This window comes from Petromyzon marinus, chromosome 36, assembly GCF_048934315.1.
Source record: "Petromyzon marinus isolate PM22_M1 ecotype Great Lakes invasive population chromosome 36, UKy_Petmar_22M1.pri1.0, whole genome shotgun sequence".
NCBI classification, from domain to species: Eukaryota; Metazoa; Chordata; class Hyperoartia; order Petromyzontiformes; family Petromyzontidae; genus Petromyzon; species Petromyzon marinus.
In genome coordinates, this window is record NC_133702.1 from 2,400,888 (window position 1) to 2,472,976 (window position 72,089).

The following is a 72,089-nucleotide window of genomic DNA, read 5'->3' on the forward strand; positions in this document are numbered from 1 at the left end:
GTGGGCGGTTCATTGGGCAGCTACGAGTTTGTGACGTGCACATCGGTGTCACCGTGGTGGCAGGCTGTTCAAACAAGGTGGGCCGCCCTGGTTGATACTGCAGATGCGTCTACTATAACATAGGCGACACATGCTTCACAGTGGACGTTAACGATCCCGTGACATCACTCAAAAAGAGAAGGCCGTTGTGTTGTCGGCGTCACGGTTCAAAATTTTGCCGAATTTGAAAATGACTCGATTGTGATTCCAAGCAGCAGAAGCAGCATCGCCCCCCCCCCCCCCCTGTTGGGACACGACTGCACACTTTCTACAAAACCTGCCCCCTTCACGGAAAGTAATGTCACGAATACCAAATATACTTGATCCTTATCCCGTCTCCACAACTACTGGCTACTGACTCAGTACTGAGCCGATTGCGTGTACACAGCTGGTTCCCTCAGCAGCACAATATTCTGGACAGCTGTAAGAAAAAAAGGGCTTTATAGCTCGTTCCTCCAGCATAACTAAATATTCAGATTCCGACAATCAGCATGAATGTGGCGTTGTTGAAAGAAGAAAAACGTGGACTCAGAAAATGTCACGAATTTTTTTTAGGGGTTTTCGTCCAAAAAGAATGCGTTGATGTCTCTTTGGATCCATATCCAGAAATGTTGGGGGTGTCTGGACACCACTCGACAGCCACGGTGGCTGTGTCGCTGATTGGCAGCCTTGAAGCCAGCAGCAGGTAGCTCATGTTTCATTGGCGGGGAGGGGGTGGCTACCAGCCTCTTCATTGGGACACCCATATATCAAACGTGCGTTTTGACTCTTCGTAACCTCACGATAGATTTAGACTGTGTGTGACAGGTCACCATGTCCGCAACACCCTCAACGAACACATCTTTCAAAATACCCATCACCGTCGACAACAAATTGTATTCTATGCTTCGATACGCGCTGTAGTGTGTGGCCCTGTTTAATAATAAAATGTGTGTGTGGGGGGGGGGGTTGGCTTTCGTGATCAATACAATCCGTAATAATAGAACCCAAAAAAAAACATGTATTATGGATTAAACATTTAAACTTATTATACTTACCTATTATAAATTATTGTACACTTAAGAAACATGCGTTCACAGTATTTGGCTGCTATAAATGCCCACATGATATGCCACTTCGTTGAGCTATCTTTTGTGGCCAGGTCGCTTCTGAAAAACAGCTACGCATAGCTCAGTGGGCTTTACCTATGTATATGTACAGTGAGGGAAAAAAGCATTTGATCCCCTGCTGATTTTGTACGTTTGCCCACTGACAAATAAATGATCAGTCTATAATTTAATGGTAGGTTTATTTGAACAGTGAGAGACAGAATAACAACAACAAAATCCAGAAAAACGCATGTCGAAAATGTTATAAATTGATTTGCATTTTAATGAGGGAAATAAGTATTTGCCCCTCAATCAGAAAGATTTCTGGCTCCCAGGTGTCTTTTATATAGGTAACGAGCTGAGATTAGGAGCACACTCTTAAAGGGAGTGCTCCTAATCTCAGCTTGTTACCTGTATAAAAGACACCTGTCCACAGAAGCAATCAATCAATCAGATTCCAAACTCTCCACCATGGCCAAGACCAAAGAGCTCTCCAAGGATGTCAGGGACAAGATTCTAGACCTACACAAGGCTGGAATGGGCTACAAGACCATTGCCAAGCAGCTCGGTGAGAAGGTGACAACAGTTGGTGCGATTATTCGCAAATGGAAGAAACACAAAATAACTATCAATCTCCCTCGGCCTGGGGCTCCATGCAAGATCTCACCTCGTGGAGTTGCAATGATCATGAGAACGGTGAAGAATCAGCCCAGAATTACACGGGAGGATCTTATCAATGATCTCAAGGCAGCTGGGACCATAATCACCAAGAAAATAATTGGTAACACACTACGCCGTGAAGGACTGAAATCCTGCAGCGCCCGCAAGGTCCCCCTGCTCAAGAAAGCACATATACATGCCCGTCTGAAGTTGCCAATGAACATCTGAATGATTCAGAGGAGAACTGGGTGAAAGTGTTATGGTCAGATGAGACCAAAATGGAGCTTTTATTTCGATTTAAAGCTTTCGTGACTGCAAGGATTCATCTTCTTTGGTTCTTTCGGTAAAGTCACGTAGAATGAGAATAAAGTAATAAATTAATAAAATAAAATAACATCAACTCAACTCGCCGTGTTTGGAGGAGGAGGAAGAATGCTACCTATGACCCCAAGAACACCATCCCCACCGTCAAACATGGATGTGGAAACATTATGCTTTGGGGGTGTTTTTTTCTGATAAGAGGATAGGACAACTTCACCACATAAAAGAGACGATGGACGGGGCCATGTACCGTCAAATCTTGGGTGAGAACCTCCTTCCCTCAGCCAGGGCATTGAAAATGGGTCGTGGATGGGTAATCCAGCATGACAATGACCCAAAACACACGACCAAGGCAACAAAGGAGTGGCTCAAGAAGAAGCACATTAAGGTCCTGGAGTGGCCTAGCCAGTCTCCAGACCTTAATCCCATCGAAAATCTGTGGAGGGAGCTGAAGGTTCGAGTTGCCAAACGTCAGCCTCGAAACCTTAATGACTTGGAGAAGATCTGCAAAGAGGAGTGGGACAGAATCCCTCCTGAGATGTGTGCAAACCTGGTGGCCAACTACAAGAAACGTCTTACCTCTGTGATTGCCAACAAGGGTTTTGCCACCAAGTACTAAATCATGTTTTGCAGAGGGGTCAAATACTTATTTCCCTCATTAAAATGCAAATCAATTTATAACATTTTTGACATGCGTTTTTCTGGATTTTGTTGTTATTCTGTCTCTCACTGTTCAAATAAACCTACCATTAAAATTATAGACTGATCATTTCTTTGTCGGTGGGCAAACGTACAAAATCAGCAGGGGCTCAAAAACTGTTTTCCCTCACTGTTGAACTTATTTCGCACCGAAAGTAGCCGGCCGTGCTAATCGGAAGGACTTCTAATTCAATAAATCGATTGTATTTATTAATATTACCTGGTAAAATAAAATAAAAAAAATGTATAGTTTAGTTTGATAAACAAATTTGATACGTAAACAAAATGAGCAAACTTTATGATGTGATGTGTTTTTGGCTATAGTTCATTCTGGCTCTCATCCACCGTGTATGTGAGAAACGGCGGCTGTAGCAATGTTATACATTTTTATTTGACCGTAAGAATTCCTAATCGAGGTGGGGGGCGGGGCGCTAAGATTCACCTCCCCGTCTCCCGTAAATCGTGAGAGTCAAACAAAGACGTTGAATGTTACATAATGACTCATGGGCCATTCCTCTATTTTTTTCTGTCACTCGTTTCGGTCTGTCACCCGTGATACAGCATTAATCACGTGTGAAAATGGACGGACATTCAAGTAACATTATTTATACTCTTTGGTTTTTTTCGGTAAAGTCACGTAGGTAAAATAAAATAAAAGAAAACAATTAAATCACGACGTTTCGGAGGCAACACAAGCTTCCGTCTTCAGGTGGAACAGTCACAGCAAGATCGCTGCATCAAGTGGGGAGGCTCTGAGAGCCTCGAGCTTAAATACAGGTTAAGGGGGGGTAGGAGCCAAGTAGGGGACATTGATGTTGTGCGGGGCTAAGTTAATCCGTCTTTTGTTATGTTGAGGGTGCGGATAATGCGGTGGGTCACTGCACGGGGGCAATGGAAAAATGGAAACAAAATGGGAAAAAAATTGACTTGGTTTATGACATCTTTGCAGTGGTTACTGGAAAGATGTCATAAACCAAGTCAAAACTTTAGCTACCTTATAAATGCACAGCATATTCTTTCCGAATTTTTTACATTTTGTTTCCATTTTTCCATTGCCCCCGTGCAGTGACCCACCGCACCCCCGCACCCTCAACATAACAAAAGACGGATTAACTTAGCCCCGCACAACATCAAGGTCCCCTACTTGGCTCCTCCCCCCCCCCTTAACCTGTATTTAAGCTCGAGGCTCTAAGAGCCTCCCCACTTGATGCAGCGATCTTGCTGTGACTGTTCCACCTGAAGACGGAAGCTTGTGTTGCCTCCGAAACGTCGCGATTTAATTGTTTTATTATACCCACGTGACTTTTACCGAAAAAAAAAACAAAGAGTATGAATCCTTGCAGTCACGAAAGCTTCAAATCTAGAATTAACATTATTTAGTTGTGTCTATCTGTCAATCGACATTACCTCTGGGGTGCGAGCGACGTCGAGTGTGAAGAAACCGGCGCAGACCAGCCTGGGCTGTTTGGCGAGTGAAAGGGGGGAGCCACAAGGACCATTCATGTGCTACCCACCCCCCCTCATCCGTTTACTCATTTCGGGAAACGTAGTGATGGCAGCAGTGTGCGTGTGTCTACAGCAGGCTACAATTGTACAGCACCGTTACTTGCATGCAGAGGCGCTCCGATTTGAAGTGCATTGGAACTGCTGCCCTTCACTCTGGTTATGCAAGTACTACCACGTGGGCTGCTTGACTTCTTTAAATGAATGGCAATAGCGCAGAATGAATGGGTGAGTCGATTGTTATTGTTTTTTTGTATTGTAACCCGTACCGTGTGTCATGCGTGTCTTGCTGGCATTGTCGACGAACAAAGGAAGCGAATGTACAGATAGGTGCAGTGTGTGCACGTGTGTGGGGAAAACACTCCTCGTATGAGCGTGTACACACTCATTGTTGTTGCTTATATAAGAGTACGTGGTGTGTGTTTGTTGTTGTGTTCCGAGCGTCTTTGCGGTAAGTTTGTTTGAACGTGTGCGTCTGTGTGCACACAGGCGCACGTGGCGCGCTCACGACGTAACAATGTGCCCGTGTGCCTGACACAGTCGTGAGCGGTGGTGGAGCTGTGAGCGCGCGCTGCGCTACGAACCCGGCGGCCTGAGTTCGATTCCCGAACTCGGCCAACGCGGGTGACCATTATCTGAACCGGTCCGGGACCTACACTAGGTCGAATGAGGCTCAAATGAGTACCTGGTGCGGTGTGTAAACATCGCCACCGGGGAGACAAAGGCGGCCGGGCGTGGTGCTGGCCAACCACCCTCTCGTGTGCCGTACCGGCCTTCATAGATGCTCGCTAACAGCACTTGTCCCCTACAGTCTGGATCTTTTTCTTTCCATAATCCATTGTCAACTTTTATTTATATATTCCAATTTTGCAGGATCAGTGTTCAATTGATGGCATGAACCCCTCGCCACGTGTGTGCCATGAAGAAGGGCCATTTCCTGAAACGTCATCTTTTTAATATTTTGATCCTTTTCGGGCCACACACTGTTGTTATTGACGAATGCATTGAGTTTTTTTTGCGTGTTAAAAATGCGTGTACAATACACCACGGGCGAGGCGGCAGTAAGGTATCGACAAATAAGAATTTGCCTAAATGGACATGTGCATGGAATCGATACAAAACCACAGGGTCGATCCATGTGTAGTGTAATAGCGCCGGGTGGTGGCAACTGTGGTGGACAGACAGCGCACACGCCGGTGAGGGCGTGCAAGGGGTGTGGACAGAGCGGAGGAACTGGGCCAAGGGTCACGGAGGACCCCGCCTGGAGGCCCCTGGAACCTGCTAGCGGGTTGGAGAAGGGAGGCGCGGTCAGGGCGGAGCCAGGGCCGTGCTGGGAGCATAAAAGGAGCCGAGAGCGGCGGCTCTTGGCTGCCGGTTCTGGGAGTGGACTCGTCTCGTCGTCGCTGTCGTCTCGTCGCTGCCATCGCTAAACGTCTCCGCTAGATATTGCGCTACGAAGGAGAGCAGTTGGCTATCTCAGTCGGCGCCGTCACGTGTTAGATGGACGGTGTTGTGTACAGGCTAGGCTGAGCTACTGTGGAGAGGGTGCGGATGAGACCGTGAAAGTTAATAAAGTGCCTCCTAGAAACTCTGTCTCTGAATCGTTGACCCTACACATGTGTAGTGGGTTCTACGGAGGCACACACGTGAACTGTGAGGCAACACGTTTATTACACGGCCCCAACAGGGCTACTACTTAAACGTTACAACGGGTTACTACGTAACCGGGTCAGGTCAGAGACACACTGCCTGACCCACAATGCCGAATGTGACGACCGAAGACCGACGACTGGAGACCGAAGAGACGTAGCACCGAGGGTTCCATTCCAGCAGACAGCCACGATTGCTCTCGGGACCTCCCTTTATGCTCCCGAGCGTGGCCTCGCTCCGCCTTCGGCCACGCCCCCTTCTGGATCTCACCAGAAGGTTCTCGACCGAGCACCACGTGTCCCTCAAGCCCCCCCTTGGGCCCCCTCGCTACCCTGTCCCGGTCACGTGCCCTCTCTCTGACCGTCACCAGAACCATGCCCCCTAGGGCCTGCTTCCATGCCGTACCGACTCTGGTGCCAGAGAGCGGCTCAAGACGCCCACTTCCACTCTTGTGACAGTAGCTGGCGCTCAACGCCATAATGACTCCATTTACGTCACTACACATGTATAGGCGCCCACTAAAATAATTTAGGTATATTTTATATAAACACAATGTACAAACATATCCTCGTAATTCAAAAACCTAAATTTTAATCCCACCAATTTCAACACCAGTATTAAACATGTTAACACTGTAAGTTACGAGTCATCGCTTTCACAATATTAAATCAATTGTTGAGATGTTAAAAGCGTTGTGACAAATCAGTGCGCTGTCTATAAATGGATCGTCCTTTACAATACAAAGTATAACACTGATGCGTGTACTGTGATAAATAAAAATTGTCAGGGTTCATATGTAGGTCTCTGCCATTTCTACATATACAGTACTGTACATATACACACAAATATTATTTACATTTTGTATTGACACATGCTGTAATCATAGACTTTGTAAATGCATAGACTGTAGAGTTAACACCCTTGTGCGCTTCTTACACTGACTCTCCATCAGCCATTATCAGTCCACTGCTGGATGAACGCCTCTCCAAACTATCGCCATCGCTCACAGTTCTGCAATGTAACAATCCACCCAGCGCTCCATCTCCTCTCTGTGCACGCTCTCTGGGACGCCTTCCATTCCTTGACTGCTACTCCCGTCACTATATCATTGACCATCTGCAAATCATTCCTTCTCGCGATGTATCCTACCCAAGCCCACTTAGTCTTTGTAACAGTTTGGTTGATGCCATCAACGTGTGTTCTTTGACATACTTTATCCACGTGCTCCTCTTTCTGTCGTAATGCTCAACCAATCGTATAACACAAACATCGTTGGGGAAACAGTGTCACCTATTTTCCCACGTGTGCTGCTGAACGGGAGGTGGTGGCCGGGGGTTGATGACGTCATGCTGGGTGTGGCTTGTTGGGAGGTTTCCTGCCTTCAGGACGTGGGGGACGGCCTCCGTTATTAAAGGGGCCTGAGGATCGATCACAGAAGATTGTGGAGTACAATTAAATTCAATCCCGTGGTTAAATTACTGAATCGTCTAAGCTTTTAAATGCAATAACCGCAGTGTTCATCCGACTGAGTAATAACGTGATGTGTGCTCAGCCGTAAACTGGCCACATGTCACATCTGTACATCGTAAGGTTAAATCTCTGTGCGGCGTGTCATTGGCAGTGCCAATACAGAGGAAAAAATAGGATCCCTATAAATGCAAACAAAATGTATAATTGGGAGTTATAATTATTTACAGGGATAATGCCACAGGGTAAATGGTTGGCACTTGCCATCACCGGTTCTAGTTGATTGAACGGTGGGTCACGTGTGGTGGGGTAAAGTGTGGGCACTTAATCCCTTCCACGATGTCTGCCCATCTTGATGGAAAAAATAAATACCCTCGAGAGAGCTGCGGTTCCAAACCTGTGGGAGTCCGTGGAGAAGAATAATAATAAGAAAAAAAATAACATCCTCACGAAAGGAATGTGCAATTTCAAATAACTAGTAGCGTGTGGCGGTGGCCCGTGATATGCTGAGAGGTTGCAGAGGGGTCCGCACACTCGAAAGGGTTGGCAGCCGCTGGTCTAGAGGGGCGCTCTAGAGCTCCCTCTGGTGGAGGCCTTTCTGCCAGCAGTGATGAAAGCAAATCGCGTGCAGGGCCGCTGCACATTTTTTTTTTAACCCCGCACTTTACAAGGTAAACATTTTTCGGTTGGTGGCATGGGCATTCGTTGTGGCCAGGCACTGCGAGTGGCACGCTTTGCGCACGAGTGTACAATATTGCAGTGACTTTTTGGGTTTTGCAATGGAGAATCAAGATTGCAAAGGCAGCCCTCTGTTTTCGTGTTATTCAAGAGTCCACATTTCACACCCCCCCCACTTTCCGTTGGCTATCGTTCGTTGCACGCCCTCTTGGGCCGGACGCCAACTCTGTAAAACTCTGTGCCCGGCAGCCAAAAGGGAGCCAAGCAGACTCCGCCGAAGACTTCATCCTCCAGTGCACAAATCAACCGCGCATGGACGGGGTGGCGGCGGTAAGGCGAGCGTGAACAACAAACAACCCAAACAACAAAAAAACACGTCGCCTTGTATTTTGTGTTGCAACGTCAACGTGCGCGCGACCAGTGGGGGGAGTTGGTGATCCCGTGGGCGAGCACGGCTGCCCTGCAGTCCCAATGCGAGCCCCCGGGTTCAATCCCTGGCGCCGTGCGCGATCGTGCGCCCGGGGGCAGGTGCGAACAAAGCCCCTGTCTTTGGGGGTCCCGCCTTCCTGTCGATCGACGAAAAGCTTCCAATGGGCACCCGGCGCAGCGCGTGCAGTGTGCGCGCGTGTGAGCACAAAAGTGCTGTCACGAGAGGCAACCCGAGGTGTGTTGCCTTGCGAGCCTCTCAGCTCTGGCTAAGCAGTGGACGCGTGTTATTGCGGGAGTGGCAGGGGGGGGGTGCTAAGTTTAAATGATGGATTTTTTTATTGTTGTTGTTGTTGTTGCATTCACACTTATTGTTCCCACTGCGTCGTTGTGTTGATTATTGCTGCCACTTTTGTTCTTTGTGTGTGTGTCCGTCTGAGTCATAGGGACTTCATCTCGAGGCGGCCTCCAGAATGTCACTCGTCCGTAAGCAGCGTCCACAGGCGCGGACGGCCGAGGAGCCTCCGGATGGAGGATGGGGTTGGATGATCGTGCTCAACTTTTTTGTGGTAAGAATTCCTCTCCCCCGTTTTACTGCCCTCTGTTGTTGATCCTGCAGGAACCTGCACCAGCGGTGGAGTACGAAAGCGGAGACAAGGGCTCTGATGTGCATCTCCGTTAACACCGGGCCTGATAATTATCATTAAGCACCAGTAATTACAATGACTGAAATTAAGCACCAGTAATTATTATTATTATTGGTGCTTAATTTCAGCCCGGAACGGCCAGGAATGCTTTTACAGGCGTTATTTTGGCCAAGGCCACATCCCTCTTGCCTTAAGTTGTCCTCACGGTGCTGTGCTGATGCGTGCTACAGTGTGCAATGAATGTGTGCGAATGGTGCTTACCTGAAGGACATCTGGTAACTTACATTTAACTTTCCCCCGAGATAAACTGTCTACAGAAATAATACACCATCCATCAAATTGCGTGACAAGCCAGGATAGCAGCATTCCAGATAATAATATTGAGTGAGAATGTAATGCCCTGCTTATTACAGACATATTTATTGTACAGTATGTAAGAGATCTGTCCCCATGTCCCTGCGGCACGGCTGCTTGACTTGCAATCCTAATGTTGCAAGTTCAAATCCGGAATAGAGGTTGACTCAGCCAGTTATCTCACCTCTGGGTAAATAAAACATGTCTATTGCTCGATGGTATAGTGACGGTGGTTTTGTGCTATATAGGCTGACCTGTGTCACATTTCATGGGATGAGGGCCATCCAACAGAGTTGATCACTGCCCAATGCTCAAGGTGGGATAAAATAAAAACTGCGATTGGAAAATATCATTGACAACGTAGCTTCTCAACATTGTCAAATGCATTGCCCTCCGATGCGTGTTCGGGTTCTACCGTGTGCGCTTCGGCATGGTGTCCGACGCTTCGCTGCAAGTGTGGGGAGCTTCTCCACGTGCGGAATCTGGAACTTGTTGAGGCGTTGAATCCATAGCTGTCAACCCCTTATCAGTGCCCTACTTTATTACAGACCAATGCAGACCTTACTGGTCACCCCGTGCCCCTTATAAATATCAACGTTCATCCTACAAAGTCCTATCACAAGGGAGAAACAAGGAAATAGACAAAAAATATTTTAAAAAAATTTGCCCGTATTGAAACGGCTGTAACGCCGTATGGACCTGAAAACTCAATTTCCCTGCACAAGAATACGGGCTAAACCGTGTGGGTTGACAGCGATGCCAGTATCTCGTGTACGGAGACCAAAACGTCGGATCGTGCCAAGCAATGCGCGCACGCGGAGAGCCGTGCAGGACAACCACAAACACCCGCGGGGGATTGTAAACTACCATTTTTACTCCTTCGGCGTGGCTGCCGATTTTCTCTCTTGCCCTTTGTACCCTTTAGATAGGCTGTTGACTCAAAACAAAATTATTGTGGTCTTTTGCGAGGCAGTGTTAGTGAAGACCGCGGTCATTTGTTTTTGTTACAGCAGCTTGGCTTGGTTTATCTCAACACAAGGAAATGTTAGCCATGATGATCATTCAATGACGCTATTTTCATGGGCAAATAATTAACTTCAAAGCTACTGCACGTAAACTGTTGGCTCACGCCACTGCTGGTATAAGGACTTAAAATAGAGGGAGCTCCTGAGAGCCACCTCAGAGGGCATTTGGCCTATCTTACGTGCTGACCTGATGTCTTGGAAGAGGTGTGTGTACCCACGCTTTACCCAATCTCCTATCAACTGTGGCTGTACCCATTCATACTGCTGGAGGGATGGGTGATTTGATGACTGACATATATATAGACTATCAAGCTCAGATTATGAGCCTCGGCGCTTCTTTATTAATGTGGTAGGTAATGTGTATGAATGCGGAAGTGTTTGCTATGTGAAGTGTGAAATTGATCTCTGGCAGTGTTACGATGGTGGTCAGTTTTATTTGTTTGTGTCTATATGCCAGTGCCAATGTAGTTGCATAATATAAAATATATTTATTTAATTTGTTTAAGAATTTGACATAGAACTGTACAGAACATTCTGCTAGTGTGCATTGCCTGCCATGTACATATCAATACGAGAACGAACTTGATTTGAAGCTTTCTTGACTACTCTTTGGTTCTTTCGGTAAAGTCACGTAGAAATAATATGAATTAAATAATAGACTACGACTTTCTCTGCTCCAGCAGCAGCCACCAGCAGACCACCTCTCTCTCTGCCCATCTCCCCCCCCCCCCCTCTCTCTATTTAAGGCCTCGACACAGAGGCATTGGGTCTCTCTGTGTGTCTATGTTGTGTGTCTCGCTCTGCTTGTTTGTCTGTCTGTGTGGCCCCGTGTCTGTGTTTTGTCTCTCTCTCAAATTTAGTTCTACCTGATGACGGTTGCTTGTGTTGCAATCGAAACGTCGTACTCTATTATTTAATTTATTTTCTTTCTACGTGAGACGTGACTTTACCGAAAGAACCAAAGAGTAATACGAGAGCGTGCAAGTTCACTTTAATCATTAACACTCTCGAATGAAATACATAATCATTTACTAGATGAAGGGTTCCCTATGCCGTGCTGGTCATGATAGTTGTGTAACCATACTTCAACATGCTGGTCAGTGCAGGTTTGTGCATGGCTGGGAATTGACTTTAGGCCACCAGCCTCATCGTGCAGTGCAGTGCCGGATTAAGCTAGTGCGGGGCCTGTATAATGTTATAAAGGGGCCCTAAAATTAAAAAAAACATAAATATAAAAACAATTTTTGTTACTTGCATAGTAAAGTAATTGTATTTTTTCATTTGCTATACAGCCAGATAATACGACAAATCGCTCACCTTTAAACAGCCAGTCGTTCATAAAAGTTGAAGGCGGTATAGTACTATAGTAATAGAGCAAGTGCAGAATCACTGAACCGGAATTGATAGCTTGAAAGCATTTAGCACGGGGCCCTTGAAAGTTCAATGACATTGTCTTCACGGCCTTTAATGGACAACTTCAAAATTGACCAAGTGTGATCTAAAATTGCTCAATCCACCAACGGATGGAAGCGAATCTACACCAATGTCGGTCATCGTTACATTTTTTTAAAAATGAAACCACACTTCACCGCGCTGGTCAGCGCGGCTTGGCGAACGTTGAGAGGGTAGGGAGTCGTATCCGATATCACTCGCGACGGAGTCTCCTCCGCCGGCTGGGAATGGAGCGAGGAGCGAGGTGGATAGGCTCACGGCGCAGCGTGATTTCCACGGTACCTGCACGCTCCCGCAGCCCAGCCGCTGTGCGTGCTATTGGCTCCCCTTCCTCCCCATGTCTGCACTATGTGGTCGGGTTGGATTAGCAAATAAGGGGCCATACTCTTTGGTTCTATTCGGTAAAGTCACGTAGGTGATTTTTGGTGATTTTTGTTGTTTTATTTTTTTACCTACGTGACTTTACCGAATAGAACCAAAGAGTATGGATCCTTGCAGTCACGAAAGCTTTAAATCTAGAATAAATAAGGGGACGTCCGTAAATGATGTCACGCACCTAGGGTTGGGTGACGTCATTTGTGACAATGTGTGACGAGGGGGGTGGTGAGAAATGTGACGTCACATCAAAATGCGCAAATTTAAATAAATATAGACAACACGTTCTACTTAATCAAATATACTTTTGAATAAATGTTTTCTCCTACAACATCAGAGTGCATCGCCACATTAAGTACGCACTACAATGACAATAGTTTAAAGCGATTTGAAGCATGTTTTATTTTCAAAATAGAATTTTTTTTTGGGGGGGGGGGGCAGAGATTTGTGACGTCATATTTGAGGGGCGGGGTCTGACTTTTTGTGACGCCGTATGACGAGGGGGGGGGTCAAAAATCGTCAAAAATCGCGTGACGTCATTTATGGACGGCCTCTAAAACAAAGAACGCATTGCTGTTTGACACGTAGGGCTTTTGTGACCAATATTATTCATACTAGAGGTGCTTTTTGGTTAGATCGCGTCAGTGTAAATGTGTCGTTAACCCGCTACCACCCGACACAGACAATTAGTAATTCTGGTAAAATAGCCCGATGATGCTGGATGTAATTAGCAGTGAAACGTCGCACTAACATTTCAAAATGTTGTGGATTTATTCTCCATGTAATACGACATTTTAGTACAGTTAAGTAAAGAAGGTAATGCATTTTAAGATTCTAACGGTAAAAAATAGAATGCAATTACTGGAGAGAAGAGTGACTAGATGAAGCAAGTTGTGGCAATGGAGACAATTGGACAAACAGCAATGAATGTAATGTGAACAATTTCGTTGCAACATTTTAAATTGAAAGCGACATAACCTATTCGAATAGAATCTAATTATCACTGATGAATATGGTGATTGTAATTTGGATGGCGAGGCAAAACATTCTGCTCTGAAACTGTGGTCTGCATCCAAACAGACGTGGCAATGCTGATGCAGATTTAAAAAAAAAACAGTTATACTGTATATGTGCTCTCGGCCATGAAAGTCAAAATAATTCCATTTGTAAATATTCACGTGGAAAAATACGCAGTGAGGGCTGGAAAAGTATTGCCTAGCAGGATTTAACCACGCCAACATGCCCACTGTTTACAAACGACTTCACTGCAATCGGTCCTCTCTGGCATCGTCCAAGATGTCCAACAATTACAAATCTCCGCTTTTGTAAACCTTAAATGTGTTATTTTACAGTGAGTCACGCGTGACCACAATATAATTCACGTCTATTTTTCCTTCACTCTTAGGGGGGTTTTTTGCTTCCTTTTTATTGTCACGTCGCTGTTGAAACGTCCTCGGACAACAACGCGTGCGGGAGCTGCGTGAGATTGTGAAGGCGAACATTGTCCCGTCAGAGTGGGAAAACAGGAGCGCATTTCGAAATAATTTCATTGAATAAAATCAGCACACGGGGGGGGGGGGGGGGTAGCCGCCGTGGTCATTATGTGTGCGTGTGCGTGTTGAAGTTATTTCACACCATACGTATCCCAATGTGCTAATCGAAGGTACGGGGGGAAGGATGACAAAGCCAAGAAGTCGCCAGATCGATTCTATCTCCCGACGTGGCAGGTGAAACAAGTTTATTACAACTCCTCCATCCCCACCCCCACCAGGCCTCTGTCCACCTAGCAATGAAGATGGGTTCGGCACAGTGAGTCGACTTGCAGGTCGCTGCGTGGAGTGGAGTAAATTATGGGTACTCACTCACACCTTTTAATTTTCCAGCACAGTCTGGCAAGTGTGAGCAAGAAATTGCATGGCTGCGACCTTCACCTGTTAAATTATTACTCTGGATGCATTGGAAGTGTACCACTCGTGTCGTTTTTGGGAATGTTCAGACCTAATAAAAAAACATGTCTTAACTGTGACTTAATGAGAGATAATAGAACGGGAGTCTGCTGCTTTAGAGACTCGGTATTGGCCTTGATGTCTAAAGCGTGCCATTGCCCAGACAGGACAATAATCCAAAAAAATAACCTACTCAGCCACTTGCAGCTTATTACTACAATCACACTCCTTGCGTGGTAATGCCTTGACATATTTAATACCACATTCGTTTTTTTCCCCCTCGATTTAAAGAATAATTTCAAAAAATAGTTGCCTGGCCATCCTGGCTGCTGACAAACTTCAAGTTTAGGCTGACGACTCTACTCGCACCCTACGTTTACCATGTTCTTGCTACTGTTTGCTCAACGTCATAGAATTATTTCCCTACCTACCATCCCCAATGCCTCGATAACGTTTCTCCTACATTCAAAACGATTCCCATCATATTGTCTGTTTAAATGCTAGTTCATTGGTCACATATGTCTGTTCAATGTTTCTGTAACTTAATTGAAATTGTTACTACGATAAGGCCTAAAAATAATATGCCCGGGCCACATCGGTGCGACAAGGATTTCATTATGTAAAGTTGATTTATGTTTGTGCAATATATTATATTATAGACTCCTCATGCTGCACAGCTGTTTGTGTGCTGATTTCCATTTGCTTCGTGAATTTGCTTTATTTTAATTTGCACTTCTCATTTTGGTGATCCAGGTACCTATGGCAAATTAAATTATCTTGGTCTCTTGAATTCTAACTTGGCAAAACAAAGTAAACTTTAAAATCCCTTGCGTATACCTCCCTAAACCCTCATGCCTTCCTCTCCAAAGACAAACTCTTGAGATGTGTTTACATTCACATGAGTTATAAAGCCTCTGGAATTTTAACTCATGACCAATTATCATTAAACCATCGTGAGGCTACATATGTGATCACCTATGCAGTTTACACACAACCAGATGATGCAAATGCTTAATGTAATGAGGCTGTGATAGTGTTTTTTTTTAGCAATTTCACTTTGAAAAAAAACATCAAAAATGCATGTTCGCCATAGCCAGGAATTGAACTCCCACTCTGCTACCCCGCACTTATGTTACCGAATAGATCTCGAACAACAAAAACTTGGGTAACTAATTGCACCAAGGGGAGATAAACTATTAAGAAAAACATTTATGGTCCGTTTTTGTTACAGCTTCATCAGGCGACAGCCAGATTTGTGAATGAAACAGGTGGACTTCACAAATCTGGCTGTCGCCTGATGAAGCCAGTTATAATTACTGGCGAAACGTCGTACTCAGATTGCAAATGCTGTGGCTTGGCTCTCCAACACACCGGAGTGCTGTAGGAGTGACGAATTGCCACATTCTGTTTACGTGACAAACCTCACTAGTTGGCTGTGTCGGGTGGTGGCGGATTTAACGACACATTTATATATACGCGATCTAACCCAAAAAACCTATATTGTTAATGATACAGGTCGCAAAAGCCAACGTGTTAAACTCTCAGCAACATTTCGATATTAACCCTTTCCCACGTGTCCATCATCAGTTTTTCTTCCAATTAAAACTAAAGCAAAATAACTTTATCGGTACCGTGGCTCGCACAAGGCCATGCGGGAGGGCGTGTGTTGTAGTTTGGCGCCAGCTATTATCGAGTGCGGTCGTGTCGCTACAGGTCACTGCGGTGAGTGCAATATCTTTAAAAACAACAGCGCTACGGCTCTCTAAATAAAATCAATGCTGAACCGCTCGCGCATTCTGAGGTTCAGCGGTGAACGGGACACCCACCCCAAACTTGCAGTCGTCTCGGGAAGGCAAAGGCTAAGAATCGATTAATAAAACCGCAGTAAGTTGAAACGCGATTTTCTGTACGTGGCATTTGTGACCTTAAACAATTTGCGTGTCACGGAAATCTTGGAGGACGGCCCACGACGAAGCTTGCTGTCCAAAATGCACGCCTCTTGGGTTTCTGCAGCACTCCATCTGCTTGAATGCTGCAGTGCAGTGCCAGCCTCAAAACCCACGGCAGTGCCGCCTGGCTCGGTGAGAGACCACTGGCAGACCTTCAAGACCCACTTCTTCTTCGTGACGGGTATGAGGTGGCTGGGCGGCTCAGGGCAGGACGGGGCAGGGAGTTAATGCAGACGTCAGCACTATGCCAGCAGCCCCGATATTCTGGCTTCGAGATACGGGTGCATGCGGATAAAAAAAAAAAACAGATTATATTCAGCGAGAAGGGCTGAATATAATCTGAACCACGCGCGCACACAGTGTAACGAGAAGCAATACAGGGTGCTTACATTTTTTTGTAACATCTATATGGGACTATCGTTTTTAATGGAAAAAGAACGGATAATGCACTGTAACATGATAACAAATGTAATGTTAATAGCTTCAAAAAGTCAAAGAGTCTCCACTTATTCGCAATCATTGTCAACACGTGCCTGGAAACTTCTCCAGGTGGCCTCCAGAGCCTGGAGGCACATTTCTTGTGGTGTTGTTGCAAATTATCGGATGTGTTAACATGTTTTTTGCATCACCCTGTATATTGCAGTGGGAAACAATATATAGCAGTGGGAAGTGTTAAGTTGTGGCAATATGTCACTGGACATCTGTGAATAGGAGCTTCATAGCTCGTCTGATTTCTCCAGGATAAATACAGATTCGGATGAAGATTCTGAAAAGAGGGCTTAGTTTCGAGAGATACTCTGAATGTATTTCTCATTTGCATGGGTGGTTCTGAGAAAGGTGTTAAAATTGAGTGCTTTTGCCATCGCTCGAAGGGGTTTGACAGCTGGTGGTTGCAAATGAAGGGGTGACAGCCAAAGGAAAGAATGCGTAATGGAGAGGACATCTGCGCAGAAGATTGTGCGATGAAATCAGCTTGAGTGCCATCACACCACAGGATCGTGATGTTTTATTGTGCAATAATATAATCATACAACTAATCAAATTAAAATTCATTAAATCACAAGGGAGTAAATTCCACGTACTGCAATATGTTATCCTTCAATCTCGCTGAGCTTCCCACTACAATAGTTGACTTGTAATTCTCAAATAAATGGGACATAATCATGGCATTGCCACAGTTGATACATGCATCATTATCATCATCATCATCATCAAAAGTATTGCCGAATAAATTTGTTTTTAGCTCTCCGCTCCTTGCGCTGGGAGCTTTTTCAAGTTTATTCAGTTCCTGAAGCTCTGAGAACCCGGAAGCGAAACGCCGGACATCGTGACGAACAACACGTGGTACGACCGGTAAGCACATCAGAGGGCTGGATGGCACAACCGTGAAAACATTGGTCATCGTAAGTCGTACGTTTGATTTGTTGCTCCTTGGTACCGTGTCCCTGTGTTCTCCCGCCGCCTAGGTGAACGTGCTCGTCATGGGCTCACTCAAGTCGTTTGGCCTCCTCTTCGTGGCCCTACAGGATGAGTTCGGGGGCACGTCGGAGGAATTGAGCTGGATTGGCTCCATCATGTCCAGCATTCGTCTCATCGGAGGTACGGTATGCCACAAATGAACCACAACACCTCACTGATCTCGTCCAGGAGCATAAATCATCATGCGAACTCAGGTCACCCTCGCAGCAGCAGATTTTGGCTACCCATCGGACAAAGATGGTCACCGCATCGCGCCCTTTCAGATGCGCTTCTGTGGCCGTCTGGAACGCTCTTCCGTCCGATATTAGGAAGCCACTGGATTGTAAACTAATTTCCTTAGAACATTTGTTTGTGTTTAGTTTGTTTTCCTTCGCAACGCATCTCCGATTAGCACGGTTGACTACGTACAGTGCGAAAGATGTTCAACATACATACGGTAGGTATATCCTCGTCTAATGCAGCTGCACGGGCTTCAATATTAAAATATAATCTTTACAGCCCCTGGTCAATCCACTGCTGGACGAAGGCCTCCCCACGCCGTGTTGGTTAAAATAGGATTGTTTGATTATATTTCACCATGCTGGTAAGCACGGGGCTCGCGAAGTGAAAAGAGGGAGCAATGACCAATTCAGATACTGTTCGGCACTCGGTTCAGATATCACTCGGCAAATAATAATAATAAAACACATCTGGGCTTCAAGGTTCACAATGCAGCGTGCAAGCAAGCATTGCTCCACCACCTTCACGTTAGATGTAAACGTTGCAAAAATATATAACATTGCAATACAAATCTTATCAGGCTATATTGGCAGTGGTGTTTTTAAAAGAGTTTATTGTAGCAATTAGAGAGAATTTGCCGATGTTAATACGTTGAACAAGGCCAGCGCATCTTGCTTGTCCACAATTCTGCTGTACCGTAATCACCTGCAGCCAGATGGCAGAGGTGCTCGCGGAGTGCACTTGCCCCAACGGTCTGCTATACAGGGGACTTTTGTCATTGCCTACCCATCTGTGGCGCAGGTCCAGTGGCCGTGGTTGTGTGCGGGAAAGTGGGCGACCGCGCTGGTGCCGTGCTCGGTGCGCTGGTGGTGGTGGCTGGCTTCATCGGCAGCATCTGGGCCGGCAGTTTGCTCTTCCTCTACCTGTCACTGGGTCTGGTCGTGGGTACGAGCACTGGACACCAACTCGACCGGGCATGGTGGCAAAGCGCCGCCATAGAGAAGACGAATGTGTGCACGTTGAATGTCTTTCGCACCGTGCGTAGTCAACCGTGCTAGTGGGACTTGCGGGGGATGGACTACAAACTAAACACACAAATAAAACTGTTCTTAAGAGTTTTCAAGTTCGGATACCGTGCATGTAGACGATGCTAGCCATTGAAATGTGGAATTTCAATTCACAAGCTCAAGTCCACTCACGTAGATTATCCCCGTCTGACACTTAAACGGCAAACCTCTGCAACAAGCAGCGAATGTGCCACCGCTGTGCCACGTAACATTTTCTTTGGAGCAGGAGGACCCCTTGACTTCACTTCACTTGATGTTGAATGAAAAAAAAACTCATGTTCCTGGCCTCCCTTAGTCGTTAAAACATAAATCAAGCTACAACTGATGTAAATCGAAAGGTCATTGAAATATCATCTCATTGGCTCTGCCCAGCGAAATGGTTTGCATTTCATTTCGTGACTGAGACGTGCAGCATCAGCCACTGGCAGCCTCTCGCCCGCTGCTCTGTTTGCTCGAGCTGATGGCGTGCAGGTTATATGTATGCGAGGTTGTGCTTATGAGAGGTGGGTCTCCCTTGCAGGATGGTATTGCCATCTCATAGAGTGGTCACCTGGGTCTAAATGAAATCGAGCTGGAATCAAGTGAATTGATTGTCTGAAAAATTCAAGTGGACTTCTTTTTTTACGGTTGACTACTCGGGCTGCTTTATAAATAGCAGCCACCCCCACATCTTCACTTGTACATTCAGAAGTTCACCTCCTGAACCTCCCTTCGCTCCTCTCCTAAAGCTCATAACCTCTTCCAAATTGCCCATTCTCTTCCCTCCCCTCGCCCCTCCACTCCATCCCGTCCCTCACCTACAGCCCTTTCGTGATTCCTAAGTACCTCTCTATCGGTGTCACTCATTCCTCAGTCCTTGTAGCACGCCCCTGCCAACTACATCGTTCCATTGTGTCACCGTTTTGTGAGCAATGTCAAGTGCCTTGAGTGAAAGTGCTCTATATATACATATACAATTAGATTCGATCTTGCCTCCCAAATGCAGAGAGAAACTCTACAAGCCACACTGAAGATGCCAATGACATCGCAAAGTCACACCCATCACCTCCCGTTCAACAGCAGACGTGGAAGCAGAAGCGATTCTGTTTTGTCTCATCTCTTTCCTTGTTATCCGATTAGCCGAGTAAGCAAACCGATAATCGGTAAAAGTATTAAATTCCTTTAAAAAATAAAAAAATAATCGGATAGCCCCTCTCTAAAATAATGGCTATGTCTAAATAATCCGTCCTGGTGTACCCATGAGCCCTAATACTGACATGACCACTCGTGCCGACGCATTGCATACCCCTCCCAACGGGCGCGTCTGCGGTGTGGCCTGCATTGGTTGACTTTGAGATTCTGCCTTAAGTTGTGAGCCTGCGTTGTGACGCTTTCCCTCCACAACACCGGGGCCACTCGCTGTTTGGTGACCATCGCAACAGCGGCGGCGGCGGCGGCGTGCGGAGCGATTCCTTGCAGTGTGCGACTCCGGGAATTCTACGAACAAAGCACTCAAAATTTGGGGCCCCTCCAATTTCGAATGGTTGAATGGATTTTTTTCGTGCGTATGAAAGCGTCCTTTTGTTGCACGCGGCGGCGAGTGGCTGGGAGTACGTGCCGGAGCACGAAGCCGTGCAGCTCCACAGCCGGTTCTCATCTTGCTCGGGGGCCGTGCACGACGATGCCGCCAGTCTCCAAGTGAAACTCTCCGCACGTGTGTGCACGTGTGTGCACGTGTGTGCACGTGTGTGCACGTGTGTGCACGTGTGTGCACGTGTGTGCACGTGTGCGAGCTTCACGCACTGCGCCATGAACATGGCGACCCGAGTTCGATTCCCGCTCATGGCCAACACCAGTGACGAATATCTGAACCGGTCCCTGGGCCTCCCCGAGCTCGGCTCAGCCTCAAATGAGTACCTGGTGCGGTGTGTAAACATCGCCACTGGGGAGACAAAGGCGGTCGGGCGTGGTGCTGGCCACCGACCCGCTCGTCTTACGTGCCGGCCTTCATAGGTGCTCGCTACCAGCACTTGCCCCAACAGTCTGTTCAGGCTATACGGGGGAGATCTTTGTCTTTGTTTGTGGGCTTCGCGAGAGCCTCCGGGCTTACGCACACAGGTGCACAGAGTTTCGTTTGGAATGAGCGTTCTTTATCCCAGCCTCTCCAATCACAGCTCTCGCTATGCAGACAGGGCATTACATTCTGCACTGCAGCAGCCATGATCATCAACATCATCATGCATGTCACGATCTATCGACTGCCAGATGAAGGCCTTCCAATTCTGAGACTATTTATCACAGTGTTCAACATTTTTTGAGCTGTTTCTTTTTTTTACAAATTCAGGGGTCGGGTGGATCGCTCTGAGAGATCCACCAGTCCCGCTGCCCCCCCCCCCCCCCATCCATCACCTCCGATTAGCACGGTTGACTACGTACGGTGGGAAAGAAGTTCAACACACATGCATCACCTAGCTTTGGAGCTCCATTACTAATGCACGATTGGATGATATTTACCCCAACCCCATCATAGACTCCCAACGGAGTCAGATTTGGAAGGCGTTACGTGATAATAGCCACAGATTACCCCCCCCCCCCCCATGAGGACCATCCAATTTAACTGAATGCACGCCACCTACATTACAAATAAGAAGCTTGCCAAGTCCGAGAGTGATACTTCACCAGATTGTCTCCCAAGCTTCCCCCGAGTCTCTGGATTGTCGGCTTGGATCATTGCCACCGTGCGCCAGGCAACTGCTGCCCATCGCTCCGCTTCACGAAGACGGAACGCGTTACTTGGGGCATTTGGCGAGCCCCTGCGACGGTCCGCTTTGTCAGACGACAATGGCAATGCGGGGTCTGGTCGCCGCGTGTGCGTGAACATTCCTTCTGGGAATTGGCTCCACAAACACCACGGGGGGAAGGGTGCCACACAAATTCACCGCGCGGCGAAAGTGAGGCTGGAGGATTGGCCCGTTGCGTGCGTCGGGCGTCAGCGATGTATAGCAGCGGTGCCGTTTCGGGTCCGCTTCATCGTAAACGTTCGCCCGGAATCCTTGCCGACTCCTTGCAGACCGATGCCGTGGACGGCGTTGGCGGGGCTGTGACCCGACAGCCACTCGACCTGCTCCCTGCGGGGTGCTCAACGGCCCACTATGCAGCAGTCCGGGGGAGCGGCGGCGCGGAGGTTAGGGCACCCAGTTTAATTTCCCCACTCACGGACAGCGTCAGCGACGAATATCTGATGCGGTCCCAGAGCTCCCCAAGGTCGACTCAGCCTCAAATAGTAAGCATCAGCACTGAGGCGCGGTGCTGGCAACACCACCGCGTTGCGTTGCTTGCAGCGTTTGCCCCAACAATCTGTCAAGAGGCTTGGAACACGCGGAGACTTCTGACTTTGACGTTCTCTCACTCGGTGACCATTGACGAGTAGAGCGTCGGGGGACGGTGGCGGGCGGGCGAGCGGGCGAGTGATGCCTGGCCCCTGTGGTGCCGTGCAGGGCTGGGCTATGCGTTGCTGTACCAGTCGGGCACTGTGATGGTCGCCTGCTACTTCAAGCGGCGTCTCTCAACGGCGTACTCCATCGCGCGATCCGGCATGGGCCTCACCTTCGTGCTGGCGCCGTTCACACAGCTGCTGCTGGAAACCTACCACTGGAGGGGTGCGTGCATGTGTGTGTGTGTCTGTGTGTGTGTGTCTGTGTGTGTGTGTCTGTGTGTGTGTGTCTGTGTGTGTGTGTCTGTGTCTTTGTGTGTGTGTGTCTGTGTGTGTCTTTGTGTCTGCGTCTTTGTGTGTGTGTCTGTGTGTGTGTGTCTGTGTCTTTGTGTGTGTCTGCATCTTTGTGTGTGTATCTTTGTGTGTGTGTGTCTGTGTGTGTGTCTTTGTGTGTGTCTGCGTCTTTGTGTGTGTGTCTTTGTGTGTGTGTGCGGGGAGCGGTGGTGTAGCGGTTAGCGCTACGCTGCTGTGCTATGAACCTGGCGACCCGGGTTCGATTCCCGCTCATGGCCAACACGCAGTGACGATTATCTGAACCGGTCCCGGGCCTCCCCTAGGTCGACTCAGCCTCAAATGAGTACCTGGTGCGGTGTGTAAACATCGCCACTAGGGAGAAAAGGGTGACGAGTGTGGTGCTGGCCACCCACCCCCTCGTGTGCCGTGCCGGCCTTCATAGGGGCTCTCTAACAGCACTTGCCCCAACAGTCCGTTACAGGCTATTTGTCTTTGTATGTAGGTGCGTGCTTCTCATTTTGCCCAACTCGCAGCATCATTGGCTTGAGGCAGCAGAGTGTTCGATTTGATGACAAGAGATACCAATGCTTTTTGTAACGTAGACGTCTCATGGTTAAAAAGTGTGACACACGCAGCTTTGTCTCATCTATGTCCCGTGAGCAACGGTCACACAGAAGGCAGTGGGGTGGCTCCAAGGTGTGGCCCAGTGGGGAGCAGCAATCGCCCTCCCGCTGGGCCCCCATCGCACCATTTCCTTCGTTTTATTTCTCCCTGCCGCTGTCCAGGAGCTCTGTTGATTCTCGGAGGGGTCATGCTCAACCTCGTGCCCACGGGGATGCTGCTGCGGCCGTTGCTCCTCAAAGGCCCGCGGCCGAATACGGAGCCGGCGCACGCCGCCGCGGGCGTCCGCGACGCCGACGAAAACCCGGAGCCTCGCAGACCGCCCTCCTCGTCCAAGAGGGACGGGGAGGCCGCGGCTGCCGCGGCGGCGACGACGACGACGTCGACGACGACGAGCGTGGCGTCAAGGAGCCCTGAGACGGGCGGGCGCAGCGGCAGCGGCAGCGGCGGCCGGGACCCGGAGCACGAAGCGCACGCGGCCGCGGAGGCCCCCTTTCTCACGCGGGGAACACGCCGCAAGATGTTCTGCGGCGACGACGACGCCGCCGCCGCCGCCGGCGCCGGCGTCGTAGACCTCGACGAGCTCGGCCACGACGGCAGAGCGGCGGCGAGGGAGCGTCGGGGGCTGCTGGACTTCTCGCTGCTGTGCAACCCGCTGTTCGTCATCTACACGGGCAACGTGTTCTTCAGTCAGCTGGCGTACTTCATACCGTACTTCCACCTGGCCGCCAAGGCTCAGGACTTGGGCATCGAGCCGATGGATGTGTCCATCATCATTGCCGTCGCAGGTGGGCTGGCGCTCCACCTCGTTGTGTCTCGTTGCTGGGTGTGTGCGATATGACGGGGTGGAACGCGTGCCAGAGGCTGACAAGTGGGGAGACGGAGCAATGAAATGAGCTCGTGTGTAGGAGCTAAGGTGGATTGTCGTCGTGAGGGATGGGGACCGCTGGGACACTGAGGAGCCCCAAGGCAGTTTTCGTAAAATAAATTACTAAATGTGACATTTTTTTTTGTAATTTTAGTCCAAAGTCCTGGGTCTGATCGCATCCGTTCACTCGTCCTCCCCTTGCCACCCCCCCCCCCCCCCCATTAACTTGTTGTGCAGGCGCCACAGAGACGGTGGCCCAGCTGCTGTCGGGCTGGGTGGCCGACAAGAACTGGATGCGCAAGACTCACTACTACCGTGGCTTCCTGCTGCTGTGCTGCGCCACCAACTTGCTGTCTCCTCTTGCCACCACCTTCCCCGGCCTGCTCATTTACGCCATCTGCTTCGCCGCATTCTGCGGGGGCTACATGGCTCTCATTCTTCCCGTGCTGGTGGGATAGTCTTCCACCGTGTCATTTGCACTCCCCCTGACTGCGCGCTTTGTTCCCCAGGTTGTTTTTGACGGTGTTAGCGGCACGTGCCGGTAAACCCCGGTGCTTTGGGGGCATCTCGTATAGATTGCATAATGCGTACGTTTCGTATGGCTCTATGCGTGGCCGATCGTGCCAATCAGGGGTTGTTTCGTGCAGGCGATGGCGGCCTAGCGGTAGCGCTTTCGTCGCTCGTTCCGGAGGCTCGCGGGTCGAATCCGGCGGCCGCCCTGGTTAATGCTTGCGGTGTGTTACTCCCGCGAGTGTAAAGATTACGTGACGGCTGCGTCACTGCGGACGCCAAAGATACCCGTGACGTCGTTCGCAAGTGTAGGCCCGCCGTGTGTGTTGGCGGTCATGGTCCACGTTCGCCAGATTCGGACAAGTTACTCGCAAATTACTCTGGTGGGATTACGCGTAGCCATCCTTGCCGCCCCTACTGCAAAGACCTGGCGGGCACCTCCTGAAAACTGGTCGTGAAACTCAGTGAGGCGTTCGTGGATTCACAAGCGTAGCAATTATGATAATGTTACTATTTATTAAAACTATATTTTTTATTTTACCAGCTAAGGCCCACTTAGCTATGCAGCGACCTGGCCACAAATGATAGCTCAAGGAAGCGGGTTAACACGTGGACATTTATAGCAGCCAAATACTTTTGAAGGCATGATGATTCTAAATGTGGAGGGGAAAACTGGAGGACCTGGAGTAAAATCGACACGACCACGAGGAGAACATGCAAACTCCAAATATACCGGTGTCAGGGTCGGGATTGAACCCACGCTAATTTAGTTTTCTTCACTGGCCCCCACTCCCCATCACGTATCTCTGAAGCAGCCAACAGCACCTGTTTAGCAGGCCTCACTGCTTTTAATTCTAGACTGAAAACTAATTTCTTTAAAACTGCTTTTTGTGTTTAGTTTGTTTTCCTTCCCCCACACCTCCGATAAGCAGGTTGGCTACTGTACGGCGTAAAAGAAGTCCAACATATACACGTAGACCAATGGAGCTTCACGGCCTAGTGACGGGGCCTTCACAGGGGCTTGTGAGCTTTCGTCAATGAACTTGCAGTTGGATGTTGCTCCATTCTCGTAAACTGGCACCGCGACCGACTCCTGTCCATGTTGCAGGTGGGATTCATGGGCATGCAGAGGCTCCAGAGTGCCAACGGACTCGCCAACTTCTTTGTGGGCTTTGGCTGCTTGATTGGACCACCAGCGGCAGGTACAGCTCCATTTTATTAACGGACTCGGCTGGAGGCCCGTGCAACTCGGATTGCGCCGCATTGCTTTCCCGTCAGTCGCCCGAAAATCGTGCCAGGTGAAAGGACAGCGCAGCCGAGTGCAACGCCCTCATGTGTGGATGCTGCCGCAAAGGGATGGTGTGAGTTGAGGAAATGAGAAGAACACACCGATATTCAAAATACAAAGATTCCCCCCTATATAGCCTTAACATCTGTCGCGGAAAGTTCTGTTAGCGAACCGCTATGAAGTCCGGCACGGCACACGAGGTGGTGGGCGGTCAGCATCATGATCGGGCTGCCTTTGTCTCCATAGTGACGATGTTTACACGCTGCACCAGGTACTCATTTTTGAGGCTGTGTTGACCTAGGGGCGGTCCAGGATCGGTTCAAATAATCGCCACTGGTGGGAAACTGGGGGAATCAAACTCTGTTTGGTGGGTTCGTAGCGCAGCGCGCTAACCACTGCACCACCGCTCCCCACTTATTCACACTAATTTACACGCAAACATCCCAATGTAGCAGGACCCCCCCTGTAAAACAGTCTGCGGACTCAGTGAGGATTTCCTGTGCACGTGAGGAATTGCATCCACAGCTTTCTGCATAGTCACAAGACTTGCTCACACATTGTACGCCTATTGGATTGCGATTGCAAATAAAATAGATAACCGGCTAAATTGGATGCAACAACATGCATCTGAACCTTAACCTATGGCATGCCATCGTGTGGCAATTTCCCTTCGATTGCACCAAGCGTACCCGCCACGCTGTTCACGCGGCTTCAAAGGGCATCTCGCCTGGCACACTCACCGTGGTGACAACGGCGTTACTTGGCCGCGAATAGCGACTGTTGTAGTTTATCTCTGTGGCAGCCTTCCAGCTCCAACAGAGAAGCAATTAAGAAAACGAGCAGAGTGTAATTGCGGCTTCAATTCAGCGAGTTGGCAGAGTGCGGAGTGCAGGTGGTGCTTGAACCAATCAACGCCAATCTGTAAAACCCACAACACCTGGGTTTGTCCCATGACTTCTCAGCAACGAACCTTCATCACGTGTTAGGACATCAATCACAAGATTAAATTAGTTTGTGGGCTCTATCCTGCGTAAACAAAGGACGTCATTCACAGGATAATGCATCTTAATGGGCTCTCACCTGGTTAAATAAAGGACATCATTCACAACAGACAATTCGTCTGAATGGGATTCTCACCTGGTTAAATAAAGGGCGAATGTGCTGATTTCAGAGTGGTGATTATTGTTTGCTGTGTTCGTGTCGCGGTGGCACAAAATTCCACTTACAACTCTCACGGTCGGCCACGAGGGGGCACACGTTGGAGCGATTCAGGGTCCCAGATTCAAGCCAATAATCAAATATCATTTATTTGATGACAAAAAAATTGGCACGACCACGTGGCCGAGACAAAAAACAAATATGAATCACTAAGTACTTCATTATCATATCAGTGTACATGTAAACATGAATAAATAAGTCCCATAGCCTACAGAATCAATAGTTAATTAAACTGAGTTTAACAATGTGTCGTTTCATTGTTCAAAAGTGACTCTTAATCCTTTCCCATTCCAGTGACGTATAAGGACGTCATCAGTACACGTACGTCAACTAAATGGAATCTGAATACAAAAAAATACTTTATTGGTACCGAGGCTCCTACAAGGCCATGTGCGATGGCGTGTGCGGCGGTCGTGTCACTACAGTTCTCTGTGGTGAGTGTAATGTCTTTAAAAACAGCGGCGCTATGCCTGTCTAAATTAAATTAACGCTAACCGCTTGCACGTTCGGAGATTCGGTGGTGAATGGGACGTCTCGGAACGGGAAAGGGTTAAGCTCATGATACGTTCAGAGGATGATATCACGCGGATACGTCTGTCTCGGCGATCACTGAAATGTTAACCATGCACCAGCCGACAATATTGTCGCGCTTAGATCTCAGTAAAGCCACGTAGATAGAAAAATAATACAACTATCACGACGTTTCGATCGCAACACAAGCAATCGTCTTCAGGTGAGAGCCTCTTTCTTCACATGAGTGACGGTGCGTCACTAATCTCTGTTGATTGCACTCAACCAGCGATGGAAAGTCCACACATGACAGGGTTAGGGTTGTCGGGGGGAGGCAGTCGCTCCAAAAGACAACCAATAGTTTTGGTCGAGGAGAAAATGTGAGGCAGTCCAGCCAAGTTATTATTTTTCCCCTGCAGGTGGCGATCTATATCCATAATGATGAAAAAAACAATAGGGCTTTTCCCCTTTCCGGCAATAATACCGGTGATACGATATTCAAACACCAAATTGACACCTATTGCTAGGCATGCATCAAGTCTGTATTAACCATACACGCTTGTGGTGAAACATGCATGCAAATAAACATGCGTTTGATAATAACGTATCCATTGTCTATGGAACTGATTGGACTACACCAGAGGCAGACTCCTTGATCGCCTCGTCTCACCAGTGTGAAACCAGAGACAGCGAAATGGCAAACACCACAAAGGCATTGCAAATATCAAAGCCTCCTCAATAGCTCGGTTTGAACCTTTTATTTTTTCATGATTTTAATACCGGAAAAAAGGGTCCCAAAAATATACAGAACCCATATTGTTGACTTTATTGACTAGTATACACTCTGCAACCTTCCACACTGATAGATATGCCATACGTGCTTTGAGATAACTTATAAATACATCGTACGTTATAATTATTCGTAGTAACTCACCTTCTTTGGTGGCATTGCCTTGACATGGTGAAGAAGCTGCAATGCCTTGGCAGATCTGAGGTGTTCAGAGAGAGGTGAGACAAACTCACAGCACGCATTTTGAATCATTTACCAAAATAGTGACATACAGATATCCTCGACAGAAAACCAGTAGAGAGCCCATTGACAACAGAAGTCTCAATAGCATAGGACATTCGGATCAAAGTACAAAATACAGACAAAACTAAGTAAAATGAAAAGTATGACTAAACAAGTAATCTATGCCACAGCGTCAATACAATACATTCGATAAACATATTCCTCGAAGATACTGGTGGTAAGATGCTAAAGTTGAGGGCGCTTTGTTCCTCTCACACAGCTTAAAGGCCGTGATCTGAACGTGGCTCTTTCACTCCAGCGCTGTCCTACCAGACAGTCTCGTCCCTTCACCTGATGAAGGCCGCTTGTGTTGTGGCCGAAACGTCGTGAGAATATTATTGTGTTATTTTATTTTATCAATTTATTATTTTATTCTCATTCTACGTGACTTTACCGAAAGAACCAAAGAAGAAGATCAACTCCGTCAGAACGTTAACAGGCCGATGCGCACACCTCCTTAACAAATGGACATTTAAAGAGAAGCCAAGGTAGTGTGACTGTGGCCATGCAACCCAAACTACGGACCATATCGTGAACCACGGGAGTCTCCGCTCCTTCAACGGAGGAGGAGGAGGAATAACAACACGACTCGACCGCTCTCTCCTGAAGCCCTCTCGTCGTGGCCAGCAGGCCTCGCGACATTGTCATTTAGCTCACTGAACACATTGCCATCATCATACGCAAGAATAGAAAACTCTCGATACGATGTACAGTTCTCAGCCCTTTGACAGACAATCGAGTGCTGGATGAAGGCCTCCCCATGTATGCATGTACGATTCACTCCCTCGTTTCCACTCGCCGTTGACTACTGCGACTCTTCTTCTCGGCCTTCCAGCCTACGTCCTCGCTCCTCTCCAACGACAGATACAAAATGCCTCGTCCATCGCCAACTCCATTGGCTCCCTATCGGTATGTCTGTTTAAATGTCTCACCCTAGTCTATAAATGCCTCCATGTATGTTGGACTTCTTTCGCACCGTACGTAGCCAACCATGTTATTCGGAGGTGCAGGGGAAGCTTAGCTTAGCTTACTCCTCTTCGCTCCCTGTGGAGCATAAGGCCGCAACAAGCCCACGCCATGCCAGACGGTCTTTAGCAAACTAAACAGAAAACGCAGTTCTAAAGAATTTAGTTTTCAATCTCCATTTAAAAGTGCATAGCACCAATGGTTTCCTGATATCAAAAGGAAGAGCGCTCCAGACGCTCTTCCTTTTGTTCGATGGCTAGCCACAAGCCACTTTGAGGTCGACCGGAGTTCGCCAGATGCTTTATGCTCCTCGACGAGATCGGCAAGGTATCGTTCATTTGTGTCAAGCGCTTTGTGTGTCACGAGTTGCGACCTCGTAATGCCGCGTCAGCCATCGACTTTGCCAGTCGCCCTTGACCGCGTGCGTGCGTGCGTGCGTGTCGTGTGACCCATTCCCCCAACCGAAGGCTTCCTCTACGATCAGACCAAGAACTACGACTACTCGTTCATGCTGGCCGGGGCCTGCTACCTGCTCGCCTTCCTCGTGCTGCTGTGCGAGCTGCTGGTGCCGTGCTGCGGTGGCGGTGGAGACGGCACGGGCGAGACCGTGGCGCCGGCGGTGGTGCCACGCGCTGCCCGCCGGTGGGCCGGCTGGCCGAGGGCCCGCGTGGTGCCGTGCGGGAACGGCCCCGGCGGGGTGTGAGCCGCGGAGAGACGAGCCCCGGCCGAGCCGGTCTCACGTTGCGTTCTGGTTCTGCGTTCACAGAGGGCTCACATGGCTCTGCGAGAGATCCACACTGATTCTTCTTCTTCTCCTCGTGAGATGGCGCCGCGAGGAGCACTATCGTAAACGTGACTTGTCACACGCAGGACAGTGCACCGTTATTTTATATTCATCGAGCGCCTTAGCTCAAGGAGCTTTACATAGTTTAAAAGCGGTTACAAAGCCCCAGTGGTTTGGATGTCAAGGGCAGTGCGAGGGCCGAGGAATGAGTGGCCGTAACAGAGGGCACGAGGGGGGTCACGAAAGGGCTATGGGGGAGGGACGGGATGGAGTGGAGGGGCGAGAGGGAGTGTGACGGCTGATTGGGATGTGCGCGTCCTGACGTGGAAAGCGTTCACCGAACGTGATGAAACGACGTCCATGTGTCTGCACTGTCCCCGTTCCGTGCACTGACGTCCCGTGGCTGTAATCATTGTCGGGGAGACCTCAGCATCTCGGTCGTCCACCACTCGTTCACATTTTTGCTACAGCATTGATATCCGTCGCAAGTACATTATTTTAACCTTGGAAACATGTAGGAGGCGCTGGGAGCCAGATCTGGCGAGTCTGCGTTATCTCGAGGTTGTATCAAATGTTTCGTTAACACACAGTTACTCATTGCACTGGCTTGGTAGCGGTGGCGTAGTGGTTAGCTCAATAAACTATGATCTCGGTTACCTGCTTTCCATTCGTGTGTCTACACAATATCAGCGATAGATGCGAATTGGCCCATTCCTGGGCACCTGCTCATTTAGCCCCATATGAAATGAATATCCGTGGCGGTCATCAGCAGCGGGAATTAAAAGGCCGGGCGTGGGTTCTGTCAACACACCACTCCTTTGCTGGCTTTTCTTGTTGCTTGTTAACATATTAACTTGTTCCAATCTTTGATGACGCTAAACTATAGAAGTCTGCTTCAGTCATTTATATAAAAGTGTCCTAAGCCAATAACATCCGAGTCTCGACCGTGACCTCCTGGTGGTGATTCGTTGCTGCTCCAAATGGCTTCAAAGTGCACCTAGCCTGGCACAAGCGCCGTGGTGATGGCACTTCCACGGAGCGTTTAAATGTCAAGTGTTGTGCGTTATTGTCGCACTGAAGAAAAAATGTTGCACCTCACCGTTCAAGGTGACTCCCATCCCCAGGTTCCCAACCTGTGTCCCATGCACCACAGGTTTAAGTTGATTGCGTTTAACGAGGTGAGACCTCAACAGGATAGGAGACCCTCATTTGCAACGTGTGACCTGAGGTCACAAAGACGACAAATGCAAAACAAATACAATAAAGTACAGCGATGAAGGAAAGAGAAACCCTGTGAGAAATATAATATAATTGCACAAACCTTAATCGACGTCAAAGTGATACATTCCCCGTCACGTCAGATAATGTTGACACTGATCATAGTGCAATTGCAGTTATGTTATGGAAACGTTGAAACAATGTATTGTCCTAACAGTAAGCAGGCAAGAATATATGTCAAACGTTGGTTTGCAAGGCTGAAATGATCCGTGGATTTGTTGCAGATCGTACTTTATTTTACCAAAGCGCCATACTAGTATTTTTCTCCCCAATGCACACATATTTAGTTTAGTCAATAAGAGGCAAGTCAATCGTTCAAAGACGTGATTTTATACACGTGTGTCTTTTAAAATACAAATCTCACTGTAAAGTCTACGAACATGGACACACTATACTGTATAACAAAAGGGTTTTAATTATGACCGCGCAATGGTGACCAAATATAATGGCTATTTCCTGTTGCCTGCTTAAAGAGTAAACGTTATGCCATGACATTCCAGCCACCGTTTTGTTCATTTGTTTATGGCTGTTTGATAACATCTTGACAATGGTATATGTTTACATTCACTCACAATATCGTGTATGCCCCCATCTAACCTTTATAAAATTCGATATTATGTTTGGAGACCTTTTCAAATGTCTTGCCTCTAAAAACAATTACATATTTCCATGTAATACTTTTTGAAAAAGTTATAAAAGCATGTTAGCTTCAAAGCTTGTGCCAAGGTGATGTTGTTTATGGATGTTTGCGTTTGAATAATTACATTTCAATACAATACTCATCTCCACCTGCCTCATTATTGTAGGAAATTATCATTTTCAACCTTGTTCTATCCACTGCTAAATGAAGCTCTGTCCATGCTGGTCTTGTCTACAGACTGGGTGATTTATGTCTTGATCCCACATGACACCCGATGTATATATTGTAATGATACTTGCATGTTTACATATAAAATATGTACGTTACTCTAGGGCGGTACTTATTTTGCAAAACACATTGTATGATCTGGAATGTTTCCCGCTGTTGAATTATGCATAATCGTAAAATGTTATCCTAATTATAGGATGTTTAGGAGCTGCTGCAGAACTCCTTATAGAAGAAAGGACCACCCTTAATCCATATACTGTATATACCCGATTGCAATTTCAGTTGACAGACCAGAGATAAATGAAGACGGGCATGCAGGAAGGTAAAGCAGGCACAGACGTGTGTGGATAGGGTGGAAAAATAGGTTTCAGGCCCGGTTCTTTGTACAAAAGCTATTAAAGTGAAAATGGCAAAATACACGTGTATGGGATGTTGCCTTGTGGCGTGATGGCGAGCACACCGGACCTGTAACCCCGTGTGTTGCCCGATTCGATTCCCAGTGATTCTGAAACCATCCCCACAGTCCAAGCGGCAGTACAAAAGTGGGCACGCCAGCCCAGGTCGCGAGTGGCGGCCTCAAGTTTTGTGTAGCTTCCCACCATAACCAGGATGTCTCCACAGCGTGGAAGAGTCCAGGGGCAGGCCAAAATACCCACCCAGAAGGCCTCTCCGAGAGCTCCACCACCAGATGGGCGCCCTTCTGTCAGCATTGGCATGAAAAATCAAGCTGAACAGCCCAAATCATGGGCTTGTCCCACGTGTAAAATTCACCTGGCCTTGCCTGTGATGATAATCCTCACGTGTTCCTGGGTTAATCCCTCACCGCTGCCCGAATTAACCAATGCATTGTGAACCCCTGTGTTGTATTCGTGAAGCCCGTTTGTGAAATTAGCTCATTGCCCGATGCGAGCAATGCCCCCACCACCACCCACCACCACACGAGTCTATAAACAGGCCACAACATTGCTGTGTTCTTGCTGCATTATCTTAATCTGACCAGATTCTCCCAGGATTGTAGATGTAAGTCTTCACGGGGGCATTAAAAGTTGTTTACGGTTTCATAATAATGAGCAACTTGAGACATTGTATGCACATGTAAGCCTCCCTTCTTGTGATAATAGGTTTTTCCCCTTTTGTCTGGCAACAAAACAGCTGTGTTAAGATGTTAAAACACCAAACTGAAACCTTTTACAAGGAATCATGTTTGCATTAACCACAACGTTTGTGGTCAGGATGCAAACAAAAAACATGCTCTGATAATATATGCATTAAATTTCGATTTAAAGCTTTCGTGATTGCAAGGATTCATCTTCTTGGTTCTTTTGGTAAAGTCACGTAGAATGAGAATAAAACAATAAAACAAAATAAGACAATAAAATTCTCATGACGTTTCGGCCACAACACAAGTAGCCTTCTTCAGGTGAAGGAACAGAACTGTCGGGACGACAGCGCTTCATTCTACGTGAGTTTACCGAAAGAACCAAGATAATATATGCATTGACCTTGAAACTGATTGGCCCATAGCAGAGACAGCTTCCTTTTGAGCCTCGTCTCAAACGGTGTTAGACCAGAGAACGTCAAAAGATTCTAGAAGATGTCGGGCCTTATAAGCCCTCACCTCCTGGGTCCTGCAGAGGGCTTGGAGGGATTCAATTCTAACCTGTGAAGCCTAACATAAGGTATGCAATAGTAAATTGTAGACTACTCGAAGTAAGAAATGAATGGACAATAACTTAAAGGAATTTTTATTTTATTTCCAAAACAACGTATTCACTATTCTTAATGCTGTAACAAGTTGGAAAACAATCCCCTTGTGCCATAAACTCATCGGCCAAGGGTGCTAAGTGTAAGTGCAGCACTATACATGACATTTTTACGAGACAGTTGTTTTTTTAACCTTTTCTTCCTCTGCTTCATTGAAACTCCCTGACGTTCAAGCACGTGGAACAGTAGAAGCATCGCTCATCAAAAATGTCCCGTTGAAAGATGGGCCCGAAAATTAAGATGCTGTGAATCGTTGACACGGTGACCTGATATAGACATCGTAATTGTGTCGGAAAATCTGACTGTCGTAAACCGGATGTAATGTTTCCCAACCTTTAAATCAAATGTGCCTGTCGCCTGATGAAGCTGGTTGTAATTACTGGCGAAACGTCGTACCCGGATTGTAAATGTTGTGGGTTTACTCTCCAACACAACCCGTGTGCTGAACTGGTAACGAATTGGTAAGTTCTGTTTATGTGACAAACCTTACTGGATTATGGACTTTTAATCAACATTTTACTGACAGAAAAATACAAAAAAATCAAGACTTCATTGAATATTAATGTTTCACAATTTTACACGCACAAAAATAGACTTAAAAACATACGGACAGACAAACAGACAGACAAACTCATACTTGCTCAATGATAGTACTTGTGATAATGATTTTCCTGGTGATATGTCGCGGTTGTAATGCAACTCAGAGGTGGCATCCCAGCTCTTGCGATGTCATCTTATCTCACAGCATGGCATTCATAACAAAACCGTTTAAAATCACAGGCTTGTTGTTACATTATAAAGGAATCAATCCGTGCAAATATGTGTCCGTGCATTTGTTTGTTACAGATACTATATAATATATTGTTTTATCAATAACAATGCCAAAGCAATACAAACCCTACTTAGAGCAAAAAAACCCCTGAAAATCAATTTGCTTTGAATGTAATAGCCTACAGGATGTGCTACGCTGCCACGTTCGCATGTTTATATATTCCAATAAAACGAAATGCGAACATCACTCGGTGATTCAATGGAATGGCACAACGAGGCTCGGTGGACAGGATTCCTTTGTTACAAGAGGTGAATTACGGTGCGAAATAAAAAAAATATAATGTCAATGACTTCGGTGAAAGCGCAGACTTCCATCTGCACTTTTATTTAGCTCGTTATTTGTCCAGGTATTGGGACATGCCGTATAAACAAGCGTCAGTGCTGCACACAACGAAATTGCAAGTTGGTGAATGCATCAGCCTGGTGTCAAGAACGCAGCCTTGCCTCTGAAGCTATTGCGAAAGAGTGATTTATTATTCTTTCCAAATGCAAAAAGTCGCAAGTGTCACGCTGCCCCAGAGAGCACGTGAATGTATCCATGTGCGTGGATGCAAGCGGTAGTGTCGTGGTTGGCCGCGCTGCGCTACGAACCCGGCCACCCAGGTTCGATTTCCGCTCACGGCTAACACCGGTGACGATTATCTGAACCGGTCCTAGGCCTCCCCCTCGGTCCGATCTGAGCTCTATCTTCTTCACGTCATTGTGCGGAACCCGCCTTGCTTCGAGTCATCAAGCAGCGTCTTCATGTTTGTATTCGTTGGCGTCTTTCCCAACATCCATCCTTCCAAGCATTCTCTCTCCCTGCATCAAGGTCTCACCTCAAAGAATGTGCCCGCATCCCCATGTGTCGGTCTGTTCTAAATTAAGACTTCTCTACGGTGCAATATATACAATGATGAGTGGAATAAACGTTAAAGGTTGGTGACTGGGGCCACATATCTGCTGATGAAGTCAGTTTCACAAAATATCGCTTGTTTGTCTGTATTTGCATTTGTGATGCCGTGCTCAGCTTCCAAAATGGGAAAGCGTGTTAAGTGTACTCCATTAGCTCTGCACTTAACAACACCGATGCCTTGGTGTCATGATGTGTCGTTCCGTGACTCTGTCGTGTATATCCATACAAAGGGGAGCGGTGGCGCAGTGGTTAGCGCGCTGGGCTACGATCACGATAACCCTAATTCGATTCCCGCTCACGGCCAACATCAGTGACGATATGCATGCAAGTTGCCAGAAAGGTAAAAAATATTCTTATTTTTATAAATTTTTATACTGACAAAAAGGTCTCATAGATGTGCACGCCGGTGATTCCCTTTGCCCATGTGTCCGTGTGTTCGGCGTTGTTCACGCACCACCACCTCCTCCTCCTCCTCTGCTGCCCCTTGCTCGCGACGCGCGCCTCTCCGTTGTTTTTCTTCGCCAAGCAGCCCCCCCCCACTCCCCCATCCATCCACGCCATCTCCCTCCGTCGCCCCCCCTCCCCCCCAAAAAAAAAATCTCGACACCCCCCCCACCCTCCTCCTCCTCCTCGACGTGCCGGGTCTTTTGTTAATCCCGCAGCGGCGGTGACAGCTGTCGGATTAGAACGCCGCACTGCCGGGTGAGCACAATGCGGGAAAGCTGGGGGCAATGGTTCGATCGAGCGACCCCCATCATCGGGTTCAGCGAAGCTTTGCCAAACCGCCCTTTGGCTTCTTTGCAAGGACCCTCCCACCTCCCACCCGCCCAAAAAAGAACACCTGGATGCTAAGTGACCACAACAACAACAACAAAAGCCACGGTAGGTTTGTCTTCAACAATGAATCAATGTTGGGAGAGGTGGCGTGGCAGAGCGGTGACGCCAACATGCGAGCAGTTAGAATAGCCGCACGTGTTGTGGCGTCAACGCATCATAATGCAACGTTACACCCCATGTCGATCCACCGCTGGATGGTGCTGGTGTCTCACATTGCTTACGTACAAAGTGTTAATGATAGAATTTGGTGCAAAATGTATGTGAAGCGCACGCACCACGCACCGCACATACTCACCGCAACTAACATTTAACTTGTTGGTTCGCCGCTCGTTGCAGCGGTTCGCGGTTCGAATGCGGCGGCCGCCCTGGTTAATACCGCGGGTGTATTAACTGTACGAAAATTCTCACTGTCAGTTTCACAGTGAAAGTTGAAGATTCCATGACGTCATTTGCACGAGCAACCCATTGTGTGCCGGTCTCATGGCCCAACTGCAAATGACTGATTTGGAATATATATTGATCATAACCACCCCCCCCCTCCCTAACTTGGTTAGGACCTTAATGAAAAAGAGTCATGAGAATGAAACGTTCTTGGGTAACCAAGCGTAATCGTAAGAATAATTCACACAATGCCCCTTCTTCATAGCAGAATCAGAATATTTATTTGTATTGGAGGAATACGGTGAGCTATATAACTATTTTTCAGAGATGTCCAGTAGTTTCACAGATATCAGTGGAACTCTGGCTACGAACTCCAAACCATTGAACATATAATTTCGCACTGCCCAAAACATAAACGTTAAGACTGCGTACTTATTCTGCAATTCACCAACTTTGGGGCAAAGCAGTTGAATGGCTAAATCACTTACATATGCCCTATGAGGCTATGAAAAGAGTGATTGTAGAGAGAGAGAGAGATTGGCATTTTGTGACGATTGTATTTGGAAAAATAATTTTCATATCGTCGAGCCTGGACAAAAGACATGCGATTTAGGAATATTGGATATTTGATCGTTTGCTGCCTAGTAGACAGATACATAAAACTGTTCTTATATCACCGATTGCAACTTTAAATGTGAACTGTCTTCAAGTTTCTCATAACGTTCAAAGGTATCCTGAAAATGCTTTGTTCAACAAAATACATTCTGGCCATCTTCCTTCTCTGCTTTGAAGTCGGCATAACTCCCAAATCACTCACCTGCCAACGTGCTTTTTTTTCTCTTTTGAGATATTATTAATAGATACGGTGCCAATGTTTGCTTAAGTCTGTGTACATCTCTGCCAAGAGTTCCATAAGTTGTGTTTACATTTGTGGTTAATGAGCTTGTTTAGCTGCTGTACAGTATTTTGGTTTGGCTTGTAATTTCCATTGTCCCACCCGAGACGTAGATATTTTTTACAATTCCAATGCTTTTTGAAGCTCTAATAACACAAAATATGTAGTGGTAATCCACATATCCTCTAGAGGGGCTCTCTAGATCTCCCAATATTGGCGGCCCTTCCACCTGCCAGTGGCATGAGCACCTTTACCTTTAATAATGTAAAGGCAGGAAAGTTGGCAGTTGTAGCCAAGTCCTCATCATATTCGTACATTGTATGCTACAACACAAAGTGTCAAATGTATATAATCGTTTGTATTTTTTTCCCCACTTTCATTCCAATTTTTGCCATAGGTGTCATAATAAGGGAGAACAATCATAGGGGGGAGTGCAGTACCACGTGCTAGAGAATGGTCTGTGTAAAAGATATATCACAGTACTATTTCTAAAATACCTGGAAAGTGATGTATATCCAGACACTAATGAGTGTACTTTTCCACAGCGGGAATTTAACCAAAATTAACTAAAGCAAACGAATTAAATTTGGTGATTTTTGTGCAGTAATTTCTGACCATGCTGAGACCATCAACTCGCTACACTTGGGAATCCGGCTTAGTCGCAAGGGGCTGAACCCTGGATTTAAACCTGGATTTAAACCCGAGGTTATCTGCAGGGCCGATTTGGTGGTCTGACCTCTAAACCACCCGGCCACCTAATTTTTTATTTACATTTGCACGTCCAGTTAGGGTTTGAAGCTCACAGTAATGTGTGTTAATACATTGCAGGTGACGTTACCATCTCATGACGTGTCCAAGTACATTGATTTCAAAAGTAAAAAAAAAACTTTTTTTTCACCTTTGCAAATGAAGCGATTTGGGGATAGCTCTTCATCTGCGACGGTTGAAGTGCGAGACGTGTAGACACACTGGCTAATTAGAGTCGCAGGGAGCGACTGACATTACTGAACCAGTACTCATCACAAGGTGACACACTGAAGCTGCCACAACCAACCAAAATTGAATGAAGCTTGCGTGTACAAAACATGCCTACGTTTTCTTGTGTTCTCTTAAACCGGCAATTCAGGAATGACACGTTAAAATATATTTTCTGCTGGTAAACCCAAGTGTATACACAATACAGACAGCCCATACTATTTATAGGACATAGCCCTTTAAAAACAAATATTTACTTTCCAAAGCCAGATAAGATGGTAGATTATTGCATAACAGCGTGGCTCTGTTTATTGTTTTCACTAAGGGAAGGCTCTTTGCCTGAAGCCACAGTTGGCCCACTTTAGCTGCAGTTGGGTCAGTGGCTGCTGCCATCTGGAACCCTGTTGTGTGCACACTTTTTGTTAGCGTCTACCCTCTCATCACCGTCATTTTGGTTTCTCCCAATTGTATAACACGGCGCCCTGCCTATGGCGCATAATACTGGGCCAGGTGCTATACATTGAGACCGAACCATTCCACAAGAATCGGGGACTTTGGCGACGGGCTTTTGCAAAAATAAAAAATGCTGAAGATTCCAAAAAATATTTAGTAAAGTACATACCGTACTTTGTTCATGTAGCTATTTATTTGTTACTACATAATATCTTGGCATGAACATATACATGTATTGGGAGTTTTGAGTGCCTATAATTTGCATTACAGTCATTGCCATCATCTACCCATGAACTGCAAAGGCCATGGAGGAGCCAGCGATGCCTCAGATGTCAACTCTCTCCACTCTGGCCTCTTCTTCAGAGTCTTTGCCAGGTGTTGTGCCGGCGATGCCAGTCTATGCGATCACTCCCATACGGTTTTCTTCTTCTTCAGTTTGGTCGAGTCATCGCCATGCCGGCAGCAGCCAGGATGGCATGGGTTTTTTTTACCCAATGAAGATATATTTCAATAATCATTGGAACACATTATTCAGTGCATAAGATGCCAGTCATCACTTCTGTTTATAGCGCAAAAGGCTGCCGTTAATGTCATGTGTAATGTTTGATAATGCTAAGAGCAGTTCATATTTATATAAGTGAAAAAGTTGAGTTGCAATGATGTTATTGACGTCATGAAAATATTTATGAATACATATCGCGTATTGATATGGCAGTATAATGCGTGTGTGTATATATACAAGACTTTGGGTTTATAAAATAACCTAAACCATATACTCTTTGGTTCTATTCGGTAAAGTCACGTAGGTAAAAAATAAAACAACGTGACTTTACCGAATAGAACCAAAGAGTATGGATCCTTGCAGTCACGAAAGCTTCAAATCTAGAACTAAACCATATACTTATGTTATGTTACTGGCTATGTAAACACACATGCACAGTAAGTGTATAAATGGTATCATCATACATGTACTGTACGTGTAATTACATATATCTAAGACATCTACATATATGTACCATATACGTTCATGCCATCTACACATATGTGAACGCGGGGTTGTACATGTCGTGTAAGCTCAACCTATACATAGAGAGAGAGTCAAGAGACTCGTGCAATTTCAAGCACGCGAAATGTGCAGATTAAAAATAGACCAAAGCATTATTTTCTGTTACTGAAACGAACGAAAGCTGCACATGTCCACGGACGTTTAGAACCCAGAATAACGGGGAGAGGAGGCCGCGGTGGGGGGGGGGACATTGCGACAGATGTACACTGGAGAAATGCCTCCCCCCGCCCCCCAAGGGAGCCTTATAGAGACGTCGTATGAAAGCAACGGTCGGGGAGCCTAGGGATCAACATTAGTATTCCACCTGCAACCTGACACGGCATTTACAAGAATAAGAGGAAGGGGGACGGGGAGGAGCCTGTTTACTCTCGAGTGGCACAGTTGCCCTCCTGCCATAGCTGGTGCACGCGAATGGACGCCTAAATAACGTCGCCGATATCGCGTAGAGGCTGGAAACACTTTTATAAAACACTGACTTGTAAATTGCATACTTTATTATTAACTCTATATTCAATGGCTTCTTGCCCACAGCCATGCTGCTATTTAAACTTGCGTATGAGCCAAAAACAAATGCGAAAAGTGCATTATAATGAGCCACAACTTCTAAAATACACTCTACACTGCAGAAGAACTAATAACTACGACGCTATAACCCATGATTTATTGTCCCATGATGCATATTATCCACAGGAGCTATAGGGGTTGACAAAAAAACCTCAATTTAAACACTTTCCTATTCCTATTGGGGATTGGAGGAGGCATTGTCACAGCGATGCACCACTCCGCTCCTCCTGTCGCAATCATCTCGCTCAACCGGGTGCTAGGAGATGTTAACTACCTCGCCTGGTCTACATGAGGTCGTGGGTTCGATCCAGACCCTGACGCCTGCTGTATATTTGGCGTTGGCATGTCTCTCTCTCCCCGTGGTCGCGTGGATTTTTCTCCGGGTTCTCACTCCACATTTAGCAACGTGCGTTTAGAGTATTTTGGCTGCTCTAAATTTCCACGTGATAAGCCACTTCGCTGAGCAATCATTTGTGACAGCCTGAAAAAATTAGAGCTATATAGCTCAGTGAGCCTTACCTGGTAAAACACATATATGTTTAGTTTTCATAGTTTACGCCGTAGTTTAATGCAATATTTTTGTTGTTGATGTACGAGTCTCCACCCACATCGGCCACGATCCAGAATGCATTGCGGTCGATCCACGAGTGGCCCCGATGTTGGGGTCAACGTGCAGCCAATGCGAACGCGAGACGACTGCCTCGTGTTAATGTGTGCGCCACGGGGGGGGGAGGGTTGGACACCGAAAGGGACTCTTCACGCTCGATGGGTCGCATGGTCGCCGTGGCACGGAGTGAGTGCACCACTCATTGCGATGCGGGAATTAAGTGGATGCGTGCTCGACATGTGCCGAGAATGAGTCCGTTTTGTTGTGAGCCGTGACTCATAATTTTTTTTTAAGAAATGCAACCTCCAGGTTTGGATGTGGCCATGAATGGTCGTTATAGCTTTGTGCGTAAACATCGTGCGCATCTACGCAAGGCGTTTATTCACGGTTTGTTTTCCTAGTTCTCCTCGTTCAGCAAACACTGCAGTGTTTAATAACCGTCTCATTCCCAAATGGCTCTGTATTCGAATGCACAATCATTCACAGAATGAAAACGCATGCTGTTGTTTTGACAAGATCTCGAATTGTGAGCTTAAGCACAGAAAATATTCTGAAAGGAATCATTATCCTGAAATAACTACGACTACTTCGGTGTCCCTGTCAGAACTAATAATTTTTCTCAATGGGCACTCACCTGGTTATCTTAACCATATTAATTTACCCTTCTCTGTCATTCCATCCCCCACTCCATGTAGATCGTGAAGGGTGTTTGACAATACTTCACCTGATTACGAGGCATTACGTAGAACATACAATTCAGATTGAGTTTTAGTTTTAAATCAAGTCGGTGTCTCCTTGCTAAAATGGGTGATCAGGTGGTGGTCATCCCTACAGGTAGCTCTGAGTCAGTGGTGGACATTCCACATGCCCTTGGCGAGAGCCAGTCCTGCTCTGTACGGTGATCGCTGTTGATGTCCCCCCAAAAAAAACACATTAGTCAAATTGTTGACCTGGCCAAGCGGGATGACAACAGGGTAAGTCGAAGCCCACTGGCATTTTGAAGTTGAATCCTTCCATTGTGAGCGGAGCACTCTCGGCACATTGCCACCGGCCAGATGAAGAACGCGAATGGAATGTGTGGGATGAGCGTACTTAGTACACTAAATACGCTTCGTAGAGACCCACACAAATACAACGCATTTCATTGTCTTACTTGTACGTTGCCCATGCCTGTGATTGATGCACATGCTCTTGTTGGTGATCAGACGGACTTGCATGGTGACCGCCAGCACATACCAGGTGTTGTTGGTGTGTGGACTGCGCTGTTCCCCAGAGGTGGCAGCGCAGCCAGTGGGTTCAGTCTCCACATCGTCCAACGAATGGGAGCTGTGGCTTAAATCTACCTGTGTGGAGATTAAGAGTCTCAAACTCACGTACGCACCTCCGATTAGCACGGTTGGCCCACGTACAGTGTGAAGGAAGTTCAACATACATACGTATGTGTGGGTTTTCTCTGGACACTGTGACTGTTCCTCCCGTATGCCAAACATTCATAAATTGAAGTGGTCCAACATCAGATTGCAGGACCCTCCTAAAAACACTCCCGAATCTCGGTGAGACCTGGGAATATGTCGTGTAGAGGAGTGGCAACATGTTACAGCACGACGTCAAGGCTTGATATCTAGTCAAGGACTTAGAGAGATGCCTCGCGAATCACCAGACATTTCATTGAGTTCTCGAGCCAACTGGCCATGATTTGGCAGGGACGTGACCAACTTTTCACCCAGACAAACATCGAGCGCAGACGGGACGTGCAGTCGCTTATCACTCGAACTACCAACAAATGTTTCCGGGGAATGAGTAACAGTGGACGGATCTCCCATTGTTTGAAGCTCTTCACCACATTCGCCCTGCGGAGAGGGGCCTTGGGTCTCCATTTGTGCATAAGCTATTCACGCGGCTTCATTTCTCACTCGATAGTATCCAGCCATGCTGCGAGGCTGGCTAGAAGTAGGTATCACCATCGTAAGGCACTAACTACTACTGCTAGGGTACAAGGTACGCCTGTCCATAATCCAACACAGGATTATTAGTGAGATGGATGTGGTGTGTCAAACCACACCTATCTCAACCAAATAAAGCGAGATGGTGGATGCGGCACGCCAAGCTAATTATTGGAATAGCGTTCCAGACTGGGCGTTCGCGACATCTGTGCGATGTTCTGGTGCTGTTCACGACCCTCAACCGATCTTGCCAGGAGGCTGCACTGTCGTCTCAACTATGAGGCTCACGCATTTTCATTTGCCACCTCCCTTGTTCACGCGATCTCCAATTCAGAACGCGATTTCTCGTCACGAAACATAAACCTCGCAGCGGCTTTTGGCTATAGCCATCGAACAATGAGGGCCACTGTATCGCGTGGCGCTTTCAGATGCGCTTCTGCGGCCGTCTAGGACGCTCTCCCTTCTGATGTTAGGAAGCCATTTGAGTTGTGCACTTTTACATCTAGATTGAAAACTCATATCTTTAGAACTGTTTTCCGTGTCTAGATTGTTGTCCTCCCCCCGCACCTCCCATCAGCACGGTTGGCTACGTACGGTGCGAAAGAAGTTCAACATCCAGCAACAAACAAACAGAAGGGTCGTCACGGCAGGTCACACTCGTTTTGGTGACGCCTCTCGAAGCGAAGCTGCTGCTGGGCGATGGGAGGTTCGTGCCGCGCGGCAGAGGAGGCATGCCACGAGAGATTGTGCACATCCTTGGGCAGATGGCAGGAGAAGGGATGCGTGCGCTGCAAGTGCTGCGAGTAATGAACGGAGATCGCTCTAAACAACCTCGGATTGAATACAAACGTGGACAGAGGTCAAACCGACAAGTGAGACAATGGTGAATCACAGCTTATGGGTGTACCAGTCATCACTCTAAAGTGAAACCGTCCAAGCCATGAAGTGTGCCTCAATTCAATGTTTCATGGATTTATTGTCACACAACTGTGCCGATAAACGGTGAAATAGGAGCCGCAGTTCGACTTTGAAACGTCTGGATATTTTTGTATTTGTCCAATCACTCCACAAACAGCCCAGCCGCAGGATACTGCCGACAAGCTGCCGCCCATTGTTGTTCGAGACCTTGCCGCATTTGATTAAAACCTAGAAACAGAGGCATTTTGTTCGGCTCTTGGTAGAAAGCCAGCAACATACTTTAGACGTATGGTTAGAAATAAGCCGCTTTAGCCTTTTTTTGCGATAGCTTACAGACAACGTTAAATACTTACTAAAAGAGTATAAACTTTTGCAATACCACAATGGGGCAACCGCCCAAAATCATCACGGTCCGAGGCTACTCCAAACGGTAAAGGTGCAGCCCTGCAAGTGCTCGCTCACGCCACTGCTGGCGGAAGGGCCTCCACTGGCAGGTGCTCTAGAACGTCTCTCTCGACCCTACTCCTCCTTCACGGTGGCCAGGATGTATTGTAAACAGGTGGGATCACCCACGCTTCACTCCACCGTTCGCTACCCTCATATCGTCTGCGGTGGAGCCATTTATCTTGCTGTGTCGACAACGGTGGGAGTGGGGGGTTTAAAAAACCTGCCCATTGAATTTTTATTTAAAGCTTTCGTGACTGCAGTAATTCATATTCTTAGCTCTTTCGGTAAAGTCACGTTGAAGGGAAACAATAAAATAATAATATATATAAAAAATAAAATATATATTTTTTTACTTTATTGTTTCCCTTCAACGTGACTTTACCGAAAGAGCTAAGAATATGAACCTGCCCATTGTTTGAAATGCCACGCCAGGTGATTTAACCGGCTGTTCAAGGTGCACAATAAATTGCATTGATGAGCAACGCACTCCCACGAGTCGATATGAACCCTCAATCTAATTGAGAAACACTCTTTTAAAGGCCCATTGTCCAAAACGTTCGCTCTGTTGTATATTTTGTCAGCCATCGGGCAGCGTTTGGTAATGAAAGTAGATGCGTTTTTTTCAGTCAGTGCTTGCACAAAACCCTCAATTTATTGTTAAGTTGAACGTTTTACATAATTCGGAAAGGTAATGATGGACTGGGCGAGGATTGGTGACAGAGTGTTTCCTAGGAACCACTTGAGCTGAGTTCCACAAATCGTGTTTGCCCCAGCACCAGCCCACACCAGCATGAGGAAGAATGGTCCTCTGACTCCTGCCTGGCATGGTGAGGCCTTCATCCAGCTGTGGATTGATTAAGGATTTGAAAATAATTATTGCTCATATATATGTGTCTTAATTGTGGACTAAATCTACACGGACCGGGTGATTAACTTTAGGTCCTTGTGATTGCAAGCCACGGTGTTCTACGTGGTCAGTTATTGTGGCAATGTGACAGTAAACCCTTAGTGAACAATGGAAATGAGATCAATGCACGGCTGCCATCTGTTATGCATTTCACAGTCTCATCTGGTAGGGTGGCACTTTGGCTCGAGAGCTAATTTCACCGTCGGTAAGTTGCGTATTGAAATTCCTGTTGAAAGAAGACTAAACCCATCATCCCTCCTGGGTTTCTTAAAATGAGCACCAACTTGTGGAACGATAACAATGGTTAAATTTTGATTTAAAGCTTTCGTGACTGCAGTAATTCATATTCTTAGCTCTTTCGGTAAAGTCACGTTGAAGGAAAACAATAAAATAATAAAATATATAACAATAAAAATTCTCACGACGTTTCGACCATAACACAAACGGTCGAAACGTCGTGAGAATTTTAACAATGGTTGTCATATCGACATGCTAGTTCATGTCATAGGAATGTTGAATTTCCATCACTAACATCCTCCAACAGAGATGTGTATTTCCCCTTGCTAGTTTGGTCATGCATACACGATCATGTACTATACAACTTGCATGTTAATCCACTGCTGGATAATAATTTGCAATTAATTTGCAATCATTCTGGTCTCTCCACATATGTTTACTATTTCTTAAAAATAATAATGTATTTATTTAAAGTTTGAGTGGGAACATTGCGCAGTTTGTGCGCTGCACCTGGAATTCAGCGACCTGGTCAAAGCCGTGATATCTGGTGAGTGATACCTGGTGAGTGATACCTGGTGAGTGATACCTGGTGAGTTCTGGATGCCCCATTCACGAACACGCATTAACCAGCGCCCACAGTGAATGGACACAGGGATGTGCTTTATTATTGATCGATGACAGCATCACTGAATTTTAAGACGTTTTCGCAAAGCCTATGCATTTGGAATACAGAATGTGACCAATCCCTTATTGATTGTAAGATGAACTGAGATAAAGCCTACATATGCGAGGGGATGATACTGAAAAGTCCCTACAGACACTTCGACAACCTACTCGCTGTACTGCCTTCCACCAATCACTTTCTATGCCCTGCAGGTTCAATAACAACCACTTGTCAGATCAATCCACACGCTAACATGAAGGCGATGTCACGTATGAACGTAACTCCATACAGCACGGCATGCATGGAACTGACAATTCGCTAATTGTGTTGTGACTTTTGGTCTTGATGCTGCTACACAATGGCTTAGCTTTCCGGACAGGGACGTTCGCGCATTATCGCTCAGCCTCCTTGTTTCGACCGCACACTCCAGCAGTGAATTATCAGAGGGTCGCGGTGGGATTTGAACTCGTGAACTCTTGGAGCCAGAAGTCCAGTTGTTTTAAGACCTTTAATAGCTCTAAACACACCCTGGGAGTGTCCGTGCTGTTTCCGAATCGTCAGAAAGCAGAGCACGAGAAAAACAAACAAACCACTGCGTCGGTTTTCGTGGTTGTGCTGTATCGCTATCCGATGAGTTTTAGAGTTGCACCCAAAACACATTTCCTGACAATTTTGAAACCCATCGAAACATTACTCCTAGCAGTGTTGCCTGCCACTGCGAGGACGTGCGACAAAACGTCAGACATCATGCCGAACAACGCGTGGTACTGCCAGTAGACACACCCGACAGCAATACACATACCACTTCCAAGAAGAGGGCATGTATGTGACTTGAACCAAAAGACGTGTAAACGACTTAAAATAAATAGTTGTTGTATCCACCAGGTGAAGAAGCCCATTGAGCTCTTAGCTCTTTTCAGAGGTGACTTGGCCACACGAGATAGTTCATAGAAGTGGCTTATATCATCATATGCGGGAATTTATGGCAGTGGTCAAATAATCTAAACGCGCGTTTTCTAAATGTAAAGGGGTGCGGAGAGGGGGGGGGGGCAAACCCAGAGGAACCCAGATAACAAATCCACGCTACCACCACGGGGAGCGTGAGACCACGCGGACTCCCCATCTACAACAACAGGCGGCATCAACAGGGTCCGGGATCGAATGCACGAGGTCCGTGCGTACCGGGCGTGGAGAGATGGGACATCAGGCAGTGGCAGGGCATCGCTTTGGAGCGTTAGCGAATTGTCAGCCAATGGATTTGTGGGGGGGGGGGGGGAGCAAAAGCTCCTCTTGAGGCAAAGGCATGTCGGGGTGGGTGAGGTGGGGGGGGGGGTCCTGGGGTGACATGTGGTGGTGGCGTCATTGTGGCTGGCGGGACATGCACGCAACAATGGGGCAGTCGCACGCAGCTCCGCCTGCACCGTCTGCCGCGTGCGCGATCAGCTGCTGATGCCGCTGCTGCGCCAAAGCGGCGGCACTGGCGGTGCATGCTCGGGACTGCCCCCGACCACCTGCACGCAGTGGCCTTAATGCAGAATGTTCATCATCTGCGTGCGCGCAAGTGTGCGTTTGTTTGTACGGGGCGCGCAAGTCTGCGTGTGTTTGTGTGCAATCTGCATGTGTTGTGTGCATTTCGACCGACGTAGAGATTCATAAAAAATAAATATATGCGTTGATAAGGTGTAAATCTAATGTGTGGATACGGCATGGCTATATGTCTGTTTTACCAACGATGTGATTTAAACATGCAGGCGTTAATGTAAGTGCCGTGTCTGGACACTGGAGCGTGTGGAGTAAAGGATACGTGGTTACGGATTAGCATTTTTTTGGCACTTAAATGCCCCAGAATCTCAAGTCGCCTTGCATCACATTTCAACTCGATCATTCCGATGCCCAGGAATATCGGGAGATAACATTGAAAAGCACACTGAGGCATATCACAACCCGGACTGACCGTACAGGCTCCTACAGGCTTCTCATTGTCGTGGTGGAGGGGGATTGCCATGCAAGGCAGTGCATGGCCGCGGCGAACAGATGTGTCTCGAGACTCGGCAATCGTCGGCGGAGGTTAGGAAATGCACGTGAACGTTACGGCGGTGACTTTCACCGATATTCGTCCGCACCGAATACAATTCATTCTCAGTAGCCCCGCAACCCCACGCACTCCACCACGTTTTAAAATGACACGGGCCGCACTCAATGCGTGGACGCTCGCGCACACCACGTTACTAGGCGACTGTGCGTCAATGTCGTTTAAAAATATGCCGAGTGTCATTGTCCCCCGGGATGGGCTCTCACGACAGCCGGGTCGGCTACGGTTGCCGGCCGAGCGAGGCTCTGCGGGGGGAACTCCTTACAGGCCACGTCATCGAAGACGCTCGCCTCTCCGCAAGTCCAAGGGAGGCAGTGAAACGGCATCGCGTGTCACGGACCCAACGTTATAGATAGACCCCAACCCCCACCCCAAACGAAGGGGAATGGCTCTGCTCCGTTTTTGGAAATCGCACAGTCAAGTTGCTTCCAGGTTACGCTGGTTTTATATTTAAGCTCGTGCGATAGTAGGAATATGTATTTATATTTAAGATCATTCGGGCGTGTTCAGCGGTCGTCACAAGCCACTGGTCCGGTGAAGATTTCACCTTTCCGTGGCTGGGACCAACCCCTTCCGTTGGAGCAGCGGTGGCCAACTGGCGTCCCCCCGAGTCACGAGCAGCTCTTTAATCCACCACCCGCGGCTCCATGGAAGGGGCGTAACGCAGAACGCACTATCACGGGAGCAAAAAGATCCATGGATGTCTCTCCTATGCTATGCAAAAAAACTGTACATCAACGGACTCCTCTACTTACGAACGAGTTAGGTTCCAGAGGTCTGTTCGTAAGTCGATTTGTTTACTCCTGCCGATTCCAAACATGTAACTTCGTGTACACTAAACACGGGGAATAGCTTTAAAAATTGTATAATCTCCTGTAGATGCCACTGGTTCTTCATGTTCTGCAGATGTTGATGCCACCACCGCCATCCATTGCGGGATGGTTGAGCTTACAACTCACGGTTCGAACAGGCAGCTGGGCATATGGAGAGGTTTGTTCGTATCTCTGAAAGTTTGTAAGTCGAATGTTCGTAAGTAGAGGAGTCTCTATATATACACATACACTTGGCTATTTTCAGAACTCAGGGATACTTTTTGGGATCTTGTTCTGTTACAGATTGACCACCCCTGCATTGTTGAATTCCTATTAAATGTTTCGAAGCTCACACAGTACGTCCTCATGCATCATCATCATCTTTTTGCATTTATGGCTTTTATTTTGGTGATTTCGAAAACGTTTTTTTTTTGTTTGGCCATGTTTTTGTTTATTGTAGTACGGAGTTAGACTGATGGCCTTAATCTTAGTTGTCTTGTGGTTGTTGTTGTTTGACTTGAATCCCACTGGGATTTTTGCACACAGCGTTGGTGTACGGTGCTATTTCAGAAATATTTTGATGTTTTTTTCCTGGATTTTCTGTTTGCACAGTCACATAATCACTTGTTTTTTGTTTGTTGTGGTTGCACCCGATTCAAGAGCCGAATGGCTCACACGGCTATACCAAATAAATGGAACTAAATGGACCTAATCTTGGTTTACATGAGGTGTGGCGACACACATCTGTGATATAGAAATTTGGAGGCTGGGTTGGCAGTTCATACAGAGATGGGGCCATAAAGTGTGTGCATCATCCGTTTCGCGGGGGCGAATGGTTGCCTGTGTGTGGCAGCACAGCAAGCAGGTTCCTGACCAATTTGTGTGGACTTTGAGTCTAAATCTCTGTGTATCCGTAGATGGTCTACAGACACACATTAGCTACATATTCAAGTCTCATTTGTGCAGTTTTTAAACAGCCTAAATCTAATATTTATTTTTAACCATACAACTGGCCCATGCCGAGCCAGCCCAGCTATGGAAACTCCAGGTTGTCTTTCCAATCCAGAACCCACGCAGCACCGCTGAATTCAGGCACAAACAAATCAAATAATGAACCCCGCCCCTGGTCCTGCTTGGCCCTGAGCCAGAGTGTGATGTCTTGTGAGGCCAGCTAATAACGGTTCGGTTCTGGCTCAGCTCGGTTAGTAGACGGTGGAAAACCACTCGTGCCGTGAGGACCCGATGCAAGCGCGGTTCAGATGTGGAAAAGAAGCATCCACGTAATGCACATTCTTAATCGTAAAATCCCACGTTCTGGATGTGATCCAAAGTCACAACGCCCTCTAATGTATCCGAGTCTATGAACACCACGCACCACGTGGCCTTCGTGTCACCGACGTTGACTTCGTTTGGCGGCAGCTCGAGCGGCGTCTCAAGGAATGTTTTGTTGCTTTTGAGAACGCGGACCTCTGAGGCTCGGTTGTGGCTTCCTGACCCCACTTCCTCAAAGTGCACAATGGCATGAAGCCAACCCGACATGAGGAAATTCAGCTGCAATGGAAACCACATCATTATTGACTAATGGTTTATTTAAAACTCTCGTACAAGGGTCTTCAATGACACTTTAGATAACATCGAACTGTCCAATACCATATGTTTTATTCTTCTTGGTCTTGGGACATCCACCTAATTACTTTTGTACATTATTTTCGTTGCAGTTTTATTTGCAAAGATAACTCATTTGTCAACATTCAGTCATTTGTGTAAGAGTAGAAACAGCACCATACGGCAGGGGTCTTAAAAACATGACTTACCACGTCTGCATGCTGGGAACGTGCCAAGAGAGTGTTAAACGTAACCGGAAATAGGAGGTTTTGCGATAGTTCGAACACGTGAGCGGGATGGAGGGGGGCAGACAAAGAGGAAGAAGACTTGAAGCGGTGAGGTGGGGCACTGTGAGAGCGGACCTTGGAAGTGGCGTGTGGTGCAACATTTGCAGGATCTAACGGGAGATGTGAAGCGATGGCCAAATGTGTCGTCATCCTTGGCATTGGCTATGATGGCCTCTCAACCTTGAGAAGCCGTAATCGGTTACACATTTTATAAACACTTACCAAATGAAGGTAATGTTACCGTAGTGTAATGGTTAGCACACTGGACTTGCAATGCGGAGGTAGCCTGGCTCGAACTATTTCTATCGGCACAATCTCAAATCCCTCTGCCTCTCTCCACCCGGCATGCCACGTGTGGTCGGGTCAAGTGTGGGTTATGCCAAGGCGTCTGGTCAACTTGGAAGAGGAGGACAAGTTACTCTCTTATGGAGGGTTCCTCCACAGCTCCTTCTCGTCAAAGGCCTTCGTGCCAGCTGTGGCATGACCAAGTCATTGCATGGCTGCACCCTACCTTCAACTTACCGTCTAAAGGCCATTCCAAAAACCTTGCAGTTATTATTCATATTCTTCTTTTTTGAGCAGTGGAGTGTATCACTGCGATGTCTCCTTCGTATTTGTGGATCGGGCATTGCGTCGTTATACGTTGTAAGGTCTGTTCTGGATGACCACAGTCGTACTCTGGAGAGTTTAAAATGTTACATTTGTGCATCAGGTATCCGCATCTGCCATGGTTTATACGGATACGGTTGAGGGAGGACCATGAGCTTCGCAGAAGATCAAAACCAGGGACTTTCTGTGTTGTGTCTCTCACATGATTACAATTAACTGTGAGTAACGATAATGCCCTTAATTTACTCTGAGAAGCCTCGCTCAGGCTCAAGACTCTTTTCCGAGAGGGTCCTGCCTTGAATTTCTTGACCGATTCCATTAATAAGTACCCCCATATTGAAGGACACTAGATAACCCAGAGAAAGCCTCCACATATGGAAGGGTTACACTCAAAGCTCTGTACTGATATATTAATACACTTATTGCTGTAATGCCATCTCATGGCCACCTTGCAGGCTGTAACATCATGATGCAATATTGCAGTACACACTATACTGGCTTATGAGGAAGAAAATAAATCAGAGTATCATTATGACCTACATTTAGTTTTACTGTTCTCTGTTTTACTTGGAATTTGAAGGCAGCAGAGACTTGTGTGACAGGTCAGAAGGAACATCTTTTCCTGCCAAACCCCCGAAACAAAGTGTTCGCAATTTAGAGGCAAAGAAAATTTGTCCTGGCTCGTAATATGGATTTCGCAGAGCATGTCTAGACAATCTGCAATAACTTTCTGAATGTCAATCGTTAATTTCAACAGTTTTGGAAAACATAAATTAACCAAGCAAATTTCCGGGCCCTGGCCGAGCTCGGCTCTAGCCGAGCTTACATTTACAAGCACATTTCTCTCCCCTACTCGCACTCTCCTTCTCGCTCCTACATTATTAACATTAGCTGCCCCACCCATCCCTAAACCTTTATAAACAGCCTGCCTCGGCAGATTCCCCCTCTTTTTCGCCTGAAGACGGTTGCTTGTGTTGCGATCGAAACGTCGTGATCTATTATTTTGTCTACCTACGTGACTTTACCGAAGGAACCAAACAGTATAAATGAACCAGTGCGGTGCTTTACCCCAGGATATTTTGCGCCGATGGAATTTAGATTTGTTTAACCTGCAGTATTGTAACTGAATGGAACTACGGCCAGGATGTTTGACTCACAATCACAAGGCATGGGTTAAAATAATTCCAGTTATAGTAGACTCGGCTCGTCATCTCTCCTGAGGTCAATAAAATGACTGCTACTTGGTGGAATTTTGTTTTGTTTAACGGAGAGTCCGGTCTCTGCCATAAACATAAGGAATGTCCACCACTGGCTCAGGAGTAACAATGGAATTGAGTAGCACAGAATACTGATGACTTATTGGGTCATGGAGACACTGACTTTAATCGAGTTCACAAAATACATTCAGCAGAATGGAACAATTCAGTCAGAATTAATACATCTGTGTGGTCAGTGTTAGTATTCAAGCTGTCAACTGCTGTAGTGTCATTCTTTTGGACGAAAGACCATCACGGAGTGCGCTGGATTAGTGCACTGGAAAATATGATATGCAGTGAAGCAAGAATGTAAATAAAACGCTTTGACTATCTCTGAAGAGATGGTGGGACACGTCTGTCAGCCAACTGTGTTCAGGCGAGGGATGGTGGGTCGCACAGATGTTGTGAAACTCCCTTTCCGTGGGCGTGGAGGAGGTGCCATGCCCTGGATTGCCAGCAGAACGAAGTACGGTAAAGTGTGGACTCATACATTGTGTCCATTCTGTGTGGGATAGTGTGTTGCCCCCTCACGTTTTCTTCAGGTGCTCTGGTGTACTCCTACACGTGCACAATCAATAATGGGCCGAAAACATCTTAATACAGTGAGGGGAAAAAAAGTATTTGATCCCCTGCTGATTTTGTACGTTTGCCCACTGACAAAGAAATGATCAGTCTATACTTTTAATGGTAGGTTTATTTGAACAGTGAGAGACAAAATAACAACAACAAAATCCGGAAAAACGCATGTCAAAAATGTTATAAATTGATTTGCATTTTAATGAGGGAAATAAGTATTTGACCCCCTCTCAATCAGAAAGATTTCTGGTTCCCAGTTGTCTTTTATACAGGTAACGAGCTGAGATTAGGAGCACACTCTTAAAGGTCCGATTGAACACATTGCATAAAATCCGTGATCTGGTTCCGTCTGTAAAAGATGTGATTCCGGACATACAGTACCCTGGCGTCTACAAACTAAGTTGCCTCTGTGGTAGTAGTTAATTTGGATAAACCAAACTACATGTCTCGGACCGCATTCGTGAACACAAAGCAGACCTAAAACACGGTAGGACCAACACCTCGGCCGACGCAGATCACTGTTATAATTCAGTAGGCTCACATGACATTGACTTCTCCAAGACAGAGGTTCTTTGCAAGCCATCTGGCTACCATGAGAGATTCGTTCATGAGGCTATCCACATATACAAACACAGAGACAATTGCAACCGAGAAGATGGATTCTGGCTTAGCAATCATTGGAAGGATTTGATAAACCATTTCGGGTCTTAATTGATTGTTCACGCTTACGGTGGCTTTCAGACCGCATCCATTATTTTCGTCTCCCCCTCCTCTTTTCCGAACATAGATGGACTCGTCCATCTGAACAATCTGTCAAATCGCTCTCCGTGGTGCTAACGTTAAAAATAAGTAAATAAATACAAACCGCCACTTTTTTCAAAATTTCTTGCTGTGGTTTTCACACCTGATGATGATTGCTTGTGTTACAGTCGAAACGTTGTGATAATTTTATTGTTTTATATTTTTGTTATTTTATTGTTACTGGACATTGGTTATTTTTTTTACTTTTTAGCTCATCGCATTTCTCCCGTATAATTAAATATTATGATACTGCTGGGTGGATAGAGGCAGGGGGGTTTAATAAACGTGTTCATTGTTTCGGCTGCCACGCTGGGAGATCGAACCACTGTCTACGCGAATATATCCTTGGGCACAGCGAGTTTAGCAATTCGTGAGCGGCGCGAGTCGGGTGTGCGGCTTCATTGTCTCGACGCCAGCAGGGGAAGACGCGAACTGTGGGAGGCGGTGGGTTCTGTGTGAGGGTTTCCTAACAAAAGAAAGGGGGTTGAGGCATACCAAGCAGATGGCCGAGGACAAAACAGCATCACTTGTGCGCGCCCGCCCGCCCGCCCGTGTGTGTGCGTGTGTGTGCGTGTGTGTGTGCGTCCATGCACCGTCCTTGGCCGGTGCGTGCTAATAGCGTTCGCTCCTCCAGTCTAATCGGCTGAGAGGGGGAGTGCCTTCCTCTCTCGGTGTGCGCATGTGATCTTACAGATTGTAGGCAGGCAGATCTCTTGGGTGTGTGTGTGTTGTTTTGGTGGTTGTACCGGGCGCGTCGTTTGGCACGATGTCTGACGTTTCTTCGCTTCCACGTGCTCGGGGACTTTGTGCTCAGTTGCTGAACACTCTTCATTTCCCGAAGAAGCTCCCAAGCAAGTGGAGCGAAGCTTCAGACATCATGCCGAACGACAGCCCAATAAGACATTGGGGCGCTGTAGAGCACAACCGAGAAAACTTACACTGAAATGTTGTAGAAAAATATGTGAAAATCAAAGTGCCACATCCAACCTGCCATTCGTTCAGTGTAAATGCGTACCGTGTTTATTGAGCTGTGGGTGTTCGTGCATGCGTGTGTGGATTCAATTGTATTTAGAATCTTTACCAAGGAAATCTAATTGAAATATTCGGACATGTATCAGGAAGACTGATCGGGATGTGAAACCGATGTTTCAATATTCCCCATGTAAATACGCGCTTTAGTCTTGAGTATGTACACGTATGTATTGATATTTGATAAGGGAATGATGGCGCAGAGGTTTCCGCACTCTGCTAAGAGGCCGGTGACCTGCCCTTAATGTCGGCCATAGCTATCGTTAGCAAGGTGCTTATTTGTACGTTAGTATGTATGTACAGTGAGGGGAAAAAAAGTATTTGATCCCCTGCTGATATTGCACGTTTTCCCACTGACAAAGAAATGATCAGTCTATAATTTTAATGGTAGGTTTATTTGAACAGTGATAGACAGAATAACAACAACAAAATCCAGAAAAACGCATGTCAAAATTTTTATAAATTGATTTGCATTTTAATGAGGGAAATAAGTATTTGACCCTCTCTCAATCAGAAGGATTTCTGGCTCCCAGGTGTATTTTATACAGGTAACGAGCTGAGATTAGGAGCACACTCTTAAAGGGAGTGCTCCTAATCTCAGCTTGTTACCTGAATAAAAGACACCTGTCCACAGAAGCAATCAATCAATCAGATTCCAAACTCTCCACCATGGCCAAGACCAAAGAGCTCTCCAAGGATGTCAGGGACAAGATTGTAGATCTACACAAGGCTGGAATGGGCTACAAGACCATTGCCAAGCAGCTTGGTGAGAAGGTGACAACAGTTTGTGCGATTATTCTCAAATGGAAAAAAAACACAAAAGAACTGTCAATCTCCCTCGGCCTGGGGCTCCATGCAAGATCTCACCTCGTGGAGTTGCAATGATCATGAAAACTGTGAGGAATCAGCCCAGAACTACACGGGAGGATCTTGTCAATGATCTCAAGGCAGCTGGGACCATAGTCACCAAGAAAATAATTGGTAACACACTACGCCGTGAAGGACTGAAATCCTGCAGCGCTCGCAAGGTCCCCCTGCTCAAGAAAGCACATATACATGCCCGTCTGAAGTTTGCCAATGAACATATGAATTATTCAGAGGACAACTGGGTGAAAGTGTTGTGGTCAGATGAGACCAAAATGGAGCTCTTTGGCATCAACTCAACTCGACGTGTTTGGAGGAGGAGGAATGCTGCCTATGATCCCAAGAACACCATCCCCACCGTCAAACATGGAGGTGGAAACATTATGCTTTGGGGGTGTTTTTCTGCTAAGGGGACAGGACAACTTCACCGCATCAAAGGGACGATGGACGGGCCATGTACCGTCAAATCTTGGGTGAGAACCTCCTTCCCTCAGCCAGGGCATTGAAAATGGGTCGTGGATGGGTATTCCAGCATAATGACCCAAAACACACGGCCAAGGCAATAAAGGAGTGGCTCAAGAAGAAACACATTGAGGTCCTGGAGTGGTCTAACCAGTCTCCAGACCTTAATCCCATAGAACATCTGTGGAGGGAGCTGAAGGTTCGAGTTGCCAAACGTCACCCTCGAAACCTTAATGACTTGGAGAAGATCTGCAAAGAGGAGTGGGACAAAATCCCTCCTGAGATGTGTGCAAACCTAGGGGCCAACTACAAGAAACGTCTGACCTCTGTGATTGCCAACAAGGGTTTTGCCACCTAGTACTAAGTCATGTTTCGCAGAGGGGTCAAATACTTATTTCCCTCATTAAAATGCAAATCAATTTATAACATTTTTGACATGCGTTTTTCTGTATTTTTGTTGTTGTTATTCTGTCTCTCACTGTTCAAATAAACCTACCATTAAAATTATAGACTGATCATTTCTTTGTCATTGGGAAAACGTACAAAATCAGCAGGGGATCACATACTTTTTTCCCTCACTGTATATATGTACGTACTGTATATGTTGAACTTATTTCATGAATTGTCAATCATCGTGACGTCCATTATTGCTGTATTATCTCAATCACATTCATACTTTTATGAAAGCCTGGTGAGAGCCCTCGAGACAATGTGTTTTACATCACCTGTAGAATACACAATTGGCAATAGGCAAACGCAGAAGCGGTGAAGACACGTGTGTTTATTGTGTAAGTCTCCGTGTCTGTGCGATCGTCTATATTTTGTCCGCGCGTGTCCGTACGAAATACGTAGGCGCATTGTCGCGATAAGGCACTTGACAAATGAAGGCCACCCCATGACATGACACGTCAGTATGTCAGTTGTGGGGGCGGGTGTTTGACCATAACTCATCACGCCGTTCGGGGTGGGCTGGTGAAGTCGACTCGTTGCGATAGAGGAGGCCAGCCCCAGTTCGGTAATATCCCTCGCCACTGATATCATCCGTGACCGAGAATCAGACTTGGGTTGCTGGGTTCATTGTTTAGTGTGCCAATCATTTTATTCGGTATGCCTCCATGCTGCCGTCTCTGTCTAACGGTTTCATATTCCGTACGGATCAAAAGCAGAGTTATAAAATAAGGACAGGAGGACCCAGACTCTACTTTGAAGGAACAACGCACTCAGTTAATTTTGCGCTGCAGCCCCGGCACGCGGATTGTGATCTACAATCTTTTCGCTGCCCGTCACAGCCATTCTCATAGGTGTTTGCATCTCCTCTGAGTGCCCTGTTCACGTGAAACAGTTCTTTCCGTCAGTATGTCACCATGTGAAATCTCTCTCTGATGCTCTCACGCATTCACTTAGTCCTCTGAATGTCGCACTCCACTGCTCTATATTTAGATGCACACGATTTTTGGTGTAAATATATGGGATGCTACCATGGTGTGATATTTAGCACCCTTGACTTGTAATCCAGGGGTCACCGGTTCGATTCAACTTTTTGTCAATTCTTTTGACAGAATAAAAAAATGTGTCTTGTTATTTTGGTTGCCGAACCCTGGCCAAGGTTACAAAAAAACAACAACGTTCCCTGGCTCTCTAACGATGGACTTTTAAGTTGCAATACGAGGCTGGATGATGGCTGTTTGCTGCGAGGGTATATTTACTGTTGCACAGATTCATGGAGAAATGCACTCTTGAAATTACACCTTCAGAGAGAGGGAACAAGGAAACACGTGGGTAAAGAACATGCATATTGACCACGGCCAAATGTACGTGGACTTGAGACAGGACAAATTGCTAGAATAAATTATGACTTAGAATGGCAGCCGAAGGAGGTCACATTGCCTATAAGATGACTACCGCAGCTCGTTCAGTGTGTGGGGGTGGGAAATTGGGATGAGTAAGTGTGTGTTTTTAAGTATCATTTTTGCGTGTGATGTGATGCACGTTCCACTGCTTTGTAAATCATCTCGAAATACAGTTGCATATTAGAAGCTATTTACAGTTAATAAAAAATTGCAAGCCTTCATTTATCACGCAATATTTAAACTAAACTATTAAATTTCATCTTTGTATTTTACCGGTTAAGATCGACTGAGATGTATAGCTCTTCTTAGAATCGACCTGGCCACAAATGATAGCTCAACGAAGTGGCTTATCATGTGGAAACGTATAGCAGCCGAATACTCTAAACGCATGCTGATTGTGAATGGAGGGAGAAAAAAACGGGAGGAGCTGGAGATAAATCCACGTGATCACGAGGAGTGGGTAAACGAAGGAGGATGGGGGGGGTTATGTGTTGTATTTTTCGGAGCTCAGCCTCGGACAGCTTCGGCCGAAATGAATCAATCCCGGTTCATGTTATCGATGATGACCACGGTAATCCCAGATGAGGATCCACCCACCGCACCGCAGCGGAGGAGGCTGCCGCCGCCGCCTCCTGATCTCAGCCGCCACCACCACCACCAGCAGCCGCTTCATCGACCCCACACACACAAAGCCGCTCCTCTCCCGGCTGGCTCCGGCCAAATCCCCATCCCCCGCCAGGCAACCTCCCAAGCGCAGAGGGCCCAAAGCCACGCCTCCCAAGCCCCATGCGTTCCCTCTTGTCTCCGTTAATAATAACAACCCGGGCAGCCAGCCGTGAGTACAGCACTCCCTCTCTCCCCCCTTCCTTCACTCACCGGCCGGTCTGCCCGCACTCTCTCGCAGTCAGCAACAGCGAGACGCACCGGGCAAGCCACCTCCATATACAGTCGGCGTATCATCATCATCACCACCACCACCATCACCCCCCACTGCTTCGCCTCCTCCGCTTTCTTGTCGTCTTCCCGAAGCCGCGCGTCTCGGCTCGCCTGACAGAGTCCTCCGCCTTTGTTAGGAGCTAGGGGAGAAGCAACGCAACAGCCAAAAGGGAGGCGCTAGTGGCGGTGTAAGTTTGCACAGGAAGAGGCTGTGGCGTGATGCTGCGAGGGGCCTGCCTTTGATTGAATAACCAAAGAGGGGTGGGTGGGGGTGTAGGGAGTTTGTTCCAGGAATCGAGTTTAGAGGAACCTTTTTTCGGTGTGTGTGTGTATTTGTAGGTGTGTGTGTGTGTGTTGTGTCTCTCTGTAAGTCTGGTCGCAAATAGCCGCATTGCGATTGTAAGCGGCTACACCAACCATTCACGTGCAAGGCGCGCATTGAGTGTGAGAGGCGAGAGACCGAGGGATTATTAGGCGCCTCTCCTTGCCACGACGATGTGGCCATTCAGTTTCATCCAGAAGGAGAAGAACTCGAACCAGAACAATAAGTCGCTGGCGTTGCAGGAGCAGCAGCAGCAGCGAAACCAGCAGCAGCAGTGCACGGTGAGCTACAGCAGCAAGGATGTGTCGAGGAAGCACAGCAACGACGCGTCCAAGAACGGCAACGGGAATCTGCCCCTGCCGCAGACCCAGGCGGTAACCACATCCCAGCCCGTCCCGCAGAAGACCGCCGCCGCAACTACCAACACCGCCGCCACCCATCTTCTGGTGAACCCTCAACCCCAGGCGGGCACCACCACGCAGTCGTCCGTCCAGAACCAGCCGCCGCCGCCGCCGCTGCTCCCGCCGGGTGCCCAGCTCCTCCTGTCCAACGCCCATCCGCTGGCCGTGCCGCTGGCGCTGCCGGGGCTACCGGCCCCGGCCTCGTCCGCGGCGGCCACCCGCGCCGTGCTGCAGCCGAGGAAGAACGCCGTGACGGACGACTTCAGGATCACGGGGCAGGTGCTCGGGCTGGGCATCAACGGCAAGGTGGTGGAGTGCTACAATAAGAAGACGGCGGAGAAGTTCGCTCTCAAGGTAAACGCTGGCAACCCCCACCCCACCCACACACACACACCAAAGATAAAGATGCCCTCTTCCCCCCTTCCCCCGTATAGCCTCGACAGACTGTTGGGGCAAGTGCTGTTAGCGAACACCGACGCAGGCCGGAACGGGACACGAGGAAGGGGGTGGGTGGCCTTTGTCTCCCTGTTGGCGATGTTTAATTACACACCGCACCAGGTACTCTCATTTGAGGCTGTGTCGACCTAGAGGAGACCGCAGGGTCTGTTCAAATAATCGTCACCGGTGTTGGCCGTGAACGGAATTCGAAATCGAGTGGCCGGGTTGGTAGTGTAGCGTGCGCTAACCGCTACCCCCCATCTTCGCCCCAGTGACATGCATTTCACTCACCCCCAACGACCCCGTATATGATGCAATCTGGCGAGATGTTAACTGCCTCCCTGGGTATACAGGAGGTCGTGAGTTCCATCCAGACCCTGACGTCTGTTGTATAGTTGGAGTTTGCGTGCTCTCTCTCTCTCTCCCCGTGGTCACGTGAATGTTTTTTACTCCGGTTTTTCCATCCACATTTAGAAACGTGCGTTTAGAGTATTTGGCTGCCATAAATTTCCACGTGAAAAGCCACTTCGTTCAGTTATCATTTGTGGCCAGGTTGCTTCTGAAAAAGAGCTATATAGTTCAGTGAGGCCTTACCTGGTAAAATAAAAACCCTTCAGTTGGTTCGGTCTTGAACTGCAGTATACATACAGTACTTCACACCCTTGCAGTTTGTATTACACGGATTACTTTTTGTGTTACGCAGACGCCCCCATCGAAACCTATAGCATCTGTACCCAGCACGATTTATTTAAATAACTGACTGACTGATAATTATGAGACCCCAGGAGGTGGCTTGCTTTGCTTTCTTAAACAAATGCTGCCGGATAATATGTTGGTCTGGAATGCCAGTAGGCCGATTGACTATTTTTTTTTCCTCTGTGTGTGGAGACACCTTTATTAGCTTTTACTCTTCCAGTGGTCGAGTATTCTCTCAAAAGAGGAGTTCTAAATGTATGAATTAACATGTTAATTGTCTTGTATACAGTCATGCAAGAGCCTACAATGTATAGGGGCGTGGAGCTGCATCGTAGGATTGCATTGCATGTGTCTCAAGGATATCTGTGATGCTGAGAAATATCAGTGGCGAGGAATCAAACCAAGCTCACTGACTACTTGGAATAAAAGCCAACAGCTGTGCCACCACTCACCATAATGTGCTCGTGAGCGTGGGGACAGTGGTAGCCTCCATTAACAGCCCTGAGTCAGTGGTGGCAATTCCAGCTTCATATGGAGGGGGGGGGGGTGACTATTTTCCATCAGACATCCTCATTGTTGACTTCACACACGTTTGTATTAATGTCATTGGCCCTGGAGGGATGGTAGTCTGATTTGACCCCTGACCAGAATTTGTCACCCTCTAATAGTGAGATAAATTAGGTGGTTGTAATTAAAGGCATTTGTATGTATTTACCATGACATTGCTTATCTTGTTGGCCCTGAACCATTGGTGGAAATTCCATATCCTACAGAAATTCCATATCCTACAGAAATTCAATACCCTACCGAAGAAAATTATGATAACTGTCACGTTAGCATTTATATGTGTTTGGTGTTAGTGAACAAAAACGATTTAGCGGTGTTTTTACTGGCGACGGGTGATTGGATTAATGTATTTAAGGATGTTAATGCTTATAAAAAAAACTATTATTCTTGCATAAAAGTAAACAAATAATGTTTTCGAAAAAACGTATTTGGCAGCATTGGTTAAAAAGGGAATAAATGTTGACCACAAAGACTTAATAAGGGGCACATTTGTGTGATCAAAGTGTCAGTGCGCATACATTAGCTCGCCTTACCCTTGTACACTTGGCTTGTTGGGTCATTAAGCTACCCCCATGATACATAATTCTCCACGAACATTGCCAAATAGGCATAATGCCTGCTAATAGTTCATGTTGATAATAAGGATTCGATTACAATGTTTGCATGGTTAGCCCATTGCAGCACTTTTTTATTTGCCGGGTATCACGGTCAAAGTTTTCAAAAAGTTTCCTATAATTACAACATCCTCGTTTACTTCACAAACGAAAGGGTTGGGAATTCAAATCCTGGTGGGGGAGTCGACTCGGGTTTAACGTCCCTGGGATCCTTTGAGAACATGACGAGTACTCTGTGAGCCACCAGACTCTGCGAGCCACCAGACTCTACGAGTCACCAGACTCTGTGAGCCACCAGACTCTGTGAGCCACCAGACTCTGTGAGCCACCAGACTCTGTGAGCCACCAGACTCTACGAGCCACCAGTACTCTGCGAGCCACGAGTACTCTGCGTGCCACGAGTACTCTACGAGCCACCAGACGCTGCGAGCCACGAGTACTCTGCGAGCCACCAGACTCTACGAGTCACCAGACTCTGTGAGCCACGAGACTCTGCGAGCCACCAGACTCTGCGAGTCACCAGACTGTGAGCCACGAGACTCTGCGAGCCACCAGACTCTGCGAGCCACGAGTACTCTGCGAGCCACCAGACTCTGCGAGCCACCAGACTCTGCAGAAAGGGTGAATGTCATAGGGAGCTCTCGAGCAACCTCTGCACATCGCACGCACCACGCCGTTATTATTGCGCAATGTTGAAGTGCCACAGGGCAACGCGGTGGGCAGCCGAGGGGCAGTGCAACAACATCAACCGTTGTCCTGTACTGTGCTTCTATGCTCCCTGTCTTCACCAACCCCCACTGACCAGCACGGTGAAGTATGGTCAAATAACCCCCTCGAACCAGCGTGTCATTGGGAGGTCCTCATCCAGCAGTGGATCGACAACAGGGCTGTGTGCGTTTGTATACTTTGTCCCTGTTACTCTGCAGTGCCCTGCTTTACACGGGAACACCCCTTTTTGGGAAGGTCAAAAGTGATTGTTCTGTAGAGAGAATGATCATCTGGGAAAGGAATGTGAAGTTTTCACTCTTGGCTCGGCATCCACTATTGGAGATGAGTAGCGTCCGATGTGTGGTTGAGTAGGGAGACAGACTTTAAAATTCACCTGTCACGTATGTATGTTGAACTTCTTTCGTACTGTACGTAGCCAACCGTGTCAATCGGAGGTGCGGGGGAAGGATAACAAACTAAACACAAACTTCAGTTCTAAAGAAATTCGTTTTCGAATTATATTGATAATGGTGATGAAGATTGATGATCGATTATTATGAAGATGATGAAGACACTACTGTTCGTCATCACATTGATTTATTGACAAGTCGATTGTCATTTTTCAACTCGTGTTCAGACAGTTAAAGTTAGCAATTCTTTAACTGTCTGTTCTGGTTTGTAATTGGCTCGCTACAAATAAATGGTACCGATGCTCGAAGGCATAGAAAAGAATGTCATTTATATGTTTTCAAGCGTTGAGAACAATTATAATCGGTGTCGACGACTTTTGCAGACTAAATACGTTCCAGAAGCGTGGTCATTGCCATGGGAAAAAAAACCCCAACAAACTCAAAAGTGTACCACAAAAGCGTGGAAACACAAAAGAGGCGCACACGTGGATTAGAGGACATGTGCAGGTTAAAGGCATAATTGAAGCTGTTAAAAACGAAGTGGGGACTTGGGCGAGAGATGTCACTGGAGGGGATGATGGCCCACGGTTAATAATAGTCACCGAGTGACACCGAGGAATGTAACGAGCCAGAGGTCACGCTTATCGAGGAGATGGAGCGGTGGAATCGGCTCGTGTGCAGGTGCTCGGCGGATGGCCATCGCGCGGAACCGTGAGGCTCGTGGAGGTCTCTCATCCAGCGGTGGATTGCCCACGGCTGACGATGATGAGGCCTTGCTGGGTGTGCGTGTGAGACTGCGCCTGCGGTGAATGTGTTTGGAGTGCCAGCATGAGAGGAGGAAATCTCCAAATCTCCACACCCTCGGGCTTTAAAACCACAGGGTGTATATATTTATTTAGTTGCCGATTTTTTTCTCTCTCTTTCCTTCCCTTTAACTTGATGGTGCATTTTCTCCACAATTCACGAATGCAAGAATCGCATTGTGCGGGAAGCTTTGGTGGAATGCTTCACATTCTTTGCTGCCTTTGAATGATTAGGCGATCGCAATCGAGGGTATTGGTGTCTCGGTCAAGATCAACACCGTAAATATGCCCCATTGGATGGTGTTAGCTATATATGGTGGTGGGGACAATGATTGCAGATGCAATTATTAAAAAATAAAAAAATAGGTCGTCATTATCAGAAGCTGTGTATGCAGTGCGTGTTCGACAATTGGATATTCACAATGTTGTAGTACATGGTGTTAATGTAGACCGTCTGAAGAATGAGTTGGGTAATTGTGGCTAGAAATAATTAAATAATGAACACTGATCTTTAATATTAATGACCTCTTGGCTGGTTAATTAAAGGATATCAATAGCTCATTAAATCTCGGGTAGTCTACGATTTTATTTTATTTATATATTAATTTTAAGTTGGCTTCCTGGGAACATGTTGACCAAACCGGTATTGGTCTACATATTTTAACGGTTATGAATTACTTCTGTCAAGTTTTTTTATGACAATTGTAGAGTTTGCAAATACGATGATAGGCAAAAAAATATTTAAAGGGAAGGTAACCCCACATTTTCCATTCGTGCTCATTTCGAAATCATCTGACTGGGTGATACTATGCTTGAAGGCTAGAAGTTGGGATCCCCAATTGGGTTTTGTTTGGCCCATCATTCGCCTGGGTTAGGTAAGATAAACGCCACTCTGTGGGAAGTTGATAGCCACTGTTCAAGAGTTATTGACATTCATCATGGAAATGTTACACTTACACCATTGACTCTGGGCAACCAAATGAGGTGATCGCCTGCCTCGTTGCTTTATTGTTTGGACACAGAGCGACATTTTCACGTTGACACAACGTCACGTTGATTAGTGCTATGCACCCTGCACTACTCGACACAGCCAAACAATGATCGGAGGCATTTGGTTTTCATTGATTTTTACGTTATTCGATTTGAGTAATCAAACCTATTCATCAGCAGAGTTATCGATTACAAAACAGAAAAAATCGGGGAACTCAGCTCTACACCGTGCAATGTTTTTGCACCGTTCTGTGCTCACTGCATTCCCAACCTCTTAGCTTAAATTTTCGTATAAAAATGGCACGTGACTTTATTGTCCATATGAAAGTGATAACACATGGGTTACTATGGCTTGAGAGTGTTCTACAGACAGCTGGCTGCATGCTGCAGTCTATTGACAACTGGCCACTCAACAAAAGCAAATGATTTTCTGGGTTGTGCCAGCCGGTTCTGCTATGAATGTAAACATGAACCACATCAATGTGCCACACACAGACGTTTTGAAACAAAGACTTTTTACGATGATCTGCAAGATTCAGCTGTTACATTTTAATAATCATGGAATTTGTAACGAGCGCAATATGTTTTGTAATTTAAATTCGACTGCACAGAAATGTTTTAGTTATCCAGAGAATCCCGTGCCTCGAGATTTCATTTTTCTAAATGTACATGCATGAGATGTTTGGCCCGTTACTTATTTATTGATATGATGGCAAACCACAGCACCCAGAGAATACCCACACACATGAAGGGATAACACCCAACGACCCACACAAGATGAACCGGCAACCTACCTGCTGTACTGTCAGCTTTTGGCCAATTTGCAGCCCAGAATTCATAGCACATGATCTCTCTGTGATCCACAAGTCCCATCGCTACAGAGCCAGACGGTCACCATGGCTGGATCCCCCCGCCTACCTTTGCGAAACACCACGTCTGTTTATTATTATTCCTCAGTGTTTCAGCTCTGGGCCGGGCGTCATTGTTGTTGCCGGTGACGGATGTGCTTGGTGATGGCAACTTTAATCGACGGTCAGGCACCGAGTGCCTGAAGTTTTCAACAATGGGACTCTGATCACCCTCTGTCCGATGCAGTTTCGGGTTGCATCGCACGTTGTTCGGCCATCGTACGACGTTTCGGTCCACGTGCCACAAACAGCACGAAAACACACCAGAGGAGTTGCACGGCCCAACTCTGTTCTCGTAATGGGTCTCAGAAACCACAAACCCTGTGCCGCGTTGCTTGTATTAGCATATCTGTGGGCTTCCCCATGGAATCCGTAGGGCCTTTGAACTGTTTGTTGCCTCATTGGCCGTCCCCACATTAAAGATTAGTAAAATAATTGCGTGTTGGCTAATCCTACCCCCTCAGGGGGTCTACACAGCCACTGCTTGCAGTGTGTGTGTGTGCGGGAGACAAAGGCGGTCGGGCATGGCCCTCGCCACCCACTCCCTAGTGTGCCCTGTTGGCCTTCATAACTGCACGCTAACAGCACTTGCCCCAACGGTCAGTTGAAGGCTATACGGCAGATCTTTGTTTGTGTGTGTGTATGTATGTGTGTGTGTATTTGTGTGTATGTGTGTGTGTATGTGTGTGTGACGGCATGCTTTCCTAAAGGGGCCGCCCACAGAGGCGTGTGTTTGATTTAAACTTTGGGAACTCGATAATGAGAAGCTGTTCAGGATGAGGAAATGTAGAGGGGTGCGGTTTTGAGTGCAAAAAAAGGGAAGAACACATTTTCAACATCATTCTGGCCGACATGGACACAAATGGAAGAACATGTACTAGACATGTCCTTGTTTCACATTTGCAAGCAAGTGACGATGGGGCTTTCGTGGTGAAACGATGAAGGCAGCTGGCTGAGTCCAAGATAATTGGAAGGGAAAGTTACCGTACGGGGTTCACGGTGGCCTGACGAGACCAATCCTGGCTGCACAGCCATTTCCTTACTGTGCTCAATCTCGTAATTGTCATCTATGCTGCAAGAGTTACACGTGTACACCATAAGAGGGACGTGTGACACAACACACTGACATTCCTTGCTGACATTAACATTGATGAAATCGCGCGTAAATGCTATGTTTTTAAACCTGTTTCCTTTCATACAAGTCGTGTCTGTTACGTTTGTGGGGGTTCCTGAATTTACCGCCAAAAGGCGATTTATTGTAACTTTTCCACCACGTATAATTTGATATCTTTGCTATTTATGTACCGAAATAAAATTAGGCATAATAGAGAAAAGATGGTCCACAAAAATGCAAAAAAAACCCTCCATGAGCACCAAAGCCAGAGGTTCAGCCCTGCAATTGCTTGCTCAACCCACTGCTGGAAGACAGGCCTCCACTGTAGGTGGAGCTCTAAGAGGGTGCTTTGAGCATACTCTTTTAACGCCGAACAGACATTTGAATAGATGGGAGTACCCACGTGTCAACCATGCCACACACACACGGCTTGGCGTACCCGTTTATACTGCTTGGTGGACAGAGGCAGGGTCGGATTGAAGAAACTCGCCGATTGATCAGACTGGTGACCACTGGTGACCACTGGGATTGCAAGTGGAGTGTGATGCATATATTTGTCTAGGGTGGGCAACGATTCCTGCGTATGCGGTGTGCGCACGTTCTTGACGGTAAATGATTATAATAATAATAATTTAATATCGCGTAATTCATGCTAATTGCATGCCATTCATGTGGGTTGCTGTTACACACCCCATTACAGTGCGCTGTACTGCAGGGAAACAGCGTCTTCTTACCTGACGTCAATCCATGAAAATGGTGCACTGGCTAAATGACTGGAAAAATCAGATCCTTGGTTGTTAGAGGCATCATAACTAACTTAAGTTGCTACCCATATGGTGCAAAAGATGTTCAAATATACTTGCATACCTTAACAGGAATTTTCAATATTTGCAAAACTGAAATATTATACTGCTAGGCGACTGCATTAAATTGTGGATATATATACGTACTGCACATATAGAAACCAAAAAAATTGAAAATTTCATTGTAAGCATAATGAATAAAAATTAATGGACAAACTTTTGTCATATTAGTGCTGGGTGGTGGATACCTCCCCACTCCGGGTGAGTGAAGGGGGATACTTGACCATACTTCACCGCGCTGGTCAGTGTGTGTTGGTGAAGGGATTTGAGATGCAATTCGTCACTGATGTTTGCAGAGGCTGGGAATTTAACTCGGGTTGATGGGTTCATGGCACTATGCGCCCACCAATGTGCCACTGCTTCATAAGCGTACGCACTATAGTGCTGTACTGTGTATAAAAAAAGAGTGATACAAATAGAACCGTTTCCAACAACAATTGTATGGATTATAATCATGAGGAATGTTTCATTTGTTGAGCTTACGTTTCCACACGAGTGTGTGTGTGCGTGCGTGCGTTTACAGTTTCTCAGAATAAAAAGGGCAGTGAATATATTATAAAACCTTGGGAAAACAATTAGCAAAATGCACATTGGCTGTTACGCCGTACGTGCGTATGTTGAACTCCTTTCGCGCCGTACGTAGCCAGCCGTGCTAATCGGAGGTGCGAAGTGTGCTTCGTGACAATAGAATGTCGATTCACACGTGTTGTTTCATGGAGGTCGCCATTGTGTAATGGTTTGCACACTGGACTTCCACAATCATCCAGCAGTTGCCTGTTTAAACTCTCGGTGCAGCCGTGAAAACTTCGGGAAAGTTTCTTAAAGCCCCGCCCCCAACTTTGGCCACCCAGCAGCATAGGTGTGGGCAGGGGGGGGGGGGTGCAGCACCAGGTCGCGTATGGTGGGATAAAGTGTGGGTACTCGCACCTCTTCCAAGGTGTGCGGTCAGCGTGGAAGAGTAGGCCAACATACCTTCGAGAGGGGGCTACCTATCCGTCAGCAAGTGCCATGCGAGTAGCAATAACAGGGACTGCTTGCTTTTATTATTTACAAATGTGTGGAGCAGTTTCTCCAAATGTGAATCCGGATTTGTTGCTACCCGTTGCTCATTGTACCAGGGCAGAATCGTCGAATACAAATAGCTTTTAGATTACAGCATTGTGCGTCGTAACAATGTAGTAAAAACACAACTAATAAAATATATCCCTTCTCACAGCCGTTTTTAGAAAACAAATGCCTTTTTTGAAAAAAAAAATATCGTACAATTGGCCAGAAGAAAATTGAGTGCGCGTGATAAAACAAAACACAAACGTGCTTAGTCGTGGGAAGTGGTCGGGCACAAACGAAGGAAGGAAGATGGGTCCCGTCTGGGCAGGTCTGCACGATCCACACGAGCCCTGGGTTCGCCCCGATCCATTTCACGTGCAAAGCCCCAACGGCAAACCCCAAGTCTGAGCGCCCCTATAAACACAGCTTGGCCTGCCGCCACCGCCCATATAGACGCAAGCAGGAAGCACAGATTCGCAGAGCCCCCCCCCCCCAACTTTCTCCCCTCACCTCCCTCGCCTCACCTACCTCACCTACCTCCCTTACCTCCCTCCCTCACCTCCCTCCCCTCACCTCACCTCCCTCACCTCCCTCCCCTCACCTCCCTACTTCCCTCACCTCCCTCCCCTCCCCTCCCCTCACCTCCCTTACCTACCTCCCCTCCCCTCACCTCACCTACCGCCCTCCCCTCACCTCCCTCCCCTCACCTACCTCCCTCACCTCCCTCCCCTCACCTCCCTACTTCCCTCACCTACCGTCCTCACCTCACCTACCTACCTCCCTCCCCTCCCCTCACCTACCTCCCCTCCCCTCACCTACCGCCCTCCCCTCACCTACCGCCCTCACCTCACCTACCTCCCTCCCCTCCCCTCACCTACCTCCCTCCCTCACCTACCGCCCTCCCCTCCCCTCACCTACCGCCCTCCCCTCACCTATCGCCCTCCCCTCACCTACCGCCCTCACCTCACCTCCCTCCTACCCTTCCTTCCCTCCAGTTCTCACCCCCTCCCACATCCCATCCCCGTAACGGGAAGAGTTCCGATCACACGTGGTTATTTTGGTTATTTGGCTGCTATACATTCCCACGTGATAAGCCACTTTGTTGCGCTATCATTTGTGGCCAGGTCGCTTCTGAAAAAAAGAGCTACATAGCTCAAGTGGGCCTTAGCTGGTAAAATAAAAATATATAGAAAGTTTTATTTGTATATCTTTTTTGTGAATTGCTCGCCTTTCCTATACTTTGCACTCCTATTGTGTTTTGTATTGTTTGTTGTTGTAGCGTTCTGACCCTGTGCCCCTACTGGACATCTGTGACAAAGAGCTTTATAGCTCATCGGATTCCTCCAGTCTCAATACTTATTCTGATTATTCAGACGTCGGAATGCAAATCGGAGTAATGGTCTGTGAGGAATGAATCAATTCAGGAACGTGAAGTGGGGCACCTGAAATTTGGGTAGTTTTTTTTTGAAGTTGTAAACCATTTGGTCGTGCTTAATTACATCACCATTGTCTGTGACAATGATGATGTGGCAGTGGTTTCACTAATTAAAGCGAAAGGAGTAAAGTTACGGGTGTTAATTGCACACGCTGTAAATGATAGAGATATGGCACGGTTGGCTACGTACGGTGCGAAAGAAGTTCAACGTACGTACATGTATAGGTTATCATACAATTTAAGATACTGTGGCTATAGGTGTAAAGACAAAAACTACATTATTCACGGTCCAAACACACCAATCCACCATCATCATTAACACTGTATTAAATCAGAAAATATCTTGTGGGTTAATGTGTCGGGCAATGGCGCTGTTTTGTGAGCTCTATCAAGAAGGGTAGTTTACTGAAAAGTAAATCTATTAATATATCGCGGTATTAATTGTGTTGGAAATAAGATGCCCGTTACTTCATGAAG

The 72,089-nt window shown here is 47.0% G+C and overlaps 2 protein-coding genes across 11 annotated transcripts in view; both read left to right on the top strand.

Moving 5' to 3' along the window:
- Positions 1-4,056: 4,056 nt before the first annotated feature.
- On the top strand, positions 4,057-35,315 carry LOC116949412 (monocarboxylate transporter 5-like). 10 transcript variants are annotated; one of them, XM_076072035.1, is made up of 11 exons: positions 4,068-4,538; positions 8,355-8,435; positions 8,978-9,100; positions 17,746-17,878; positions 18,779-18,922; positions 22,094-22,207; positions 22,521-22,682; positions 23,536-24,159; positions 24,477-24,688; positions 25,858-25,951; positions 30,271-30,634. In XM_076072035.1, the coding sequence occupies exons 1-11, from the start codon at positions 4,515-4,517 to the stop codon at positions 30,504-30,506; spliced, it is 1,947 nt and encodes a 648-aa protein (XP_075928150.1). In that variant the 5' UTR covers positions 4,068-4,514; the 3' UTR covers positions 30,507-30,634. The 10 variants fall into 10 exon arrangements, with proteins under 10 accessions (XP_075928148.1, XP_075928143.1, XP_075928144.1 ...); XM_076072033.1 differs by lacking the exons at positions 8,355-8,435; positions 25,858-25,951 and adding an exon at positions 17,523-17,632 and having other exon boundaries at positions 4,057-4,538; positions 30,271-35,315; XM_076072028.1 differs by lacking the exon at positions 25,858-25,951 and having other exon boundaries at positions 4,060-4,538; positions 30,271-35,315.
- A 24,673-nt stretch (positions 35,316-59,988) lies between these two features.
- The window catches only part of LOC116949410 (MAP kinase-activated protein kinase 2-like), a 77,040-nt gene continuing 64,939 nt past the window's right edge, over positions 59,989-72,089 (top strand). Inside the window, exon 1 of the mRNA XM_032966704.2 lies at positions 59,989-61,373. Within this exon, the coding sequence (XP_032822595.2) occupies positions 60,792-61,373 (582 nt within the window). The 5' untranslated portion in view covers positions 59,989-60,791. The remainder of the gene's footprint in view (positions 61,374-72,089) is intronic.

Bases quoted from the DNA above. Each gene is read 5' to 3' on its own strand.
- LOC116949412 (XM_076072028.1), top strand. From the start codon at position 4,515: ATGGCAATAGCGCAGAATGAATGG. The intron at 8,436-8,977 runs GTAAGGCGAGCG...TCTGAGTCATAG, and splicing joins GCATGGACGGGGTGGCGGCG to GGACTTCATCTCGAGGCGGC. The intron at 9,101-17,745 runs GTAAGAATTCCT...CCCGCCGCCTAG, and splicing joins TCGTGCTCAACTTTTTTGTG to GTGAACGTGCTCGTCATGGG.